We start from the raw sequence: 67,600 nt of genomic DNA on the forward strand, positions 1-67,600 counted from the left end.
TTGTTGATGTCCAATTTGATTAAAAACTTTGATAACCACTGAGTACATAGAACAAATGTGATTCACAGCTCATCAATTGCTGTTGTAATTGATTTTTTTAAATTGTAAAGAGACTTTGTGGACACCCTGTAGTATCGTAGTGTTTCTGCATGCCCCATAAATATTGAAACATTTTAGCAGAAATCATCACCATTGGCTGCAGTGGTAGCCATTGGCAGCACAATTACTTAACTGCAACACCGGTGGCACAGCTAACCAACAGTTAACATCTGAACTATTCCCTGCAGATACAAGTCTCAAGGATGGTCTCTTCCATGAATTTAAGAAACATGGAAAAGTCACATCTGTACAAATCCATGGAGCCTCAGAGGAGCGCTATGGACTTGTGTTCTTTCGCCAACAAGAGGACCAAGAGAAAGCCTTGGGAGCATCAAAAGGGAAGCTCTTTTTTGGCATGCAAATTGATGTCACTGCCTGGAATGGCCCTGGTAAGTTCTAACTGTATGGCTATATGACAGCACAGAGGCATGGTTACTGGCAAACCATACAGTGTTTATAATGACCACTTAATTTTCAGAAACAGAAAGTGAGAATGAGTTTCGTCCTTTGGATGAAAGGATAGATGAGTTTCATCCAAAAGCCACACGGACGTTATTTATTGGAAACCTGGAAAAGACCACCAGCTACCATGATTTGCTTAATATCTTCCAGCGCTTTGGAGAAATAGTGGTAGGTTGATGTGGAAAGGTGTATATCTGCATGTTACCATGCTGCACAATTTGAGATTACCATGCTTGTCATAGTTGTTGAAAATAAATTTCTCTTTATGTTCTCACTATGTTTCCAAAGGATATTGACATCAAGAAAGTGAATGGAGCCCCACAGTATGCCTTTCTGCAGTACTGTGACATTGCTAGTGTCTGTAAGGCTATAAAAAAAATGGATGGCGAGTACCTTGGCAACAATAGGCTAAAGGTAGGGTTTATCATGTACTGCATTCAATAATAGTACATGTGAGGATTAGTTCCATGAATTTACTTTAATCCTGCTTATTTGTTTGAATGTTTGATGTAGCTAGAACGATCAAGATCTGACATGTTATCCTATTGTGAATCCTTTATTCAGCTGGGCTTTGGAAAGAGTATGCCTACGACTTGTGTTTGGTTGGATGGATTAGCGTCAAACACCACAGAGCAGTTTCTTACCCGCCATTTCTGCCGCTATGGACATGTTGTCAAGGTAAGTCTGTTCATTGTCCCTTTTATAGTTGCCCATTGTCTCCCCTGTGGCAACATGTGACTAATTTTTTCTCACTCCACAGGTTGTATTTGACAGAATGAAAGGAATGGCCCTCATCCTGTACAACAACATTGAATATGCACAGGCTGCTGTCAAAGAGACAAAGGGATGGAAGATTGGTGGCAATAAAATCAAGGTATACAAAATCAAACTTGCTCTAAAATTCTCATCAATGCTCTGTGATCCAGTGTACTTAGTATCCCACATCACAGATTATAATAATTGCATTGTCTCTTTTCATTAATACTTCCTAGTTTCTAAATCATGTCCCTTTTGACTTTTTGTCTTCTTTTTCAGGTGGACTTTGCCAATCAGGAAAGTCAGATGGCTTTCTATCGTTCAATGCAGGCATCTGGCCAGGATATTCGAGATTTTTATGACATCCTCTCTGAACGAAGGTTTGTATAATCCCAGAAGAAAAATAATTTATCTACTACTGTCTTATGTTAAACCTACCATTGTTTCAATGATGAAATTATGACTTGCTCTTTCTTTTGATGTAATGCCTTGACAGGGATGAGCGGCGGACTCAGTACGAGTTTCAAGCAGAACGGCCGTATTATGAAAATGTACGGACACCAGGAACATACACTGAAGATCCACGTCGCAAATATCCTGCAAGAAGTCGTGAGTTCTACACTGAATGGGACCCATATCAGGGAGATTACTATGATCCACAGTACTTTGATGACCCACGTGAATATCGAGAATACAGAGCAGACCCATATGAGCAGGACATCCGCAAATACAGCTATTTGCAACGAGAACGTGAACGAGAGAGGGAGCGCTTTGAAACAGATCGTGGACGTGATCATGGGAGAAGGACAATTGAGCGTAGCCAAAGCCCATCTCATATTGCCTCTCGTCGTCCTGCCAGCCCCACTGCATCACCCTCCCTTTCTGAACGGATACCAAGTGACTCAGATCGTCGTATTTGTTGTCGATCTTCAGAAAGAAGTGGTAGCTGCAGTTCAATCTCCCCGCCCAGATTTGACAAGCCTGAAAAAGCACGAGCTGAAAGGTATAACAAAACTGATAAGCTTGAGAAGGATAGAGTTTTTGAAGTTGAACGAGGAAATGTGGGTGAAAAGGAGAAGCGGGCAGGGCGTAAAGATCGAGGGGACAAGGAGAAAAATGAGAAACAGAGGTTGAAGAAGCTCAAAGTGGCATCACCTGTCATCCAAACATGTGATACAGAACCTGAACATGAAAGAGATGTTAGCCCTGATTCAGCTCTTCGAAGTAAAAATAGCAAAGTCCAGAAGGAGGGCTCCAGCAAAGGAAGGTTAGACCTTATGCCTTGTGTGGTACAGTTAACACGTGTTAAAGAAAAAGAGGGAAAATTAATTGGTCATGCTCTTCCAGAAAAACAAAGACCTAGGGGTGGCAATGACAGTCCTAGGTTGGCATCACCTTCAGCTGATCAGAGGAGTCCTCCATTCCGCTCCGAGCTGCCAAAAAGTGATATAAATAAGCATGGAAAGTTGCCCAAAGAAAAAAATATGGCTAGTATGGTGGAGGTTGTTGACAAGGATGCTAAAATCAAATGCAAGAGACATGGAAAATCTGAACTGGGATTTGATGGTGGTGTTGCTGTGGATATTGACCGTTTAGCTGCAAGGAAAAGGCGTTTTGAAGACTCTGGGAAAACAGATCGACAAAAGAGAACCAGCGAGGAGGATATTGGTAGACTAGGACTTCGTAAACTATGGGACAGTGCTAAGGAGACAGACCCTGATAAGAACCTTGTGTTAAAGGGGATGCATAAGAAGGAGCACCGCAAGGACAACTGTGAGAAAATAGTTTCTATTAATAGTCCTAGAGATGAACAAGACTGTGAAAGAAACTCCATGAGCCTTACTCTGGAGCGCCAGTCACAACTTGGAGAGCTCACTGAAGATTCTATAGATCAATTAGACACTCCCTATCTGAAAATTGAATATGGGGCATCAAAAAGCCAGAGCACTTCAAGTCTCACAAAGATATCAGATGATGGCAGCCTTGATCTTGATGAATCAAAAGATCAACACAAACAGAGTTTGTCTGAAAATGAAGAAGAGGGCATAGGGCAGTGCAGAGACCCAAATGAGGGTGATGAAGGACCTCTGTCACACAATGACCAGGCTAATAGTTGTAAAAAACAAATGGAACCGTGTCGGTGGCTCCGACTTAAGCTTAGTGAATCTGATAAGTTTGCAAAATCTGAGAGTCCACAAGTTAATGAGGCTGAAGAATTTGATAAGGATTGTTTGGTTCATGATGTAGAAAAAGCAACTCAGGATGTCACAAATGATGATTTCCCTTCTTGTAAACGTAAAAAATTGGAGAATTTTGACTTTGAAATGGTCACTGCAAAACGAGAGCGCAACTTTGGTGGTTCCCAAAAGTTGAATGATGACACATATCAGAGTCTTACATCCTCAGTAGGTGCTGGACACTTTTCTGCAAATGAGGAAGATGAAACTGCCAAGATCTCTTTATCAGTTATAAACAAAGAAAGTAAGTCTTCTCCAACAGCAGATGATAAAATATTCTCACGCATTGAGTCATTAAAATACAATTTGGACCTGACGGCCGGTCATTTTCAGTCTCCTGACACAGAGCTTCCAAAGCTTAAGACAACATTACATGGATGTGATGAGGATTTACTGCAACGCTGGCAAAGACGGATCAAGTCTGATTCACTTAGAATGGATATGACCTTTCCAAGTGGCATTGTGAAACGTGAAAGCATCCGCAAGCGGCTTGGGCATGATTTGGAGCCTGGAGAGGTGCAGTCAGATTCAGATGATGATGGAGAAAACAAACATAACTCTCCGAAGTCCAATACCTCCCTGTCTTATATCCTCAGGGATAGAGAGGAAAGGATGACAGACTTGAAGCTTTCAGGCTCCTTAGAGAAGAATAAGTTTTATTCTTTTGCATTAGATAAAACTATTACTCCTGATACAAAAGCACTCCTTGAAAGAGCCAAGACACTGTACTCATCCAGGGAAGACAATTGGTCTTTTCTCCCCTCTCGCTTTCCAACCTCCCATAGTTGTTCAGATAAGGAGAAAGTTGAGTTAGCACCACGACCTATTCCCTCCTGGTACTTGAAAATGAAAAAGAAAAAGATACGTACAGACTCTGAAGAGAAGGTGCATGATAAAAAGGAGGAACTCAAGCCACAAGACCAAGAACGTCAGGAACTTTTTGCCTCTCGTTTTCTTCATAGTTCAATCTTTGAACAGGATTCACGCCGTTTGCAGCATCTTGAACGTAAAGATCAGGATTTAGAGACAGGAGTTGGTAGACCTCTGGCTAAGCCAGGTTCTACTGAGATGCAGCCTTTATCTGGCGGGGCTGACATTCCACAAGAGCCCATAGTGCTTTTCCATAGTCGATTTTTGGAGCTCCAACAACAAAAGGACAAAGACCATCCTCCACCGGATACTGAAAGTGTTGCTATAGTGGTTGAGATTAAAAGAGATGAAGCGCAGACCAGTGATAATGAACTGTCTAAAGTATCTGAGCCAGTGTTGAAAGTTGATGACAAATCAGTCAGCTCCTCACTAATCTTATCAGTTTCCTCATTTGTTCCTTCTCCTAAAGAGATGTCTTCACCAGAAAGGAAAGAAGTTATAACTCCATCCTCGGATCACTCTATGTCTGTTCAAGAAGAAAAAGGAGAAAATGTCCTTGAGGCATCCCCATCGCAGTCTTCTCCTGTGGAAGACTTGAAACCAGTTGCTCCTAAGCTAACTATAACCCCTCCACCAGTCCTTTCAGAGCCAGAAACCAAAATTGAGTCAAAAGTGGAGTTAATTGAAGCCAAAGGGAATATGGGAAATAGTTTGGTTGTGGGACATAACCCTCTCTTGGATGATAAGCCTCCTACTCCTGGTGGTTCCTTAAGTAGTTTTGAGGCAGAGACTGCAGAACTCCCTTACTCTGAATATCCAAAGCTTGCAGAAAAATCTGAAATAATTAAGACAGAACTTAAAACAGAGATTCAAGAATCAAAACACTTTGAGGAATCTCATAAAACTGAGTCAGACAATGATGTATATATGCCAGAGCTTGAGGCTGAAATAAAACCATTACCAAGCCGCAAACAGCCTAAAAACAAAAGGGCAAAGCCAGCTGTGTCGGTATTACGTACTCCACAACCTTCCCAAATTGCTGCCACTGAGAAACCTGCAACTCGAAAGAGTGAACGGATTGACAGAGAGAAACTCAAAAGGGCATCATCTCCTCGAGGAGAGATGTTAAAAGCATCATCTGAACCTAAAACCACATCCAAGTCACCAATTCATGCTTCAGATTTTGAACAAAATCTTGAGTCAAGCTTGATCCATGGGAGGACACGTCGCAGAAATGTACGCTCAGTTTATGCCACACTACATGAGGGAGAGCAAGCAGGCAAAGAGGCAATTGAGTCATCACGTTCTATGCGGAAACGTGGTGCTGATAAAGAACAGATGCAGCAAGATGTTCAGAATCCATCTGCTAATACAAGACGAGGTCGCCCACCTAAAAGGGGAGCTAAACGGGGGGAAGATGTATCACCGGTAAAAGGAGATCAGCAAAAAATGATGGAAGAAGACATAGATACAAGAGAAACTTCAACCACTGTGGAGGTGCTGAAAGCCACTGAGGGATGGCGTTCACCCCGCACTCAAAAAGTGCAACAACCTCAGCTCACTTCATGTGCTGGAACCTCAGTTAACAAGAAAGCAAATAGAATAGAGAAACAATCTGGAAGTGCTACGCCACCAGCTGAAGAAGCTGTTGATCTAGCAAGTATTGATGAATCAGAGATTCAATCTAAAGTTGATTCTGAACTTGTTGGTAAATCAGCAGAAAAGGAAGAAAACCCAAACTCCCCTGTGCACAGAAAGGAAAAAGAATTGAAAGATCACAGTGGAAAGAAATCTGCTGATCGGGATATTGAAAGAGTAGACCCCATTCAGTCAGAGAGGACACAACAGCCTGAAAAGAGTGTTAAAATTAAAACCCCAAGGTTGAAAAGAAATGCTAAGCAGCTCATTGAAGATAAATCACACAGCCTAAAAAATCTTGAGATCCGTGTAAGTGTTGATGATGTGAAAGGTTTACTTCGCTCAGAGGAAGATGAGCATGAGTCATTTGAAGCTGCTACTATTACAAAAACCAAACCAGGAGTACAAGAGAATGAAGAAACAAAGACTATAAGTTTCCCGAAAGAGGATAAACAGCTCAGTGTACAGCAAAAGGAGGAAACTATGTCAGAACCTGAACCTCCTGCTGATCCAGCTGCTGCTCTTTTAGCACGGCAGATGGAACTGGAGCAGGCAGTTGAAAATATTGCCAAACTTACAGAAGAGCAACCACCTCGACCATATAAGGAACCACCTTCAGCACGACCTACATTGCTGCCTCCAGTGGTAGTGGAGCCAGAGAATGAAGTTGAGGAGGAAAAGCGAGCTAATCCTGCAAGTGAAACTGAACTTGCAGCTGCTATTGATTCCATTACAGCTGAAGATATATCTACAGATGCAGATGGATTCACAGCTCCTCCTCCGTACACTGCTCTCATTCCTACCCCTGAACCCCTGATATCACCCTCTTCCAATGAGATAATGGAACCAGAGACACATATGGCAATTAATAATATTCTTGCAGCTGACCCGGATGATGGGTCAGTCATAGCAGAGTCCAAAGCAGCTGACCCACATGTTGTTGTGCCTGAGGATCCCCCTCTACCTGAAACACCCAAAAAAGTAGGGAAGGTTCGTGCAAAGACTCCAAAGAAGTCAAGGACTCGCAAAGGTGCAGCTAATAAGAAGGGCGACACTGCTGAAGATGTTTCAGAGCCAGAGCCCTCTCCAGTCAAGTTACCTGAGTCTATCCCAGAAGACTTAGAGACCATCAACTCCAAAGCTGTTACTGTTACAGCTGGAGCAGCACCAGCAGGCTCAGTGGTCACTGCTGTTGCAACTTGTAGGCGTGATGTTACAAGTGCTATGACAGTGGACACACCTAAGGAGGCAGAACAGCCTGCAGTTGAACAGCCTGTACCCAAGGAATCTGCCTTTCACTCAGGCACAAGCAACATTTCCAACTGTAAAAAATGTCCCCAAGCAGTGGAGCCATCCACCCCTTCTCTTGCCCCTTCTCCAGCCCACCCACCACCTCTATCCCAATTCAGTGTACCCCTACCACGCCCTGGCAAATTGTCTGTCTCCCCAGACTGGCTTCCTAGATCTGAAGAAAGTCGAATATATGTTGCTCCTTCATCTCATGTTACGGTGGTAACTCCCTCTGCTCCAGCAGTAGCTGCACTTGGAACACCTTCAGCCAATCCACCAATGCCTCCTGACACCAAGGCTTCAGATATTGATCCTAGCTCAAGCACCTTAAGAAAAATTCTAATGGAACCTAAATATGTGTCTGCATCAAACAGCAATGCTGTACCTACCACTATGGTAACATCTGTATTATCCGACCCTTCACGAATGTCGGAGAATGAAATTTCATCTGACACATCAGGTTTAAGACAGTTGCATCCTGAAGAAAGAGCACTTCTACCACAACAACCCCCACATCACAAACCCTCTCCGCTTACAGAGTCCCAGCATAACTGTGGAGAGAAAACCCAGCAGTCAGTCATTTCATCTCCCACTACCTCAGTAATAAGTCGAATTCCAATGCCTTATGACACAGAAGAAACACCACGGATTTCCCTAAGCAACCGAAATATTGGGCTGTCTATTCCCAAGCAGAAATTTAGATCAAACTCCAATGAGAATAGCCGCTACCATGTAGTGGATACAGTAGAAGATGTAACTAGAGGGCGCTCTGTTGTTGAGTCAACACCCTATAGCACAGGCACCAGTCCGGGCCTTAGGGTCAATACATCAGAAGGTGTTGTTGTTCTGAGTTACTCGGGTCAGAAAACTGAGGGGCCTCACAGAATGAGAGCTAAAATTAGTCAGATTCCCCAAGCTAGTGCTGGTGACATAGAGTTTCAGCAATCTGTGTCTAAATCTCAGATTAAGCAAGAGCCAGTGACCACATTATCCCAACCCCACACACCAAAAGGACCCCCAAATCCTGCCACTTACGGACACACAGGGGTCCTGTTGACTGGACAGTCTTATAACTCCCAACCTGTCATCTCCAGTACCAAGCAGGAGAGTCCTGGGCCTGACAAATCTGAAGCCATGTATCACACAGGATCCCAGGGTGGGGTGGTAAAGATGTTCCAACAGTCAGTTAGTACTCCCCAAGTGTTGATGTACAACCAAGCTGTAATACAGCAGCATGGAAAAAGAGGATCAGGAACCGAACCTCTACCAAAAAAGATGGAAATGGCCAAGACTGCTCAGCAATCTAACCTCAGCCCCGTCATGAGCCCACATCACCCATCATTATCTGGAACCCGCATGAGCCCCAGCCCCGGCATTCCAACTGATCGGGCAGTTCCGCACCTAAAGCAAGAACCCCAGTCTCCACGAACAGCTGTTCACTCCTCTTCACCCTTTGCCAAAGCCTGTCCTCCTAGTAGTTCTCCCATTGGAACGTCTGTGGTTTTGGGTCCTGGCATGCCCCCTATGTCTCCATATCACTCTAGTGTGCATCATCCACACGCAGAACAGTCGTCTGTCATAATTCAGCCTCATAGTGTCACTCAGTCAATTGCACATGAGGTCAGGTTGAATACCCCACCAATATCTGGAGTTAGCTATGGAAGACGAGCTGAATCCCTGCCATCTCCTCACCCAGGGCCTACACAGCGCTCAAACACACCTCAGCCCAATGTAATTCGAGACATGGTGCTGCAGTCTCACTCAGGCCCCCAGGGGTCAGTGCCAGGTAGTGGTGGCAGCAGTGGAAATGAAGAGGAGCCTAGACATTTTAACCAAGCCCTCAATAGGTCCTCTGTGCCCCAGCTCCAGTCAGATGTAATGATGATGCAAAGTGACCACCGAGGGCTACACCCAGGAATACGCTTGGACCAATACAGAGACATGCACCAGCGCATGCTCATGCACCAGCAACTGGGAGAGCAGGCCATTGCAGAGGCACGACAGTCTCGCACCCCAGAGGCTGGCACAACTTCATCTAACAGCATCTCTGGGCCATCCAAGAGTCCTGTTGTGGGAAAAAACCTGCCACTGACCGCAAGGGAGTCTCCCAAACCACTGGAAGGGAAGATGTCTCACCCACCTTCTACTGAGAGTAGGATCATGGGAGTCCATACTTCAAGTCCTGTTATGGTGTCCCCTCACCCTCAGGGTGTTCAGCTGATGCATCCAGGAAGGTATCGGGACATGCGCAGTTTTCCCTCACAGTTTTCAGGACATCCTTCGATGGGGCTGAACCTGGCTAACCGAGGCATAGGACCATCACAGGTTAGAGGATAAACACTTATATTACATAGCTTTCATCTGAAACATATTTTCATTTCTGACCTTTCTTTGAATACTTATGTAGAATAAATTTTCCTATTAACAGTTCACATTTATTGACACATACAGTATACATAATTTTATTGATTTTTGTATATATTTTCTCTATCAGGTCCCTCCAGATGCAGAACTGGGTCACAGGGGTAAATTGTCTCAGTCACGTGTGGGAGGAAGTGACCCTAAGCCTGAGAATTCCCACCTTCGCCATGGTTCTTCTATGGATCTTTCACACTTGTCCCGAATGCCAAGGGATACAGCCTCACCTTCGTACCCATCTCCCATGACTTCACCTGTGACATCCCCCATGGCACTCTCTCACAAATCAGATGCAACTGTCCAGAAGGGACCTGGAGCCTTCCTGCAAACACCTCCACCAGCACTGCCCCCATCAAGTTCATCACAGCCACGACCTGATGTCAAGCTGGAGCATTCAGGCCATCGTTCCGTTGACATGGTGCAGCTTTTAACGGTAGGAAGACAGAGAGTAGCAATATTCACAACACATTTTCATACGTTTTTGGTGTATGTCTTAAGGAAAAAAGTATTTTATCAACACTCTTGTGATCTTTTCTTTGTGCAGAAATACCCAATTGTATGGCAAGGCCTGTTGGCACTGAAAAATGACCAGGCTGCTGTCCAGCTGCACTTTGTTTCTGGCAACAACATGCTGGCCCAGCGCTCCTTGCCACCCCCAGAAGGAGGTCCTCTTCTCCGTATTGTCCAGAGAATGAGGCTAGAGGCCTCCCAGCTGGACAGTGTGGCACGCAGAATGACTGTGAGTATCTTTTAATAGTTATTATGTCCTCCATGTACATTATGGTCACTATTCACACCTAGTAGGCCTCCTGCATGGTCTGCACTAACATCTTTGAAACATTATTGTGGTATCGTTTGGTTAGGTTGGCACAACACCGTATGTAAACCAAAAGAACATGCTTGTTGGTCAGAGAAGAAAGCACATAAAGAGAAAAGGTTCTATCCATAGTTGTTTGGATTTTGTACTTAATTTGGGATTTTCATTGCTAGATAAGTATAGTTTTGTTTTTTAGTTGTACCTAGTAAACTTATGAGAGACTTGATTCCAGATCAAAAAGGGTGGGCCTATTTTAAAAGTTAAGTGTTCAGAGTGATGTCTTTGTGTATAACAGCAAATTGGAGACTTGCTAAGCATTAGTGGAGGTTTAGCCTGTCCATGCGCCTGTTACTTTAAAGAGGAGATGCACTCTACTCCATTTAGGATGGTTAGATCCCTCAACAGAATCCATTGATTTTAAGTGCAACCTGATTAAAACCCTGTTAAATAGCTTATAATTGTCAAGGGATGACAAGACTTTCCTGTATACCAGTACTTTCACAATAAACTTTATTATGGATATCTTTCATGGCAGGTGGAGAATGACTACTGTTTGCTGCTGGCCTTACCCTGTGGTCGAGACCAAGAAGATGTCCTTAATCAGACGCAAGCACTCAAAGGAGGCTTCATCACCTACCTGCAAACCAAACAGGCAGCTGGCATCATCAATGTCCCCAACCCTGGCTCCAATCAGGTCTGTGGTCATTCAGATTTTTTCTATTGTAACTTGATTTCATCTTTTTGAATATCATGTGTCATAGAAATTTTGTTTGCTCTTATCATATTGTCTGCATCTTTTGATCCACAGCCAGCTTATGTGGTGCAAATATTCCCGCCATGTGAATTCTCGGAGAGCCACCTGTCACGCATGGCCCCGGACCTTCTGAACAGCATCTCCAGCATTTCCCCTCACCTCATGATTGTCATCGCCTCTGTGTAAATTTTTTTTTCCTGAACTAAGCCAACACCAGCCTTTTTGGATTCATCCGGTTTTGAAAACTGGGAATGCCTCATATTTTAATGGGTTTGACCTTTTATATTGTTAATTTAAGCATGCACTCACTTCTTCACTTCACCAAGTCCTTAAGTCACCCATCCACCAGTAATTCCAAAACTCTGCCTTTCTAGAGCGCATATGAAGGGTGCCGTGAGGATTTTTGATGATCAATTTTCTGCTTGCTCATTTCAATTTGCCAACTTCTGAGGTGTTGTGTACAGCATCTTGTATTTCAAAGCATTCAAAGGGGATGAAGCAGTGGATTATGACCTTCTTAAGGGATGTTCATACTTTCATATTAATGATGATTGTGGATTTTTTTTTTTTTTTTTTTTTTTTTTTGAGTACCAAGCTGATCAGTCATTGCACTATGTTGAGGGAAAAAATGAAATTGTGAACTTTGTACAGATTTGCCTAAAAATGATGCGTTATGAAATTATTACTCCAGTGATCATCCATGCTTGCGCAAGAGAAGAAAATCTTTGCCTGGGAAACGATCGAGAATCAGTCAGATCAATCATCACACTGCTTTTGCTCCTTCATCATCCGCCAACTTCTACTTCATTTCCAGAGTCAACTCTCTATCCCCTAGTGTTCCTTCCCCTAGGAACTCATGAGGGGACATTAAGAGTTGTACAGTTTACACTCAATGCCTCAACAGGGGACTATGTAGAGAATATTTAATTTGTTTATTTTTGTTTTCTTTAAACCTAAGGGTATTGTGGACAATTGTGAAACTGTAAATATTATAAATATTTAAAGACTGAAGCGATGTGTGGAGACCAAGTGGATTATTTTCAAGACAGATTGTGAAATTTCAATGTTTTCTTTCTTTCTTTGGGCAGGGGGGAGGAGGGGCACGGTGGGAAGGATCCCTACACGATCCAGGAGTGATATTCTCAAAAAAATATTTTTTAAATCGATTCTGTGCCAAAACATCTTTTGCAAATGATAAACAAACGCAATGTATCAAAAAAAATTGATCAGAACCTATTTTCATATGTGACTTTGTATTTGCCACTCAGAGGGCAGACTTGATTCCCTTTTTTTGGTATTCTTCATTTACCTAACTGTTACTACAGCGCTATTACATTATGAAATCATATCCTCATTTTGAAGGAACAGTTGTAGAGGTTGAATTGCAGTTCTCTGTTTACCATACTGGTCAATGTATTCCTGTGTTTCCCTCTCATTGATGTTGTCCTCTACTGCCCCCTGCTGTTTGTCTGGACGTCATCCTTCAGCATATTATTGACTGCATCCTGCGGTCAGTTAGGCAATGGCTTCACAACCGTTGAGCTATAGCATGCTTTATTTCGAAATCATAGAGTAAAGTAAAATCATAAAGGCGAAGAATGTGACTTGAACTTGAAATCATGCCGTTAATGGATGTGTTAATTGTCTGTTTCCATCCCTCTTCTTAACTATTGTCTCCTTGAGCCAAGCTGTAAATACTTATGTCCTCAATCTGTGCTCTTGTGTAGTTTTTCCCCTTTATAAGTGTCTCTCTTCAGGGTCCTTATTTTTGTTTTGTACAACAAAACAAAGCAGTCTGAAAGAGACAAAAGCTAGGTGCGTGAAACCGATGCTGAAAGTAAACCATGCTTGTCAGTTTTGTGGTGTAAATATTTCTATGACTGCAGGCTGAATACTCTCATGGTTATGTTGAAGGCACTTCTAATTTTTGATAAACAGATGAGAAGAAAACAACTTAAAGAAAACGGTGATTAATCTGAAAACTTTGTCTTTTGATCAATCCTCATTTTAAGTGTATTTTGCGGTTCCTCCATGAGGACATTTTAAACTGTAAAATAAATGGTTGTTTAACATACTTCTACAGATCATTAAATGGTCCATCACTCTGGGTTTGTGTGTTTGTGACTTGCCTTTAGAAATGTAACTTGTCCTGATGCACAGACAAGTTTAGACTTGGGAGGGAATTCATACTCCCCTTTTAGCCTATGGTTGGTGCAAAATTCATCATTAAGTTAAGTAACTGAGTTAAGGGAAAACATGGAGATGTTAGAAATCTGGATTCTGTCCAGTGTCCCAAACCCTTAACTTTCATTCCTGAGAAACCTGTAAGAACACTTCCTTTCTTATGGGAGTTCTAATATTGAAAATGCTAGCAACTTAAACATTTTTTTGACTACATCTATGACCCTTAATGGCAGCTATGTAGTCTTACAGCAACTGTACTGACACGGTCCAACCACATGTTCTCTAACATCAGGAATCAGTGTTGCAGTGCATTCACCAGTCAGAAGATGTCAGCATCTGCTTCTACACAACTTCTAGCCAGGTCATGTTTCTTTAGAGGATACCATACTGCCACCAGTCATTGCACTGCGCTGTGACCTTGCTTTGCATTGCCTTGCAACGTGAAAAAGCCTGACTTTTGTCTGCATGTGACTGCATTACCACCTGTTAGCCATTATTTCATTATTTTTTCCATTGAAAAGATTATTTGATTTTGTCAGAGTAAAACATATACTCTGTGTAGCACAGTTGTTAAGATCTTTAAAAACATCCCTTAGCCAGGACAGACTTTGTCTTTGACTGACTTGGGATCTTGTATGCCTAAATATATCTTGCTTGGTCAGTACAGATTCCCCCTTGACTAATGATTCACATGGGCTCACTATCTCATTGTTTCAGTAGTGTAATGTCTTTGTGGGATCTAGAGTAGAGGAGACACACAATCCTATAACACCCCTCCAAAACCAACAGTGGTCCTCTAAAAAAAATGACAACAAAATCAGCATCACCACTTAAATGACGAAGCCCTTTGAAAATGATCTTGCATGATACAATTCAAATTCAGGAGTTTCTAGCCTCAGTCTTTGACACTTATGGGTCACATGTGGATGCTATGGAATAATAAAACTTGCTTTGATGATAAATATATTTCCAAAAAGGTTTTTGTGTCTCAGCTTGAAGAGCAATGCTAAACTGGCTGTGGAGCGAGACTTCTAAAACGAGAATGAGCACCAAGCCTGCCAAAGTTGCAGTTTTACCCTGATCCCCGAGGCAAACAAACCCCATGGTTTGGGGAATTTCAAGACTCTTGGCCTGAACATTACGGTTTCCGGCTGCTCCTGTCAAATTCAAGAGCACACTAACTTACAGATTCCTCAGAGGGACGCCTATGGGGAGTTAGTGGCGATTGGAATTCCATTTGGGGAATGTTTGGTGGTCAGGACTGTAATGTGTCATTATTTTTGGAAATAGGCTACTTTTTGGAGTGAGAAATGTCCTTGAATGTGGATGCCCTGCCATGAGGAGACACCAACTGGATGACATTTATGTTATACATCCTTCTCAATTTCATCATCAGAAATTGATGTAGACGTACAAGAAGTGACAGCCTCATCCTTGAAAGCCTAAAGGACTATTGTCATTTATTCCTGATTCCACAAGCCTGATAAAATCATTTTGGTCAAGCCCTCATTTCAAGGTTTTCATTTGAAATACAATGACACTGAGAAGCATCAGCTGTGGCAGCACAAGCTAGCCACTGTGAATTTCCAAAGGAAGGTTAAGAGGGTCATACCAAAATCAGGGTTACACCCCTTCTCCCTTCTGTCATTACAGCAGAAAGAAGGGACTGTGACCATGAGGAAGAGGTGAAGCATAAGCGATTTATAGTGCCTTGACAGGCCAAGACTAGGAATGTTAATTGACGCCCTAGTTGCAGCGTGAGAAGAAGCAGACCAGGGTGCGACATGGTAGTGAAATGCAAGACAAGGAAGACTTAAGGAGCAACTCAAGACATCCATTCACATTGTTCTCCCCCCTTTTCTAGATTTCTTTAGGCCTTCTAAGATTACAGACTCTGCCTTTGAGCAATGAGGTGAAGGAGGAGTTATGTGTTCTTGTTCTTAATGCAGACCTCATTCATATTTTCTGCACTGTTCCTCTCTTGAATTCTTTGCCACAAGATTACATTTTGAAAGCCCAATTTTAGCTGTGACATTTAAAGAATGCTGAAAATTCAGAGGCTGGTTGTTTTGGACACTGATATGTGCTTGTTTTCTTGTTTTTCTGTTTTTGGCATTGATCTCTCTACATTCCATGCTGATGCTGTACCTTTTTTTTCCCCTTGGATGCTTAAGAGCACAGACGAACCAAACTGAAGGTTATGCTTCAACTACGGTTAAAAAATGAATTCGTTTGATTACTGTGCAGCAGGTGTCAAAGTGAAACTGAAAAACCTAAGCAGCTCAACATTTTCTGCTCACCTACGCCTACGCATACATTCCATTAGCAATCGCTATGCACAGTGTTTTTGTCATTTACTGTAGTGTACATCTCCCACGAGTCTGAAGCCACCAACAACTTAAAAAAAACAACAACCAAAAGTTAAAAAAAAAAAAAAAAAAAAAAGATGGGATCAGCGGTTCTACTTCTGTTCAGTGAGCTTAAATGGGAGTGGATGTACATGCTTTAACAAAGCGATGACAAAAGCTCTGGAGAGATCTGTTCCCACAAGCACATACACAAATGCACACCCATGCCTCTGTTTCAGGCCTTCGATCAGACTGGGAAACAGGCAAAAGAGAAAAACCTGTTGCTAACAAAAAAAGGTCTTTAGAGGGTAAACTTCTGCTCAACACATGAGATCACTGGATTCCTGGAGCAGTTACCAGAAACCCAGGCTTAAACCATTCCAGCCACGAGTAGTTTTGCCTTCTGGTGTAATCGTCCACAGGCAGTTCACTAACTTTTGCCTTCTGTTGTAATCGTCCACAGGCAGTTCACTAACGTTTCCCCCTGGTTTGTGAGACCAGAGCTTGCCAGGAGGGTTTCGTACTCCTGACTATGGATGTAGTCGCAGACTTCAAATAATTTGGCGCACCCCTCCCTTTGTCTGCATCAGAGGACTTGATAATAGACGATAATAAGAGCGTTGCGATGTCTTCCAGGTCACAGTCATTTGGGAAGCGAGGGTGTGTGTGTTTGTGTCGGTGGCAGGGCACTGAAATTAAGTGAATAACCCTTGATTGCTGCCCTGTGATAGCGTGAGCATGACTCCGACCGCAGTGATCCCACTCATCAAATTTTTTCCTCTGTTGACAAGAACTACCTCATATGACGCTGACTTTTGTGCCTTAACTGCAGTTGTAAGCTGTTGAGAAAGTAAAGAGAGCATACCAGATAGGTTTAGAGATTTTTTTTTTCAACCCAGGCTGAATTAAAATGCTGATTGCCATCATTTGCACATAGCACAACCCAACCTCCCAGCTAGCTGTAGTGACCCGAGGCTGATCATTTAGCTGTGACTGCTAGCCTTCAACAGGAGCGCACTTGTTTTCAGCCTCTCAGACGCCATTATGAACACACACAACACTTACAGCACAGTTCTATGTGTCTATTTGATTTTTTTTTTTTTTTTTATTTGTTTGGAACACGTTTTCAACAGTTGCTGCTCATCATTATGTTTGGACCTACTTTTTACAACGTCACTCTCGTCACTAAAGCTAGTGGTGAGGTTGTGTTATTTATGTTTGAAAATGATAGGAACCTTTATTTTAATAAGGCCTTTTAATACACTGATTAATCAACATTTTCTGTGGATTCTTGTTTTATGGGATGAGCTGTGAAACAAATGTGAGCTGTGGTGAGTGTGTTTTGTCTGTTTTGTTTTTTCCGTCCTATTGCCACCCAGCTGCCACTTCCTTCTCACCCCTTCCCTGAAAGGACTACTTTCTGGGAGGTTTGGTATCAAAATAATGTCTGTGATTCTGGTAGACAGTGTGCTCTGTTGCTGTGAGTATTCACAATTAAAACTGCCACAAAAGTGAAGAAGTGAGAACTTGTGGAATCACACAGGCTGGGTGGCCTTTAAGTGTCAAACCTGATAGGTTTAGGGGAATGGTAAAAGACACAAAATTAAACAAAATGAATGCACTCATATGGAAGAAAATCTGTCTTCCTACAACAGTTGTTCTAGAGATGGGTCTGCTGCTAGAACTCTGTGTGGCATTTATCTGGTCTCTGATCTGAGCTGCTGTTAACTTGTGATTTCTGAGGCTGGTGACTCGGATGAACTTGTCCTCAGAAGCAGAGGTGACTCTTGGTCTTCCTTTCCTGGGTCGGTGCTCATGTGTGCCAGTTTCATTGTAGCGCTTGATGGTTTTTGTGACTCCACTTGGGGACACATTTAAAGTTTTTGCAATTTTCCGGACTGACTGACCTTCATTTCTTAAAGTAATGATGGCCACTCGTTTTTCTTTAGTTAGCTGATTGGTTCTTGCCATAATATGAATTTTAACAGTTGTCCAATAGGGCTGTCGGCTGTGTAGTAACCTGACTTCTGCACAAAACAACTGATGGTCCCAACCCCATTGATAAAGCAAGAAATTCCACTAATTAACCCTGATAAGGCACACCTGTGAAGTGAAAACCATTTCAGGTGACTACCTCTTGAAGCTCATCGAGAGAATGCCAAGAGTGTGCAAAGCAGTAATCAGAGCAAAGGGTGGCTATTTTGAAGAAACTAGAATATAAAACATGTTTTCAGTTATTTCACCTTTTTTGTTAAGTACATAACTCCACATGTGTTCATTCATAGTTTTGATTCCTTCAGTGAGAATCTACAATGTAAATAGTCATGAAAATAAAGAAAACGCATTGAATGAGAAGGTGTGTCCAAACTTTTGACCTGTATATTTATTTATTTATTTATTTATTTATTTGTTTGTTTTTTTCCATGGGGCCCAAAATTCCTGGTGGCGCCCCTGCCCACAAGACTTCAAACATAACGTTAAAACAAAGAGCAAGTAAAGTCAGCCAACTAGATAGACTGGCTACAAGCAGCTTTCGTGCTGTTGATCTGTAAGGTGACTATCAGGCCAAACTGCAAGCTTGTGTAGCCCATCTACTTCCTTCTTCCCACACAGGAATGGATTGCATTCTTTATCTAGTGTGTCCTCGACTGGTGAAGATACTGTGGTTTCTGGCCTCAGTGCAACAAATGGAATGAGGCATGTCTGCTATTTTCGATGTGAGAATAGGAGACAGCACAGAATTTCTTAATGAAAACACCACTAACACAAAGTAGATATGACTTTCCATGCAGAGATGATAAGGGAATACATGATATTTGTTTATTGTGTATTACAGTTTGCAAATGGGTAAGAAAATTATCAGTGGAATGTTTGGGAGAAAAACATTTTTTCCCAGAGCGTAATTATAAATGCCTCAATCCAAAAGATTTGATTTGAACACAGAAGCTGTAGCAAGAGCTGGAATGCAGTAGATAGGACTCTGTTTTAGTAGCTGAGTAATATAACCAGGAAATACAAGAGGCAAAGGTCATGTAGATAAATACACACAAGGTTTATCAAGTCATTCAGACGTTTGCAAGGCATTCTTTCCTTTCATTTCTAAAGTGGCCCTTAATGAACTTGTCTACTTTTGCCAATTCATCTTGCTGCCTTGTAAAAAAAAAAAAAAAAAAAAGAAAAAAAAAGTTGTCATATATATCATTCATAACTTCCAATTCACATCCACGTAAAATGAGAGCATTTCTCCTGGCCTCGTTTCAGAGGTCAGCATCGTGCAAACACGGTGGCAACGCTGAATGAAACAGTATGATGTGAGCCTTCCCCTTTTTTCCACAGTCAATACATTCATACAATGGACAACATTCAAAACTAGATCAAGTGACTGTCATGGTCATAGTACACAGTAGGTGTGGGCAGGCTGAGCTGTATGTAAGCCTCACCCAGGTGACTCAGAGCCCATAAATGTGACACCTTCCTCTGACATCATTCGTTCTCCCAGCAGCAATCTGATATGTGGGGTATAATACAGACGCTTTCACATGACATCTCTCATTTGCATCATTTGGCCTCATAACATGTCTATGCTTCCTTTAAGACCATATAGTTATATGTAAATACGTTACAAAGCCTTTCATGTGTGCTCTTTTTTTTTGATGAATGCAAATGTAATCCTTATTTACATTTTTGAGGTAAATGTAAATTTTATTTGAGGTAAATGCAGAGTGTGTGTGGAGCTTGAAGGCACTCATGAAGTTGTCATGTACAGTATGTCTGCCAGCTAGTGCCGGCGGGAATTACTTTAAAAATTGTGAGCATTTGAATCTGTGTCCTGCTGTGTAACACAAGTGCAACTGTTAAAACTCAACTGAAATCTGACATTAGCAACGAGGTTTGCATAATATTAGCAAAGACTGTGCTTCTCCTGTTACCTTCTCCAGTGAGCATCTGCAAACTGGCAAACGTAGCTGAAAAATGTCCACTTTGGAAGTTTGGTCAGTTTAGGCAAGGGTTTCCTCGGGTTAAGGTTAGGGTAAACAGGGGTAGATGCATTTCTCAGCACGGATGCAAAACTCAGCATAACACCAGCCATCACTGAACTGCAACAACACCAGAGTGTGTGTTTATTTTCAGAGCAACAGGCCTTTGGAGCAGTGGTTTGTTTTTGAGATAATGGGCTGTTGGACTAATGGACTTCCGGTCCAATAGGACATTTTTTGGACTATTGGGATATCGGAATCATAGGCCTTTGGACCAATGGCATGGCACCCTAGTAAGCATCATGAACTGTCATAGTTAAGCCAGACTTTAGCGAAGAAGTAAACTTTTCGTAAACTTTCGTAAAGCTACTTTCCCACTGCTTTGGTCCTCAGCCTGGTACCATGGTAACAGTACAGATAAAAATGGCTGCTGCTCCAACCAGTCTGGTGTGTTGATTTGAATAAGAAGGACCGTTCCTCTCAATGCAAGTTGTGCGATGCAAAACATGTCTTCATATCATAACAACAAGCAAACATTTAGAAGGCAACTTTCCCATGGAAGCAGCACTTCTACGCACGTATATCATATGTGAAATCAACATTTGTAAAGATCACATTCAAATCAGAAGATATTTAACTCGGTGTGGGACTGGACACATCTGTATTTGTTTCTGGTTCTGGCCCTCCCTCACCACAGATGAGGCAGGGGTGGTCAGGTCATCCCGCTCCGGGGGGGGATATAAAATTTACTTGGTGGTTGCTTCATTTTTCTGCAGAAATAAAGGATATGCTTGTGGGTTTCTCTTTCTTTTTTTAATCCTTCATCTACTCAGCATTTAACCACTCTCCACCTTCAAAAGCCAATCTATCAGCCCGTGTGAGGAAGTGTGAGACTGTACCTCAGGTGCTTGGGTGGCAAATGGAGACTCAGGCCACTTGGTGTGGATGTTGATTTGGAAGTACACTGTTCATATGCCTGACTTGTGTTAGAACAGATTTCTCCCAGTGCAGTGGATGAGGACAGGTACTAGTTAGGATGTACTGATTGTTCAGGAGGAGTTGATCCTGCCTGTTCAACTCCACGTACATTCTGAGGGACCCAACGGCTTGAAATTTGTTGGGGAGCAGACAAAAGACAAAGGAACGCTTTTGACAAGCACCGCCAAGATTCCCTAGTGCGCAATGATGTTTTCCATTGTTGGGATTAGGTATGTGTGTGTGTGTTTGTGTGTGTGTTTGCTGAAAAGCCTATTGCCTGGCCGCTGCATTAACTTGTGTTTAGACCTCCACTGCTGAGCGCACAGAGTACACAAAGTAGAAACTGTTTACAAGAATATCACAAACTGCTGCCCTCAAACCTCAACCATGTTATGATTTATGGAAAACTGTGGTTTAACCAGGGATTTAGGCAATTACCAAAGTTAAGTTTCACATAGAGCCCAGATTTATGCCTTGGTCAGAGACTCGGGAGCCTTTCAAGTTATCCATAATGGAACACAGTGTCCCAAATGCTCGTAACCTGCGGGCATTCCGCTCGGTTAAAAAAAAAACAACAAAAAACTGCATTAAACACACGTTCACATGCAGTCAGCTGTAACTGGCTGCAAGAGGTAAGTGTTTGAAAAAAACTGAACTTCAGTAACCATGAATCCTGTAAAGTGACATGAGAAAACAGCACACTCATGCTGTCCCAGCTGCTCTGTGATGCGGGCAGGTCGGTCAGCGGGACCAAAGAGGAAACTCTGGAGGGATTCTGGACGGATTCTCTGTGGCTGAGGAACTGACTGTATGTGACACCAGAATTTCATTTAGGTAAATAAGGCAAATATGCAGCAACTGCAAAAGGGAAAGGATGAGGACGCACACCTGAGCAGGAGGGGCAGGCTGCTGAGCAGACACAGTCCAGTTGGAAACAAAGTAAAGCCACGCACTCTTACTCCTTTACTGAGGTTTATTTTAAACGGTCGGCCACCACGCCTTCATCAGGCACAAAATGAACAGATTTTTAAACATGTTTTTCTAACAGAAAGTGGCATATTTAACTTCTCTTCTGAAAATTTTGAGTCCTCATGGTCTAAATGTAGATTATGATTTGAGGACATATGTATAATGTGATAGGACGCCTGATAATAGGCCCTAAAATTAACAATTGTCTTTCAAGTTTGTATTTTTCCTATGAAATTTTCCATGCATTTTTCTAGATATTTTTCAGTGTATTTTCTGTGCAGTTTCCTATGCATTTTTCTATTTTTCTTTCATGTTAGACATTACTATAAATTACTACTTATGTAAGCCACAAAACTTTTGAATGCATCAAATTGATCTAATCAAATAAACTTGTTGACTTTATACTTCTGTATGTTACGTATTTGAAGAAATGTTCCCTGTAATGAAAGTCATGATGAAATGGTGGTTCAGCCAGCGACCCAGTGGCCACACCTGTACCTAATTGTACCTAATTATCTCTGATTGCCTCTGCATCAGCACCGTAAATGCGTGTGTTTATTTTGTGTCTTGAAACCCTGAAGACGGCTCTGCCCCAGCATAAGTTGGTTGTTTAAAATAAACCTAAGTAAAGGAGTCACATTCTCCATTGTGGAGGATGGAACATTATTCTCTGCTGCAATCCAGCTTTGTGATGAGGCTATATTTTTGCCAAAAAAAAAACAACAACACTAACACAGAAATGGACAGAGCCCTTTAGGTGCTGCATGTGTGGGCTTGACTTAGAGGGAAAAAAATATGCATCTGAAAAAGTCAGAGTCAATACGAAGGTTATTTTCTCTTTAATTCCCGTCTCACACCCACGTGTGAGCAGGCAAGCCTTGTAGGTGCATGGGAGAGAGAAAGACGGGCTGCCTTCTGTGGCATTTGGTGTGTGTGTTTGTTGAAAGGGATCAAACAAGCATGAACAAGCTCTCTGAGAAACAGGCCTGACGGACAGGCGTTGATATGAGCCACCATTCCACAAGCAGCTGTCATACGCATTGCTTTGTTAAACTATCTTCACCATTATCGCATTCAACAAGCAACTCCCTGCGTGCTGCTGACCTGTAACTCTCTAATATGGCTGGGAAGACACCTGTTTGAGAGGCACACTTGCGTGCATGCAAAAGCATGCAGGTACACGAATGCACAAGCTTGTTCGTGCATGCACACACACACACACACACACACACACACACACACAAGAATGCAACTTTCATTCCCACACTTGTTCGTATGGATGTCACAGCTGCAGTTGGCCTGTCTAAACACTGCAGTGTAGTGCTGCAAGTGAGAGTGAATGCGTGTGTGTTTATAGTTATAGTAATTTGCCATATGGAAAGGCATTTTAGGGCTGTTTCGTTTGGCAAAGGGTTAATGACTCTGGAAGGCTGAATACCTCTTCTGGCACAGAGACAGCAGTTGTATGACACCACCAGCGTTCCTCTGTAAATAAGGAAGGAAAGTGATACCATCTTGCATGCTGGTATTCTGTATCTGCCCACACACACGCACATACACACACAAACATGCCTCGCCTCGCCTCACTGCGCAATATCACCTGATTCGCAACCAGCACTGTTTTTTTTTTTTTTTTTTAATTCAGTCATTCTCAGCATACCTGGGTGTAGCGGCAGGTTGTGATACATAAAAACATATTTGGATTTAAGCTTCCCAAGTATTATTTGACCATTTTCATGCCTGAAAAACAAATAAATGAAATCCAAACAGAATTATTCAGTGTGTCCCCCCATAATTTTAGCCTTGCCAGAATGTAAAATGCTCTGAAACAGCATTTGGACCAGATTTTAACCCAGCATGTCGCTACCGCTAACCCATATTCATGCATACTTGCGTGAAATCTGATCGACATGTTGCATCAGATTCAGCTGGGCTTAAGCGCTTCCTACGGGCAAACAGTGGAGTATTGTCCAAAACAAATGTACAAACCTGTCCATCAAAGGGCTGCAACACCAACAAGCTGATATCTCAAAATGATATATTGGTCCAACTCTAGTATCTTCAGTTTCACATTTTTATCTCTCACCAGATCTCAGGATCAGCTCTGAGACATGTTGGCAGAGATAACCCCCCTAAAATACACACACATCCTTCATTCAACATCCGCATATGAGGAGGCACACATATTCTTAAACACACACACGCACACACACACACACACACACTCACACACAGCTGTCCCAACACTTTCACTGGCACAACAGCCCTTGGAGGCAGGGGAGAGGAGTTAGTTAGACTCAGACATGCCTGACATGCCAACCTCAGAAACCCACAAACCACTGCCTTCTTTCAGTGAAAATCAACATTATGATGCAAAAAATGATCATTCCCAGCAAAATTACAAATCACAATCTCTCTCAAATTAATTTCATCATTTTTTTTTACCACTTCCATCCACACTACAACTGTGAGATAAAGATAATAATTACACCAACACTTCCAGTCACACTGCTCCTGCTGCTTCCAGTGCAACTGTTACTAATTCTATTTGTGCTGCTGCTGTTAATGCTGCTACGTTTGGCCCGAGACGAGCTCTTTGTTTGGCATCGGGCCGATCCCTTGCAGCAGCGTTCTGGACAAGCTGCTGGCATGACCGAGACTTATGAGTGAGGCAGGAATAAAGGGAATCATGAAGATCTAAGCAAGAGGAAATACACGTGTGAATGGCTGCCAGATCAGCTGAGGGTAGTGGTGGTTTGTTTTTAAATTGGAGTCAAGCATAGCCTTGGCTCTTAGCTACAGGTTTAAAACAGCCCATGCAAGTAGGTTTCATAAATTGAAATTTTGTTAGAATTCAGTAAAAGTAATCCCAATGCTGGGTTATAAATGGGTGAGATAATCTGTCTCAATCTTGGCAGTGCAGCCAATGCCATGGCTCTGCCAGATGCTGTCAGAAAAATAGATTTTGTGGTTTGTGGCCAATTGTAGAACAACTCAATGTGTGCTGTAAGTCACCTGTAGCTCACTGTTTTTCTTCGGATTTGCCTCCCACAGCTTCAGAAATTGAGTCTAAGTTGCCTTGTTAAAGAGCCAGCTGGACTGAGAACAACAATTTCAGATTTGTTCTCAGCACGTTAAAAGTTTTTGGACCTGCAGTTTCTTATGTTAGAGAGGCGCTCATGCAGACTACCAGTGCCACAGTCAGGGCCTGCCGGGCTTTCAGGGGAGATGCAACCAGGTGTTGACAACATAACGATAAAATGTCACATTGCGGTTACGCATACTATCAGTACGGGGCAGCATGTGTGGTGGAGAAAAAAAATGGGGCCACAAATAGAGCCCTGTGGGATACTTCAGGTTATATATTGAGAGCAGGAACATGTAATACATACTGAGCCGTGGATTGTTCTGCTGGAAATAAGAGCTGAAGCAGTCTGGTGTCCGACATGCACTATAACTGTGGCAGATGCTGCTCGGAGCTCTGCGGCTTACTATTGGACAGTGCAAACATGACCTTCAAGAGTCTGTCTCACAGTTTAAAACCAGTTAGAAGGAATCAATAAGCTATTACAATTCTATTTATTAGTTCATATTTATTTTATTATCTGAGAATATATTGTAGGTACATATTGTAAATGATATATATACTTGATATGTGATATACATGATATATATACAGTACACAGGTATATATACACGGTAAACAATATATACAACATATTGTAACATTTATTTACATTTATTACTATTTTCCATTTTTGTTACAGTTCTGTTGTATGTATTTCCAACTTATTTCCTCTTTGTGTGTTTGTGTCTTATATTCTACTGCTGTTATTTGCATACCCTTTATACATGCTGTGATTCATGTAGTTCATACTTTTTATTCTAATATACCGTATGTACCTAACAAAGTATGTTTTGATGTATTTGCAATTTGATTTCATTTGTTTGACACTCCCTGTTTGCTCTTCTTTTATTTGAATTCTATTTTTGGTTGCTGCATCCTGTTAGTATTTGCCGCTGCAATGACTTCATTTCCCCATCAATATAATGTAATCTTATCTCAAAGTAAAATGGAATAGAATAACATTACAAAAGCACACATGGACACACACTCGGACGCCCAAGCATGCCAGCACACACTCCACACTCCTGAGCACCCCACACCCGAACACAGCTCTCTATTTCCTGCCACTCTCCGTCCCATCTGATATCAGCTGGCCCAGTAGGGTCATCTGGAACTGAATCAACAGGTGGCTTTCAATGGAGGCTCTCAGCCGCCCGGGGGCCTTCAGTCCAGGCGTCAGGGGCCTCGTTCCCCCTCAACCCCTCTAGGAATCCACCTCGACTTTATTCTGAGTGCTCGCTCCTCTTGCTCTTTCCTCTGCGCTTCCTTAAACGACCACAATGGCCTTTAAGCAGGCGGTCACTCGATATGGAAGGAGGAGAGGAAGGAGGCGCCTGAAGGAGCAGGTCATTCTACTTGGGTGAGCAAACGGGAACATCTGCCGCTCCAGCTTGACCCGTGTCTCCAATAAAAAAAACATGGGAGGCGTCATCTGAGAATACAAGCACGTTCCAGCTCAGGGCATCGGAATGCTGAGATGATGTTGTGATAAGGAGCTGAATGAATAGTGCGGTGCATCCACTCTGCCTTTCCCACTGCAGGGAACATCAGTACTTTCCAAGGACGCCTATCTCTTATAGGCTGAGGACGGAGGAGGAAGGAAGGAGGAGGGGGGGAGGAGGAGAGGGCAGAGGAGGGTTTGAGAAATAATTGCAAGGTTGTGTCATGTTTCTAATCCAAGGTTAGGTGAGCTTTAAATCAGAGAGATGTTGCTGTGGATGGGGAGGTTATTAATCTGGAAAAAGATATGGACGCAGGGAGGGTCCTCAGTGTCCGTGAATAATGAGCTTACAGATACAGTGAAGAAGCCATCAGTGACTTCAAAGCTCCGTTTGACAAGTTTCCTCTAAGCGGCTCTAACAGGCCTGCTGAGTAAAGACAGTAGTAATAACTGGGTGGAAAAAGCAAAACACGGTTGCCTTAAAGAAACAACATTCTGGAATCTTCTTCTTTTTCTTGCTGTTTCAGTCAGGTACCTGCCAAAATGTGCAAAAATAAGGGTCCAAACTGAGCAAAGTTCACTTTTTTCTAGACTAAAATTAGTGTAAGATCCCTCTACAGATCAGTGCCAGATGGATCCTAAATCTTATCAAATGAGGGTCCATGGCATAAACATACTTGAGACCTCGTGAGTTCAGGTCTGTTCACACCACGTCCAATACGAATAAATGACACAAGTATAAAGTTTTTTTTTTTGTTTTTTTTTTGCATCGAAATTACACATACTGAGTCCAAAGCCGAATTTTCACAATACTCAGGTAAAGTTAAGATACGGGAATGAAAGCAAAGAAGAGGTGTGTCCACTGTGAGTTGAATCTTCTCATATCTGTGTCACTCGGGTTTGGCCGACCCCCTGCAGAACCAGACGCATGACCCAAGAGCTAATCTGATTGGTGGATCAGTTTTTTCATAGAAATGCATTGTTTGTCTTTAAATCTTATAAATGCTTTTTCATGACAAAAATAAGGGCGGCGGTAACATTCAGCAAAGAATGCTCATAATGTTGCCATACAGTTTTTTGGATATGTGACCTTTTCATTTTGTCTCTTTTTTTCTCCTCAAATAATAAGGCTACTTGTTACATGGTGCAGATAAATTATGAATACCTGAAAATCAGCTTGTAAGCGCTTATAGCAGGCCTCATTTAAACAATGAGCGCATTAGCATATAGCTAGCTGCTGCCACCAGTTTAACAATGTTAGTACAGTGGTCCCTTGTTTATCGTGGGAGTTACGTTCTAAAAATAACCCGCAATAGGAGAAATCCGCAAAGTAGTCAGCTTTATTTTTTACAATTATTCTTGATGTTTAAAGGCTGTAAAAGCCCTCACTACACACTTTATACACTTTTCTCAGACAGGCATTAACATTTTCTCACTTTTCTCTCTTGTTTAAACTCTCAAAGTTCAAACCTTCGTAGAAAAATAAGTCCAGTATTATAGAATGAACGCATTCTGTACTGTACAGGAGACACGGCACGGAGGAGATTGATTGACAATGGTCTACAGTCCCTTAGCCAATCAGGACGCAGAACACAATGCGCTGTAAAAAAAAAAAAAGGTGAACCGCGTTATAGCGAGGGACAACTGTAATGTTAAAAATGATTTTTTTAGTATCTGAACAAGATAAAGGAGGCTATAGAGACACCTTTTCCTGATAATGTGCTCTGCCAAGGGCTTGTTTGAGAACCAATATAGAATATGAACCTTTGTATGATTGGAAGTGACGGACAAAAGCAGACAAGAAGACTCAACAAAACATCAAAACTTGAAATAAAATATCACACCATTAACCTTGAAGCTGCCGGGGATGAATTTCAGCTTCAGCTGTCATTGGATGTTTCCCTTCATCGCTGGCCTCTTTAACTGTTTGAAATACAAATGACCACAGAGCCACATTCAGGCCAGCCACACATGGTGGGTTTACATTACAACTCAACACGTAGGTCACAGATGCCCTCGAGCTTCCCAGCCTCCCATCTCAACACACACACACACACACACACACACACACACACACACACACACACATCAGGTTCCTATTAACACCAATGCATATACAAGTTACATATGTCCCTGCTGTAAGTTGATGTATCTGATGTCAGTCACCATGTGCACACAGTGTCTGTGCATAGCTGATGAGAGCGAGTAGCACTGTGTGGCCTTTGCCTATTCATAACTAAATTAAAGGAATTTCACAATGGTTATTACCTTTCCTTTAAATATAAACTGCAACATAGTACAGTGGTTTTCAAAGCAGGGTCCAAGGACTTCCAGGGGTCCCTGAGGGGCTTCCAGGGGGGTCGTCAATAAAACTTCCAAAGAAAACTTCAGTTTGACTATTACTCAGTTAACTATAAATTATTACGGCACACATCATTTAAAGTTCAAGTTTATTTAAAACACAATATCACTGTTTAGAGTCTCGAAGGGCTTTACATGCCCACATATTTACCACAAACATTGCGACAGCCCCTGACACGAAAAAACTCCCCACAACCCCCAGCTGAACAGAGGGGAATGGAGGAGATCTTGAGAAGGACCACACCTGGGAAGAAGACAGCCACACTCGCACAATGCTCAGATCAGACGTTCTATTATCCATAACTTAACGAAAACAAACAAAAAAAGTAAAAAGTAACAAGTTAAAGTGACAAGCGAGTTTGCCTCCCAGGTTTCTGTAGGTGGAGCGTTGTCAGGGCGGGCAAGGAGCAGCACCTTTAGAGCGCAGGCAGCGGAGGAGGAGGGTGGGGTGTCATTAAGTCATTATGTTTTCATCACATCTTCAATCTGTTTATCAATGTTAAAGTACAACTTTATATGGTTGTGAAGGGCTTCTAATGTTCTGACAGGCTTTACAGCTAAAAAAAAATATCTATATGATTTTTTCCTACAATTTCTCACTGGTGCGTTTTTTGCATAAACTTTCCCCCCATATTTTTTAAAGTTTTTTTTTTTTTTTTTTTTGGCTTGAGGTTGGATTCAAACCGAGGACGCTGCAGTCAGGTATGCACTCAACCAGCTAAACTACTGGGTTTCTTTTCCCCCATACATTTGAAAGAAACTAAGTCAATTTGCTCCGGTTAAAAGGTTAAATGCTTGTGAAAGGCCTTTCACAGCATTTTAACACAAGAAATCTGACGGTAATGATTTATTATTTGACAATCGTAAATGTAATTATAGTATAACTATACTTGTAGTAACTTTTTAAAAATATTTTTGCAAATTTTTCAGGCAACTTTTTTTTTTTTTTTTTTTGCCTGTTTTCTTCTTTTCTTCATTTTATTAATGTGATTTCCCCCCTGCTAATCTACCAATCACCTTTTTCCCATTTCCCCATATATTTGATAGAAATTGAGTGAATTTGCTCACATCTATCTATCTATAGATATCTATAGATAACCATAGATATGTATCCATAGACAGATAGATAGAACATGAAAAAATGTGGCGGCCATAAGTAAATGATGTATTTATTGCTACCCTGCAGGTAATTTACAATTCATCTGAACACACGGCCCTGTCTTTGAATGCCCACGTCAAAAAACACGCACACCTTATCAGATAGCAGTAAATCATAAAAAGGCACATGGAACTACTTTCCCATGCCAAAAAGGAGGTCTCAAACATTTCACTGCTTTGGTATCAACTGGATCAGGTGTTATTTGGGGGGGGGGGGGGGGGGGTGAAGGGGCTGAGGGGGGTGTAATTTGCAGGAGTTGGAAGCGTCAGTCTATACGGCTAATCAGACTAACAGATGAGCCTATATCCTGTTCTCACATATGCTGGCCTGGGCCACACTTGTCGCACTATATGTTTGTGTGTGTGCATGTGCGTGCGTGTGTGTGTGTGTGTGTGTCAAGAGCTGGAAACAATGGACCTGCTGTTTGCCCGTCCACTGCTGCTGTAGTTGCCTTACACCTGTGCTTGGCAGCCGTCCCAACTCCCCCCGCCATCATCTAGCCACCAGCCCCCAGCCCTGAACCACACACCCCAATCCACTTTAGTTCTCAGTTTACATCCTGCATTAGCTTTTAGTGCTGCACTACAAAGAACAATGCATATTCAACAGGCTTACCAGGACGGATAATACACATGTGGCCCCTCGGGCCCGTCTTATCGTTTCATAACAACGTGAAAAAAGAACCCATATCAAAGGTTTCATCACGCCCTCCCCCTCCCTCCGACGGCCCATCATTCTCTGAACTCATAACTGAGGAGATTTCCACTCCTACTCCCATTTGCAACGGACGACGAGGTGTGGGAAGAGTGGAGGCAGGGGAGTGTGTGAAGTGAGAGGACAGCTTGGGGGGAGCGGTGGCTTTAGGGGGTTCAAAAGCCCGCAGAGAGCCAAGGCGTTTCTCCCCTGGTTTGAGGGGCCTTTGTGAAACCAGAGCCCCGAGGCTATGGGAAGGTATGGAGAGGGTGAGGGAGGGCACCGGGGTTCGGACATGGCCTCTGACACCACAAGCTCACTGCTTTTCCCGCAGAGTCGGCATCACAGGTGTGTGAACAAGTGTGTGTGTGTGTGTGTGTGAGAGAGAGAGAGAGCCATGCCAAATCAATGACACACTGTATTGTAATCATCTATTGTGTGGACAAGACAAAGGTAAACACAAATGGGAATAAACTCCTCGGGCCCAGGTACAGCCTTACAAGCCCTCTGGCTACAGCATTCACTGCTATACAAAAGAGCAGGGCTGCTGTTTGGAGAGAGAGATGTAAAGTACAACCCTCCTTATCGTTTTCACAGCCATTGCCTAAGATTTTGCCATAGTAACAGCGGGCAACAAACAATGAGATAAAGCCGGACACTGAATTCCACTCAGCACCAGTTGCTAGGTAAAGGACTTTTCCTAATTCCCCATATTCATACTCAACCCTCCCATTCCCACTCCCTAATACCCCTCTGAGAATAAAGACTAGATTCAGCTTCTTCTTTGCCCATGACTTGACTACTTTCCATCCAAAGGGATGGCAGGGGTGCAACATTTTTGGAATACTCCCCATAAATTCTGACGGGATATCAGTAGGCCAGCTGTACTCTTGAATTCTGGCATTCAGAGCTGCTATTATGCTTATATGAATACATTTCTCTCCGCTTGTCACATTGATTCTGACTCTGTATGTGGGGATCCTTATAACAAAGGGCCATAAAGTAAAGCAGCTCCCCCTCCCTTTGCCTCCTCAAGCCCATTCAAGACGGCAAACAATTCAAAATCAATATCTCCATGCAAATGGCTGCTGTCTAGGCCGCTGGACAGCCAGGTAGGCTAAACTGTAACCAGCAATGTGGTGCCTTTAAGTGCTGCATGGAAACTTGCACTTCTAAGAGAGCAAATCATGAAACCATGTTGGCAGATTTGAGGAGAGGAGTATGGCTTCAACCCTCTCAGGAGCCCCATTTTAGACCCTACATCTCTTATCTTAATGGCGGGGTCGCAGATCATGGAACAACAATAAAATTCAAAACTATTAAAGTTCAAGTTTATTAATTAGTTTCATTTGTTACACAGCAGTCACACCCTCTTCCATTTCCACACACAAATCAGAAACTTTGGTGTATTATGGATAGGACCCTCCATACCTCTACGTGAACCCACATTTGAATTTGTTTTTTTTCTCTCCTTTTTTTCTTATTGTAACGGACAGCAAAAATCACCAGAAATCTGTTTATAAGCTACATATAAAATTATTCCTAACATATCCTGTTATTCTATACAGCCATTCAAGTGCAATGTTTTTGAAAACTGTCTCTCTATTTTTACTATTTATATGTTATTTGATTTTCTTTCTGCCTGCAATATTTTTATTTATTGTTTTCTTTGTAGTGCATCTTTTTGATTCATTTACTTTTATTAGTTTATTTTTTAATTTGTAAAATCTTGATCAAGGAAACCAGGCAGGAGTTCCAATGTACATGTGCTTATATTCTTGTGTAAATGGTAAATAAAATCTCCTGAGCCTCGAGGCATCTGTTAAATCATAGTCTTTAAAAGACCATCCCAGTGATCTTGTATGTTTATCTACAAAATGTATACACTTCATGTTTCTGCTTATCTTTTCCCAAAGTAAGCAGCTGTATTTTAGATCCTCAGTATAATTTTTCCCTAGGTTTCAATTCATTCCACCACAATATGAAAATGAACTTTCAGAGACTTCAAACTTTCTTCACAGCAATATTCCATCACCATAATAAAGTTGTCCACACATAAAAGCAGCAGCACTGTTGTGTTTTGATGACTTGAAACTTGGCAGAGTGAAAGGTCCCTCCACCAGAAAGTAGTCCCTGGGGAAACATTTGCATTACAGAGCCAATTATCAGTCCTGTGTTTTATGAAGGGGTATTGGTGTGACTTTGTCAGCAGCAGAAGCAGAAGTTGACACAGGTGCGTGTATCAACCAAAAATTCCAATTTGAAAATGATGCCCACATGATTTTCAGTATGCCCACATGATTTGCTAAATGGTAAAATGTGGGTAAAATGTAATAAATGGGCCGAACCACTGGTATGCTTTGATATAGTTATCAGATGGCAGTTTTGGCATATTTGGTGTTTCACATATTATTATTGCTTCAGGCTGGCATTTACCACTTTGTCAGGTTATTCTTACGCCCTCGCTTTGTGATTACGATGTTTCCGACAGCATTTGAAGGCAACTTAAGTTTCCCATGTGCCACACCCCCCTTAAAACACACGCGCGCGCGAGCTCACACACACACACACACACACACACACACACACACACACACACACACACACACACACACACACACACACACACACACACACACGCGCGCACATTCCAGCAGGCGGGGCCGGTGACGTCCCGGGCGGTTTGTGAATGAGGCTCGGCGGAGCGGCGCTGTGGCCTCAGTGCGCAGTCCCAGCCGAGCCCGGACTGAGAGGACAGGGAAAGTTGGCCAAATGGCTTTTCTGGGGGGAGTCCGACGTTTATTATTTTCATATGTTTTCATTAACGGCATATTTATTACGCTGCAAACTAAAGAGGGTAAGTGTGTGTTTTGCCTGTGTTAAAAGTAACGCGTAAAGTGCAGCTTGGGCTCAGGTTCATTGAGCCATGCGTGCCATGTGAGGGAGAACTCTTTAACACCGAGCCACTTTAACTCCAACACTAACACTCATCCGGTCTTATATGACAGTGGTAACAGATTTAATTCTGAGCTTTGTTTTTATTATTTTTCTCAGTAAATTTGTGAATATTTAGGCTGCTCCATGTATATTTCTTCACCCACACCATGCTGAGATTTTACATGCGCTCCTCTCGGAACTCCGACACCAGCAGTGTGGAAGTTAGAGAAAGTTTTGTAGACTTCAATTTGCTTTCACTTTTTTTGCCTTTTTGTATTGTACATTAGTCTTATTAATTATCTTAATAACTATTAATTAATCTTTTGTCCAGATCTTGATGAGAACAAACTGACTTGTGCATAGAGTTAAATGAAATAATAAATTACCATTAACAGTCTGTACACACCATCTGATAAAACTAGCCTGGATCTGATTATATGCCACAATGACAAGCATGCAGCTCTTCCATAGGCAGCTATATTATCAACAATAATTTGATTGAGGAAAAAATGGATTACAGATCATGTAGTTTAATAGGCCGTCACCCCCCTGCTAATGAGTCCTGTCACAATAGTTTGGAAGGGTTAAACTCATGTGTTGAATCTTGTCTCTTCTCCGCAGAGGTGCTTTTGGACATGAGGGCATCGGGGAGTGAACTGGGCTGGCTAACGTGGCCCGTAGATCAGACAGACAAGCAAGGGGTAAGTGTGACTCCTGTCCCGGGTTTCCAGGTCCCATGTTTCCATTTTGAACTTGCCTCAGGATTCATGTGCATGAGGAAAAGCCAGGCAGAATTTAGCGCTTCCAGTGTTTTGCAACTCAAGATATTTTCCCAGTTGACTTTGGTTAATTAGCTGTTTGTCTCAAGGATGTCGGTTTTCTATAGCAAGAGCCTGATGGCTGTTTGGATATGGATATGTGAAAGGTCTCAGAATCTTATCAGGAGGCTGAGTTCCCTGCAGAGCATGTCTGGACTACACCGATAGACAGACATTATAGCTGCTAGCTCTGTACTGAGAATACTTGTGGCCTCTTGCGGTTTTAAGGCTTCAGCTCCAGAATTGTATGTTACAGTGCAATTAACTTTTAAAGTTTGCTGCATATGCTGCCTCTTGTAGGAGGTGGGGCTGTAAATGCAGCCAGTCTCTTAGAGATATCTTTTTCTTAACCAGGGGAAAATATCTATGTTTAGAGGCACGGCTACTGAATGGCCACATTATTGCATCCAGTTTCTGAGATTGTTCTCTGTAGTTTCGGCCGTATCATGGTTCCATAAGAGCTGACCCTTCAGGCTTATGCAAATTCACTGTAAATTGGCTCATTTCATGTGCTGATGACTCAAGGCATGTTTGGGCATGCTGGCAAGTCTCAAACACAGTCCACACCGACTCACCTGATTCCTTTTATAAATGTTCTCTGTTGAATCAGAATCACACTTGGGTTCCAGTTTTTGTGTAAATCTGGGGTTTTAAATTTGTCTGAGGTTTGTACTGTAGTGTTTTTGGGTTTCTTTTATTGTCCACATGTAGTCATGTTACTGTCATCATCATTTACGATGATTATCATTTTAGCTGGTTTTTAAATGCCCCTCATAAAAAAAAGTTCAGTTACAGTTTTATAGAGGCGTTGGTTCTGCTGTTGTACATCAAGTTTATATGTAGTGCCACACACTCAGCCAACAAAGCACATTCCTTTAATTAATAGCACAGTGGCAACATGCAGAGAGCTAACCACAGCCTCTCCCCATGGGGCCAATTGTTCTTCAGCAGCCAATGTTGTGTTAAAGCATGCCGTTACATTTTTAAAAAATATCTGTGGCAACATCGGGCATCAGGGTGCAACATTATTTGGATGAGATGCCAGCGGTGCCAACGCCATGTGCAAGACTGTTGAATCACCTTTATTCAATATCTCCTCGAAGTTCTTTCTCACACAAAGTCCTCTCTCAAGGCTTTAGTCTTAAAGCCCCTAAAGAAGAAAAATTCACCATGTCAATGAAATGCTTCATTGCAATGGAGAAGGATACCTTAAAATGTTCAGTGGGAGTAATTAGTGTATAGACCTGTGGGCTCCCCCACACGTGGATTGTTTTTGTTTCCAGCTTCAAATTTCAGTGGTTCTGGCCTGGACCCTCATGTGAAGTGGTGCAGTCACCCTATATTTTTGATGCCCCTATAGCACCACTATACTTTGGGGTTCCCCAAGGCTCAGTATGTGTACCTCTAACCTTGTGGGTTTATGTGGTTTTGTTTTAGTGGGAGGTTGTCCAGAAGACCCTGAATGGCTCTCAGTTCTACTCTTACTCTGTCTGCAATGTTGGGGAACGAGAGCAGGACAACTGGCTCCGCACCACCTTCATCCAGCGTCGTCCGTCGGCCTCGCGGGTGTTTGTGGAACTCCAGTTTATTGTGCGTGACTGCAACTCTTTTGGTGGCGTCTCGCTGACCTGCAAGGAAACGTTCAACCTCTTTGCCTCCGAGTCCGATGCAGACGTGGGCACTACTTTCCGCAAGAGCCAGTTCAAGAAAGTGGCAACCATAGCCCCCGATGAAATCACCAGCAAAAGTGACCTTCGAATCAACACTGAGATACGGGTGGTGGAGAGCCTGTCTCATAAAGGCTTCTACTTGGCCTTCCAAGATATTGGGGCCTGCGTTGCTCTTCTGTCTGTCAGGGTCTACTACAAAACCTGCCCTGCCAAAGTGATGAGTCTTGCGGCCTTCCCTGAGACTGTAGCTGGAGGTGAGAACCAGGCGCTCAGGGAAGTGAACGGGGTTTGCGTGGAGAATGCCATCAGTGAGGAGCAACCTCGCATCTACTGCACTACCGATGGGGAGTGGGTGGTCCCAGTGGGGCAGTGTCAGTGCAAACCAGGCTACGAAGAAGTCGAAGATGCATGCCAAGGTAAGGGCGTTCTCTCTCTGGTGGTGCTCCTGAATCTGTGGTATTTCTAAGTCTTTCTGCCCTCTGGCACTTTAGATCATGTCTGAGTATAAAACCAGGATATAGTTCCCATGACTCTTGTAAGCATTCAACCATTACTCACTGTTTAGCTTTGTTTTATAAATTAGAACAGGTTATATACCAACAATCTGGCAGACCGTTGGTATTTATTGTCACGGGTGTTATTTATCATTGTGTACTGGAATTCTCCCCTTGGCTAACACGGCTCCTCTGCAATGGAAGGAATGCTCAGGCCTACTTGTACATGTCATGGCATCATACCTGACCTTGAACCAATACCAGTAAAATGTGGGAACATGCTTTTTGGTTGCAACTGCGATTCAAAGGTGGACGTGTTCAGTTTCAGTTTAATTTTGAGTCACAGTCATATGTTTATTCAAGCCCTCTGATGAATTTTGAATTTTACAGGACTTTGTCAGACACCAACCCTGCCAGAGGTTTTTTTTTTTTACAGCACTTCCATTAGCGCAATTCATCAGCATATCAGTCAGTCACACCAGGTAGCTTCCTGCTCCCTCATTATCATCTATTTTCTTATCATGTATGATCAAGCCATAATGTAATCCTTTGACTTTGTAGTTATGGTGCAGTTGGTTTTTATGTCCTGAACAGAGGGCCTTTACTGTTGTGGGAGAGGCTGTCACAATGACTGAAATTGATCAAAGGCCGGTTCAGAAGCCACTAGGCTACTGTACTGTGATGGATTAGCATCTTCAAGGCAGACAGGGTGGGGGGAGGGGGCCGGAAGACACTTCTGAGTCTCTCTGTGACTTTGTTCATCACAAGCATCAGAGGCCAGAGGCCCTGCTCTGGCAGCCGGGCATGCCGGCTACATGTTCCCCTGTCTATCTCCTTCTCTTTCTCTCTCTTTCCATCCTCCCTTTTTCGCTCACTTACTGAGCCTCAGCATTGGGGTGTATTGTGTGACTCCAGCAGTGCATGGGTATGTGAATGTACTGGCTGGCAAGCAAGGGCCTGTTCAGATCTGTTCCATGACAGAACACCTAAAGACTCCCATCGACTTAACGCAACACACTCCTCCGCTCGGTTTCGGCACTCTCTCCCTCCCTCCCTCCCTCCCTCTTACACATGCACACACACGCACACACTTAGTTGCACAGCTACATGTTCCCCTAATCACCCTCACTTTTGCACACACACACACACACACACACACACACACACCTTGGACCACAGTTGTAAACCACAGGCAGCCTACCCCTAATAGATTTACTTTCCCAGTTAGATTCCCTCCCATTGGTAACAGACAGATATGAGCGATGAAGTTTTCTGTCAGTACGTCGTTTGAGCGGAGGGAGAGCGCCAGGTGAGCTGATTAGGGAGGAGGAGGAGGAGGAGAGGCAGGAAGGAATGAAAGAAAGAAAACGCATACAAAAGCAACAGGGAGTTTGTGTTTAGCAGAAGGGTGTGATTTTAAAACAGAGAGAGGTGCGGAATGGAATGTAAAGGTAGGAGAACAATGAAGCGCTGTGTTTCCCCCGTGAGGCTGCAGGAGCCCACCTCCGCCCCCCGCCGCCCCCTCGGTTGGTACATTCCTGTTCAGTTTGCTGAGGAGGAGCCTCCTAACATTACTCCAGACCTGTGGAATTCCCAGGGGGGAGAGCAGCTCCGGGTCAAGCCCTTGCATTTAAAAAAAAAAAAAAAAAAAAAAAGAAAAAAAAGAAAGAAAACCCCAAAAACCACCTAGATGAAGTCAGAAGGGAGGTCGAGGACGAGTGGAGCCAGTTGTAGATGAAGGTGGAGATAGATGACAGGGCAGACTCAGGGCTCTGGGTGGTTAGGGTGAGGGGCTCCACACCCCCCCCCCCTCCTCTCCTATATTGTTCTTATATTGCGCGCTGTCCGGGCAAAAACCACTAATCTGCAATTCTGCTGTTTTTGTAACTCGAGTTGAAAGTTTCCATGTTCCTTGATGTCTTGTCACTCTCACGACCCCACACTCCCATGCACTCCCTTAAAGTGCTAATCTGCATGTTTTGTGTGTGTGTGTGTGTGTGTGTGCTCATGTGGTGTTTTTGCTCTGCACCTCCTAGATTTCACTTTAGATTTCACATTAAAAGCATCACTTCCTCTGCAAGGGTTTTTTTTTTTTTTTTTCAGGAAAGACCTACCAGATGCTTGGAGTGGCAACTATTTTTATGTGTACCGCTGCCATGGTACATTAGCTGTTTAAAGTTAACAAACACTTCTCTGCAGAAGTTTGGATAAACTGAGACTGCTTTCGGCGTTTAACCTTTTCAATGCCACAAGCTGTCATAGTTAAAGGTATATTTAATACTGCTAACCAGCTATTTTTGCGAGCACATGTTGACTGGAGGAGCCAATAGGAAAAGCTCTTGCTAATGGTATGGTAACGTTGTGTAACACACCAGGACACGCAGATTCACTTTTTTCAGTCATGTCTGCTTTCAGGCTACAGCCACAGCACAGCATGTCTGCACAGCGCTCAAGCAAATGTGACACTTTATGACCCGGCTGACTTTGTACCACAGCAACCAACTAGAATTGCCATTTTATTCTTTACCAGCCAAATGACCATGGCAAACAGAGCACTGACCATTCTACTCCATTCAGGTTCAGTGGTTCAGAATTAATGCAGGTGGTTTCATGAACTGGATAAAGATTGAATCACTACTCTGTTATGGCAATTACTGATTAAAAGAGGCCAAATGAACACGTATTTAGTACAAAATGCAGATTATTATGCCATAATGAATGGGCCTCAGTGAGAAACTGCAACAAGAGCTGATTAGATTAGATTAGAAAGCTGCTTAGAGTTTGCGGTTTTCTTCATCAGACTGTGGATGGAAGTGTGAAGAAGAGCGCTGCACTTCCAACATGAGCTGTCTAGACATTAATAACTGCGCACACCAGTGGAGCAGCTCTCACTGTACTTTTGTATATTCTGTCCGGCACCAGTCTTGCAACGGGATGTGCATGTTTTTAATCTCCTTGGTGAGAAAACAAACATTCTTTTCATAATTCCTGAAAAAACACAGTTTTCCTTTTTTATGTAAGCGCTGTGGTTGGCTTTTAACTTGATGGTAGTGCTGTGGCTTTCCAGTTGTGACTCACTGTTGATGTGGATGCTTGCTGCATTTCATTAGTTGCTTCATTCGCCTGCGCTGACGCCCCCTTTGCCCCTGGTAATACGTAACAACGTACGTCATGTGGAGGCCACATGGAGATCGGACAGAAGTTAGAGGAGCAGGATGTTTAATGGAGCTCACTTGTCCTTGTACCCAGTCAGCTCACCTTTTGTTGCTTTTTATTTGGGCTGCAGCAGTTTTTACTTTTAAAAAATTTGGTTATTGATAATACTTCTTCTTCTCAATGTTTTTTGATAGGAAGGCAAGGTAATGCACAATTAGTAATTTCCTTACACTGATGCTATGGTATTCTTTAAATAAATAAAATTAATAATACATTTTAATAAATTAAATTAAGTTACCTCTATAAAATTATAAATACAGTTGTCTGTTTTTTTTATTACCAGATTTTTTTTAATACTTTTTCTGTTTTTTATTTATTTATTTATTTATTTATTTATTTTATTTTAAGGTCACTTTTTTGTATTTTTTATTTTTTTATTGTTAGCCATATTTTTTCTTTCTTTTTTCTTTTCTTCTTTTTGGCTGGATCATTGCCATCATTTCTTGCTCATTTGCTCATCACCTTTTTTCCCACGTTTTTGAAAGAAATGACGTGAACTTTGCTCAGCTTTCAAAGAGTTAGACACACCTTTCACAAGCATTTGAACTTGTGAAATCTGAAGTCGATCCAGGTTCCAAAGGGTTAACAGAGCTTCAAAAATAAAATCTTTTTGGTTGCGGGGGCCCTGTCCTGAGCGAGGCGGGGCTCTAGGCACAGTGCCTGGCCTGCCTAGCGGTGCCCACCGGCTCTGATGACGGCAGGAACTCGCCCACGGGCAAGTGACCAGGGGAAGTCAATGAGGGCGAGTTAAAGCTCTAATGAGACACAGCAACAGTTTTCCTCTGCTCCTCATCACAGCCTTCCTCAACCCGTAATGTTCCCAGGCCGAGCAGACTGCCATACCTCATGTCACCCCTTAAAGGGCCACAGACTACTCTGGTTGGCCCTTGGCTTTGTGCATAGCCGTCCACGTCCACACCTCATCAGCCACCGTTGAGCCCTGTGCACACACAGTATGGCTGACTAATAGGGCTGAAGCATGGAGCATGGCTTCCAAATGACCTTGTTTACAAATGGAGGCACAGTGTGGAATATTTGGACTGCTGAGGGTAGTTTCGGTGTCGTGGTGGAATGGCGTCCCGGTGGAACTGTCCACTCACTTCCAGTAAAGTTATTTTTCCTCCGGCCAAAGAGGTTCCAGTAAACTATTTTCTCTCTCTTTCTCTTCCTCCCCAATTTCCAGTGTCTCTCATCTCATCCTCAGCTGATGTAAGAGAAACAGTTGGTGACTTTAAGTTGTAGCTGTGTGACTGTGCACTGCGGTGAGTTATTTGTATGGGTAGTAATTGACTTGGGTGTGTATGCACTTCTTAAAGTGAAGTAACTACTGGTTCTGCATGCTTTTTTGTCTCCGTGCAAATCACATTTGCAACTCTCTTCCTTTCCTCCCATCTCCATCGCCTCCTCCCCGTCCCTGAACAGCCTTTCTATTTAAGGTCGACTTTTCCATCTCTCGTCTCATATTTATTTAATTGTTTCTAGTTTCAAAACATCATTCCCATCGCGATTGTCCAAACCCTAATGTAATTTTCTTTTCTAGAGAGACTGTTACACAAGCTGTCCTAAGTGCAACAAACTGGTAGACAAACAAAAGAGTTTTCAGCCTCGTGCTGTTTTTTAGCTGCTCTTCAAATCATGGAGCTGGTATTATTTTTGGCTGGGGTGCAGGTCTCGAATGTGACACCAATAGGGTTTAAACATCCCGTTTCACACGACCCAGATGGGACTATTTAGACTGTGTACTATTTTCTTGCCCTCCAGTCAATAAATAAATTTGTTTTCTCCACAACTGACTCCTGGAGATAAATAGGCTAAATCCGAACAGTGCTCCCAATCTGTGAACCATCTTGGTCGGGACGGAGAGTTATTTGTCTGGGGGGAAACATATTGGTCAAGAGACATAAACATTTACTATTGCTACAATGTAAACTTTAGTTGATTGTTTCATTGCTATTCTCAATGTGTCTTGTATGTGTTAAAGGAACATACCAGTGATTTTTGCATGTTTAACGTAATTAAAAAATGTCCATCTTTCGGCTATCATTTTTCAATCCAGCCATTGGTTTTCCATTCATTCCACTACGATATGAAAATGCACTGTCAGAGACGTCAAATTTTTTTCACACCGGTTTTCCATCACTGTAATAAAGTCGTCCACTTTAGTTTTCCTAAAAGCAGCAGGGCTCTTGTGCTTTTATGAATGAGTGAAACGATCCCTCCGCCAGGGAAAGTAGTGCTTGTGGAAATGGTTAGACAGCCAATTATCAGCTCTGTGGATTATAAATCGTGATGACTTTATCCGCCACGGAAGCAGAACATATTTGAAAAATGGGGTTTTTTGATTATACGCTGTAAAATCTTTAGTACCCCCGCATGATTTGCAAAATGGTTTGTTGCAAAGTAGAATGTGGGGAAATTGCAGTCAATGGGGCAAACATTCAAAATCACTGGTATGCTCCTTTTTAAAGTTTATAAGGGGAGATGGGATAATCCACTGCAATTTGTCACTTAGATATGCGCTGTATAGAAAGGCAAGTGTTCCCGGGTTTCTGTGATGAATTATTACCAGAAGTCTGGAAACCGACTTGTACCTGGAGCCAGCTTGTTGATTATCATCACCCTGAACCTTTTAAAACCAAGGGCTTGTGCAATTCCAGCTTATCTGATAGCGAGTGTACAGAGAGACGTGAACACAGGACCCCACCTCGGGATCTCAGGGATTTGATTTAGTTGACTTACAGTGGAGAAAAGGCCTGCGGATTGCGCATAATGGAATCATCTCACTCCCGTGGGATAATCCCCGTATCGAAATTTTCTGCTCTACCGAATTCCCTTGGCCCTTGATCCCTGCAGTCGGTCCACAAAAAAAAAAAAAAAAAAGTCGTTAGTCGTCGACTTATCTGACAGCGCTGCTCCTCATTTAGATGCACAGGCTGGATAGAACCTCTCCTTTTTCTTCCCTTCGCTCTCAGGAAGACGTCGAGGTTTGTGAAAGCCACCGTGATTACTTTGAATTAGCAGGCGCCTCAGATCTCGTGCCAAGGTAACGTCTGCCCGCTGGGCTCGAATTGAGGGAGTTGGTTAGATAATGGGGGGACTCTGAAGATGCTTTCAAGTGGTGTCATGCTCCGTCTTGTTTGGCTACACTCAGGAGTGAATGGAGCCCCGCCGATTTACTGTGAATTCCCAAAGTAAATGACATGAAATGTAGCAGAGTTGAGAGCTGGCAGCCTCTGTTGCTCTTTAATGTGGATTAGAGGAATGTCACTGTTGCGGTTTAATAAGCGCACCGTGTGTGCTAGTCGAGGCCTCGATATGTGTCAGATTGTACAGCAAGCGCTTGGTATCAGCCATTAACTGATATTGGATATTTGGCCCTTGGATGCACTGCGCCCCTAATTTAATGTTTTGCGGGATCAGTTTCAATGAGGAATGACAAGAGAGAGGGGGATTGACGTGCATCAAAAAATGATCCGAACCCACAACATCTTGGTAGCCCAGTGAAACATCAGGTTGCTGCACCTCCTAAAGTCAATCCCTCTGCTTTTTGAAAAGAGAGCTGGCACTAATCGCGGCGGTGTGTCATATGCACAAACATTTATCAGGAAAAGGGAGGACGGCGGCGTGAGCGTGCAAGTAGCAGGTGAGCCGAAGCTCAGGGCCATATGACACATCCTAAAGAAGTGTTTGCACACTAAACCAGTTCAACCTGGTTCTGGATCCATCAGACAGAAACATAAATGAAAAAAAAAAAAAAAAAAAAATCAGTCGACTGAACTCAGAGGTTGATGTGCCGCAGAAAAGGCAGTTGTCCCTGCAGCTGCTTTTTCCATATATGCCATATTTTAAAATGACAGTTGGCATATGTACAGCGTGAGCCCCGGCCTCAGGTGACGTGCGCTTTACTGCACTTTCATGAAGTATTCTTACATTTTTTTTGTGCGTGAGTAGTTTGGTGAATGGGAGGTAGTGGTGTTGGTGGGGGGGGGCACATTTCCTCTTGGTGACATTCCTTGGCCTGGAGGCTGTGGTGGTGGTTTGGGAAGGGGGGCGGAGGGGGGCTGTCCAGAGCAATGTGGAGGGCATTGTATTGTACTGCTGGAGTGTGAGGTCAGCACCCCCCTCCCACCCCCCGCCTCCCTCTATGTCAGTCAGTCAGTCGCTGCACCGCCCTTCCCCCTCCTCTCCCCCCCTCCCAGCCTTCACCAGCAACAGGACGAGCCGGAGCGGAAACCGGAGGTCACCTAATCCCGCGGTGACTCTCCAACCCGTTGGCTCAGGGCTTTCCATTGTCGCCCGGCGCTCGGCAGCCTCATTCAGCTGCTTTCCATGTTTTTTTGTCCCGCCCGATAAGTCATTTTGTTTATTGGTGCATTTGGCCCCATTTTTTGTGTGTGGGTGCAGCGGTGGTGTTTGGGGGGAGGGGGTGCTATCCAGGACCAGGAAGCAGACGGCTGTTGGCGTCCAGTGGATGTGACCTGTCAGGGTGGTGTGGCGGTGTTGTGTTTGCCACCTGGCTGTCTGGAATTCACCGAGACTCTGACCAAGTGGCCCGCCAGGCTCAGAGCGACGTGCAGACAGACAGTGAAAGCTGTTAGTCCAGTCATTTTATGAAAAAACCTAGGACAAATTACAAGAGAAGCAAACTCAACTGATTTTGTATCCTCAGTTTGTCCTGAGTGAGGGGGAAAAAGTCCCAAGAAATCCCATTGGTGGAAAGTTTTGAAAATCACCTATTTATGACCACATATTACCAAAAAACACTGTTTTTAACACACAGGGGAAAGGGGTTAAAAATTTTACTTTCAGATATCACTATAAAAATTCACAAGTTGATTACACACACAAAGACAACAAAAAAAGTCAATTACAAGTTCTTTGAATTATTCTGTTTACACATGCATATCACACATTATCTGATTTGATATGCGCTAATTGGAATATAAGGAATAAATGCCAGAAGAGACATTTAAACAGTAAATTAAAAGGTTATTATACATATAGTAACCTTGAATTAAAAGGTTACTACATAACAGTGAATTAAAAGGTTACTGTATATATAGTAACCTTTTACTTCACTGTTTAAATATCTGTTCTGGCATTTATTCCTTATATTCCTTATTAGCGCATATCAAATCAGATAATGTGTGATATGCATGTGTAAACAGAATAATTCAAAGAACTTGTAATTGACTTTTTTTCTTGTCTTTGTGTGTGTAATCATCTTGTGAATTTTTATCGTGATACCTGAAAGTAAAATGTTGAACCCCTTTCCCCTGTGTGTTAAAAACAGTGTTTTTTGGTAATATGTGGTCATAAATAGGTGATTTTCAAAACTTTCCACCAATGCGATTTCCTGGGACTTTTTTTTCCCTCACTCAGGACAAACTGAGGATACAAAATCAGTTGAGTTTGCTTCTCTTGCAATTTGTCCTAGGTTGACCCCAATTTTGGCCTAAAATGACTGGACTATGTCTGAAGGTAGAGGCCCGCTTCCTGTCGGCCTCTCTGTTCCAAACGCTTTCTCCAAGGTGTCCACGTCCGTTTTGAACATGGTTTGTGGCTCTTGGACTTGAGTTTCCACGAACTCTGTGTCCCGTCCTCCTCCTCCTCCTCTCGGAGCACGAGGGGACAGGGGAGTGCGAAGAGAAAGGGGATTAGGGAATTTATTGTGTTTGTTAACAACCCCAGATGAAAGCCTGAGTGCAATTGTAAAACAGATGTAATGCCCTTACAGCTGCTCCATTGGTCAACTAATCCTTTTGACTAATGTGACCCCCCCCCCCCCCCCCCCCCCATTCCCCCACAACAACCTCACTCCCATCAGCTCCTACACCTAAAGCACCCGCCACCCCTCCTCCTCCTCCACCACCTCGGTGACCTCTGGCTCATGTTACCAGCTCACCTCCCTCATCAGAGACCCCCATTGTCCCACCTCAACACCCCCCTGCCATGCCAGCTCCCCAAACATGCTAATGACACGTTGTCACCCGCATACAAACAAAATGACATGACATATTGCAATTACGGCTCAGGAATGAAAATAGGGGGGTTGGGTGGAGATGTGGAAGAGGGCTCGGACAAAGCGAGGACTTATTTTCCTGCAGATATGGAGGAAAAGACTCTGCCCTGATATGGATCTAGACATTGTATTTACTTCTTATGGATTTATTTTTCTCTTGTTTTTCTTGCTCCCTGACCATACTTCTGAATTTAACCTCCTTCCCCCTGAGACGAGCCACCGGCTGCTGCTGCTCTTTCTCCCTCCTCCTCCTCCTCCTCCTCATTGCTAGCATGTGTTTGTTTTATTTGGCCATCGACTCCCTGTAAGCCATGCACAGTTTAACTCACAACTACCCCGAGGCAGACATGACCTTTTTAGCTTTAAAAGCTGGAGTTGATTGTGAGGGGCCACATACTCCTTAGGTCCTGGGAGAAGGGAGGGAGGGGGGGGGGTTCTGTTGTCAAGCCACCATGTTACCCATTCATCCATCTATCCGATCATGCATTCATCACTGTCTCCATCTCATCCATCTCGACCCCTTGCCGACAGACCGGGGCCCCTCAGGGCTCCCACTCCAGAGCCACTCGGGGCTCCCAGAAAGCAACAGGTCCCGGCACTCACTCTTGGTAAACAAACACGGAGCCACTCAAGACGCACGGGGCCTCTCAGATGACAAACCGTGCCTCCGTCCACGGCGAAAGGGAGGAAAAAAGTCGGCATTCGAAGTTTGTCAGATGTTTCAACTCAGAGGAGACTAAGAGACTTTTGTGCATGAGAGAGGGGGCGCAGAAGCCGAGGCGGGGGGGCTGCTGCGCCCGTGTACATGTCGGGTCAACAGATTGCAGCTTCCTTTTCGGTTATTATTCTGCCTCGGGACTCTCTGCTCTCGGTTCTTCTCTCGCTCGGGCTCTCCTGTGTTTTGCACGCTTTGATTGGCTGCTGTAGGAAGGAAGCGCTGCGTCAGCCTCACACTTCCTGCTTCCTGTTGTGTCCAGCAACAATCCAAAGACAAAGTCCACCCCCCCCCACCCTCCTCCTCCCACCTCCCACCTCCTCTGTGCAACCAGGAACTTTTCCTTTGACTGGACTTTGCTCTATTGTCGAGGAATCCCCTTGTTAAATACCTCAACGCCCAGTCATCTACTTTTCATTTGCTGCCTCTGTGACTTGTAAGACGCACACACGGCCTCGTTTGGTGACCTTTTATAGGAGAAACGGGCTGAAACTGAAACTACTGCGACGGCTCGCTGCTTCGGGCCTCCTGTTGGGTGGTGTACGCTGGAATGCATCTTGATTATAGAGTCGGCTCACAGTGTATGGCCTTCATCCCCGCAGCCCCGACCACAATGCATTGCAGCCGGCCCCGTAGCGCCAAAAAGAGGCTAGTCCCTCTCTATTCAGTTGCCATGTGGCATCTCGGCTATTCCCATCTGCAGCGATTGTGTGTGTATGTTTTTTCTCTCGGCGCTTTGAATGGCATGGCATTCTCCTTGCCTGCTGGTCAGCGGTGAATAGCAATGTTAATGGGTTAGCTGGGAGTCTTTTTAGTGAGGAATGGGAGGAGGGAAGGGAGGGGACGAAGGAATTTGGGGATTACGAGGAGGAGAGGTACGGGTATGAATCGGGGTTTGAGGCGGCAGCTGTTCCTCCTTCTCAAAGGCAGGAGTTCGCCCTCTCCTATCTCTTTTCTCTTCTGTCCTCAGCAGGATACAGTATTCCCTCTTCTTTCTTGTCTTCCTCGGCCCTTCTGTTCTTTCACCCCTCTGCATTCTGCCTCACCCGTTTTCGGGTAGTTAATGAGTAGCGGTGGCTGTTAGTGAAACAGCTGGCAAACAAAGAGAGCAGAGGTTGTCTTGAAAGGAGGAATGAGTGACACGCGGGGCTATTGGACGAGGCCGCACTCCGCAAAATTCCTCCTCATGTTCATAGTTTTGGTTGTTGTTTGAAATTTTCATTGCCCCGCTCCACAGTTCACGCACACCTATCTCTTTACAACAGCTGGCTCCGGCACAACTTGGTGAACCGCAGTCAAAGAAAAGCTTGAATGGGAGTCGAAGGGAAACTCATGGTCAATCGGGTAAATCCCCTTGATATGCTGTAAATGGACTGGGAGCCGTGTGCTTTCCATAGTGCGTGTGGTCACTTGTGGCTTTCGAGCGAACTTCATTCATCTCAACCACAATGAAAGCTGGGCATGGATCAATCAGGGCAGCGTGGCTCTGAGACGCTAATACAGCCCTCATCCCCGGGGCTTTGCTTTGCTTTGCAGCTCACCTTCTGGATGTCAAAACTCCACGTCTGCCATGAACTCGACGTGGTTCACCTCTTCTCTCCGGTCTTTGGCAGGAACTCTCTCTCTGTATCTTTTCAGCAATCTGCTGTCATTCAAGGAGGGCAGAATGACATGGTTAAAAAAAAGTCATATTGGGATTCATTTTAAAGATGAACAAAGGAGAGGGGGAAATTCAATGCGTTCACATAGAGATCATTTAAATGTGTGAAAAGGATGATGATGTGATGTTTGCTTACATCTGGAAAATACAATTTGTAGGCAAAGGCATCTCAGTAGGGCCATAAAACCTTCTTTGCAACGTTGTTTCATCACACATTTTACCTTTTATCTAAGAAACTGCAGCTCCTGCGATTTGTATTTTGTGGATTCTCTAATATTTTAATGATTAGTTCAGCCTTACATTCTAGCTAAGAACATTTCCTCTTTCTCCTTTGCATTATCTCATTCTGGCTGTTCCAGTTCTCCATATACTCTCTCCTTCCCTCTTTGCTCAGTTTTCTCTTCAGCTGTGCTTTAAAGTAAGCATTCATTTGTATTGTCACAAATTCTGACATCCACCACACTGCAAAAAGTCAAAATCTTACCAAGATTATTTGTCTTATTTCAAGTCAAAATGTCTTATTTCTAGTCAAAATATCTCATTACACTTAAAATAAGACATGATCAGCTCAGAATTTTCACTTGTTTCAAGTGAAAATCTACTTGAAACAAGTGAAAATCAGCTTGAAACAAGAAACAAATTTTTGCCAATGGAACAAGCAAATTTTTCCTTGTGACACAAGTGAACAAGTAAAAATTTAATTTAATTAATTAATTAATTTCTGAGCTGATCATGTCTTATTTTAAGTGTAATGAGATATTTTGACTAGAAATAAGACATTTTTACTTGAAATAAGACAAATAATCTTGGTAAGATTTGGACTTTTTGCAGTGCACCAGCTATTTAGATGCTACAGGCGAACGACTCAGAAGGAAATTTGTGTTTGGCTGACGTTGGGGGGGCAAGAACAGGTGACGGGGAGAGGACATAATCCCTCTTCTGATGTCAAATTTACCCATCGACAGGCTTGTGTGCATGTATGTGTATCATGTGCATACACGCGTGTGTGTACTACATACATGTGCGCGTGTGTGGATGAACGTGTGATAGTGTGAGGACATGAGCAGCAGCCATTGGAATGTTTTCCAGAGAGTTAAAGGGGGGCCTTCTCATTTTCACTCTCCTTTATGGTGCGCTCGCTGAGAAATTTCACACCGTATTAAGTTCATATTTCACCAGCGCTATGCACAGCTGGATCCTCTACCTGCTTTCCTTTATTCCAAGTTGGACGTGTGAAATTAGATGTCATCTTATCTAAGCGATACAGTTTCAAAAGTCGGTGTGGGGGTCTCCAAAAAGGAAAAAAAGGACTATTGAGGGGAGCGCCAAATGGGACGCGCCGAGTCGAGCTCTCTCTCTTCATGGTCTGCTCGTTTTTGATGCTTTCCTGATTTTTTGTCAGCTTTGTTTTCTCTTGTGTTACAGCATTGATGACTGGCTTACTGTCGTGGAATGTGGGATGACTGGTTGTGTTTGTTGAAAGAGACACAGTGAGAAAGAGCAGCAGAGGGGGGATGGTTGCGAAGAGTAGGAGTGCCGGCTAAGCAGGGAGTCTGGCTTTGTTGCTGGGGCGGAACTGAGCAATGCCACAGATGGAACGGGCAATGTATTAATCAGAAGAGTCAACACTGTGCAGAGCCTTGCCTCTGTTTTCCCTCCCATATCTCAGGTCCAGTCCAAATCTGACCTTTAGCCTCAACCTAAGATAGTGTCTACTCAATTTTGTTGTCTTGCAAGCAAGGTGAAAAGTTCAGTGTTACTACAGCACCACAATCTGTCAAAGAGACACGTGATCTTGACGAAACAGATATACAGCTATAGATTGTGTCATATGGACGGTGCCTGAAGTCAGTATTGTCCTTGTTCATTTCCTCATGCCAGTGTCCTTTTCTTTTTACAGAGTGCAAGCCTGGGTTCTTCAAAGCGGCAGCATCTGGTGCAAAGTGTGAGCCGTGTCCTGCCAACACCCAGGGGCTTGGCTCTGGGGCGCTGCTTTGTCCCTGTATGGACGACTTCTTCCGGGCTCCTGATGACCCTCCTACTGGACCCTGCTCAGGTGAGGAGCTCCCCCCAGCATGCTGATGATGTATTTTGCACACCGAGACCACACCAGTGATTTTGAATGTTTGGCCCATTTATGAAAATTTGCCCATATTTTATATTGCAACAAACCATTTTACAAATCATGTGGACATACTAAACATTTCGCAACATATAATGAAAATTCCCCGATTCTTAAATTTTAATTTTTGTTTGAAACTGCAAACGTTTCCCAGGACACTACATTCAACACAACAGTACTGCTGCTTTGAGGAAAAGCAGGCTAAACTATTATTAGTTACTTAACTACTATTAGGCTAAACATGCAAAATCACCGGTATGGTCCTTTTACTCCAGAAAAGGCCGGTAGGTTTGGAGGGATCTAAAAAGGTTCATAAGCCATCAATTTCATGGGGTAAAAGTGATAACTTCCTTGCATGATTTTCTTAGCGTCATTGAAAATCTAAACACTGCTGTCTAGAGAGACGAAATGCTATAATTTTTCTTGTTGCACTTGTTGCCTCTACACATACTAGTCAGAATGGCAGAATTGGTTTAAGGCGCCAGGATTCCTGGTCTCCAAATAGAAGTGTGGGTTTAAATCCAACCTCTGATGAGCAGTTTTGATACTTTGATACTATTTAGATGTCAGTTTCCCTGCGATTTCAGACTCTTCGGGCACACTGTAAAATTCAAAATAGCAGCCAGTTGACTGCACTACGGCGGTGTAGTGTTAAACAAGTGTCTCTAGACAAGAGGAGGAAAAAACACGAGTCACAAGTGGGGTTCATTATCCAAAACAAAGAGCAACCCTCTCCTGCCATGTCTGTTTTCCATCTAAAGTCCCGTGGCCTTTTCCTTGTCAATGTTCCCCAAGGCTTGCCCTCTGCTCCACGAGAACTTGTGGCCACCACGACCCAGCTCTCAGCAGGTAAACTCCTCCTCTCTTGGAGCGCGCCTGAAGACACCGGCGGTCGGACTGACATCACCTACAGCGTGGAATGCCAGCGCTGCGAGGGCGCTGTATGCCAGCCCTGTGGAGAGAAGATCCGCTATGACCCGGCCAGTGCGGGCCTGACTGACACCAAGGTTTCAGTGAGCGAGCTCGATGCCCACCTCAACTACACCTTCACTGTGGAGGCTCATAGCGGCGTGTCGCAGTTCGCCAGTCAGGGAACACCACGGGCCAACAGGCCACCTTCCACCAGCGCCCTGACTACCACTCTGCACTACACAGGTGAGCGAGGCTGATATGAAGCAGTGCACTGATGCTATCTGTGCTGCAGTAATGGCAGATGATATCTACGATGCAGCTCTTTCAGTTGAGTTATGCTTCAGGAATGACATAAAATTTCAGATCTTGTCAGTGTTGGACGCAGTTTTGCTTTCCAACTTAACTGATTTTTATCAGCTTTCCCTGAGCTTTTTCAAATGCGGCAGGTCTTGTGATGTATTTCTTAGGAATGACTTATCTTTTGCAATCATTTCCTTCTCCCCATCCACAGACCCTCCCAAGGTTACATCCATGCGCCTGGATGAGAGAACCCCCACCAGCCTTTCCCTTTCCTGGGCTATATCCCCCCGCCCACCGGCCCAGCACCGACCCATCCGCTACGAACTCACCTACCGCAAAAAGGTACAATGCCTCACTTTAGTGTTACATTTACTGACATGAACAGTATTCCTTTACAACATTTTCATATAAAAATGTCTAGTTGGCTACTGTCAGTCATCAGCTGATGTAACAAAATAGCGATTCGGTCTATATCCTTCGAACCCTAGTGTCTTGTAGGCCTTTCCTCGGTAAAATCCTCTTATACATAGAAGGTGATGTTTTTTACATTTATGATTTGATTAGAATAAACAGAAAAAAGACCAGTTAATTGCTGATAGCAGTGATAGCCACTATGGCTAAACAGACGAGTGAAAGAGAACGTCAGACTTCATCAATAGAAAATCCACTGAAAAGGACATTACCATACTGGATATACTGTTAGACAAATGGTCTCTGGGGTGTTTGTGCAAAAGCACCACAACAATTAGTGGTTATCACCAAAAGACCACCAAGTAACGCACAGACTGCTACTTTAATGGTCAAAAATAAATCTGTTGATAGCCTGTATCCTAATAAACAGCACCTGCTCTTTCGCTGAATTTTGGCGAATTTCTCACTGTTCGGTCCTGCTCTGTCCCACAGGATGACAATCTGGACGTGACCACCTACACTGTGCTGCTGCTGGAGAAGAGCTCAGTGCAAATCAATGACCTGGCCCCAGGCACTGCCTACCTGTTCAGGGTCATGGCGCTCGGCAATGAGGGGACCCCCGGAGGCTCCAGCATGGAGGATGAGTTTGAGACTCTGCGAGAGGGTATGAAAGGGGACAACCACAGAGACCTGTTGTAGTAGTCAAAAAGTTCTGGGGATGTTATTGTTATAATTGGCCTCATAGCTCAATATCTTTTGTATTATCCAATGTATCATCTAGTTCATATCTATAGAACAGCTTGACCGCTTGAAGCTGGCTCAGCATAACAGAGAACAGATAAAACAGGAACCAGATGTAACTTCTCTATCTTGTTAGTTAGGTCTGTTGCATTAGATACACGCCCAGTCAACATTCACACAGTAGTATAATACATTCCAGAAACAAGGCGTGGACAGTGGTTGGCCTGTCCATGTCCGGGTAACTGACCAGTTATACTTGTGTAATTGTGTGTAAGTCCAACCTTTGTACGGGGCAGGCCCAGCCCGAGAAGATAAATGTGTATCATTTTCTAATATCGGGACTCATTTTGACTGAGATCCTGCGAGAGCTCTGTCACTCTGAGCCCAGCACTGCCTTACTTTATATGTGACCATAATGAATATTTCATCTGAGAGCTGGAGATTGACTCTGGTTTGTTCTTGGGCTTTCAACAAAAGAATCAGTGCTAACATTATTGTGATTCCAGAAGTGTGTATGTGTCTAAAACAAGGATTTACTTGTCTTTTCCAGCTCAAAACAACACTGCAATTATCTTCGGTGCCGCAGTTGGAGGTGCAGCCATGTTGTTCATTGTGGTGGTGGTCCTGCTTGTACGCAAACGGTCAGTAAAAGCCCCTTCTGCTCCCCTCCCTCTATTTCTGTTCTGTTAATCAGTTGTAATACACCCTCCTTCACTGGCTTCCTCTTTCATTCTTACGCCTTTCCTTTGTGGGGCCTTCAAATGGCCTTTGCATTTACTCTCTCCTCACCTCTCTCTTTCTCTTTTCCTTTAGCCAACTCTCGCTTTCTCTTTATCTGGATCTGTGTCCCAGAATTAGTGTTGAATGCACCTTGTCATTGCTCAATGGTTATATTCTAGGGAGCGTTGGGGCCTTTGAAAGGAAATGGGCCCAGAGTGGCACATTGTTGGTGATAAGAGGCGCTTAGCTCTTTCTGTACCAGACACTAGGTAGGCACTTTGTAAAGGTGACCTGGGCCTGTGCTGTAGTAGACTGTAGCCTGTCTGTCCCCGGCCTGCCTGTCTTTCTGTCTTTAAATCGGCTTGGCAAACACAGTCTGCCGTCGGCCTTTATCAAAGGGCTGTGTGTATCTGAATGGAGCCAGTGCCACAGTGTCTTGAGCCTTTGAAAGCGCAAGTCTCAAAGGTTCTTGAAAAATCGTTACAATGGTTGCTATGCGCCATTGGGATTTAACCAGGCAAATCAAGCAAATGATACAGAGATGGAAGTACAATTGTTGTTGTGAAGTGGGATATTAATTTGCAGATGTTTTGATCTTTTCTTCAGGAGAAGGAACTCTCATACCAGACAAGGACCAGAGGATACCTACTTCTCCAGTTCAGGTAGACAAAAGAAAAAGATTCCTTCTCCCGTCTATATGTCTTTCTCTTATTATTTTCTTCCTTTTTTTTTTTGCTAATGCGTGGCTATTTCTTTGTCTTCCAGAGCAACTGAAGCCTCTGAAGACCTATGTGGATCCTCACACATACGAGGACCCCAATACAGCCATCCTCAAGTTTGCCAGTGAAATCCACCCTAGCCACATATCCAAACAGAAAGTCATTGGAGCTGGTGAGTGACAGCACTGTTGAAACAGTCTGCTTTAGGGCTTAACTTGGAGATGCTGAGAGATTTTTCCAATCCCCAAAGACACTGTTTATATTGTGTGTTTTCTACAGCAACATTTTGACTGACAGTGGTTACTTTAGTGCGATTATCATCTATGTGGCTGAGCTCTCACACAACAAGTTTAGACATTTTTTTTGTGTGGCAATTTTTGGCTGCGGTACACATGCGTTTTGGCTGACACACTCAAAGTCAACATGAATAATTAAACACAAGAAGCTGTAGCACAGGCAGAACAGAGTTGTGGAAGGATATCGGAGCACCTTGTCCGTAGATAAGTTCATTCAAGTGTGACCACCTTTACCCTTTGAACTGACAACCTTTTATTCAACGCACGCACCCTCCGCAGTTCCCACAACCCCCCCCTCCCTTCATGTGACAGCTGATTCCCATGCTCCCTCACCACAGGCCTTCCACCCATTTTACAACATTGCCTCCCTCAACACTGAGCCAGAACACACCTCTGTGAAAAAGCCTCAGGCAAAACAGCCAGGGAGACTTCCTTGTTTACTTTCTCTCCATTACACAAAAAATCCCTTGCAGCTGGAAATCTGAGAAGTCCTATCAAAACCACATTCATGTGATATCTCATTCCTAAATCAACTCTTCTATTGATGTTGCTCTCCACAGGGGAGTTTGGCGAGGTGTATCGTGGTATTTTGAAGGTGCCGGGGAGGAAGGAGGTGGCGGTGGCTATCAAGACACTGAAGCCAGGCTACTCCGAGAAGCAAAGGCAGGACTTCCTCAGTGAAGCCTCTATCATGGGCCAGTTCTCCCACCAGAACATTATTCGCCTGGAGGGGGTGGTCACCAAATGTAAGAACCTCCACTAGTTTTCCTGTTATCATTGTCCTGCATTGGTGTTGTGTCTGCTAAGCGGTGGGTGATGCATATGCTGTTTCTTTTCTTGCAGTCAAACATGCCATGATTGTGACTGAATACATGGAGAATGGAGCACTGGACAAGTACCTTAGGGTAAATTCCTTACACACCACATGCTTCCATGAAAATGACATTTACTATTGTTACAGTATTCACAAGCCATGCCTTTTGAACATATATCAATTAGGTTCCAACTAGTATGGGTTTTTCAAGGCTTTTGCCTGGATTTTTAGACTAAAATCACTGATTGCCAGTATTCTCTGTCTTTGAATTTGACAGTTTTTATGTTTCATTTTCATTCAGTGGTCTCCTAGGGTTTTATGATCGTCACTACAGAAGAATTTCTGAAACAGCATTTCAGCCATAATGGGACACTAAAATAATCAACTGAAACCCAGACTAAGGAAATTGTTTTAGGGTTGGCTGCTCTAGGCTGATACCACCTCCCATTGCATTGAATATTGGTTTGTCTACATGAATTAGGACCATGATGGTGAGATGACATCCTTCCAGCTGGTGGGCATGCTGCGTGGCATTGCTGCAGGCATGAAGTACCTCTCTGACATGAGCTACGTTCATCGTGACCTGGCTGCCCGCAACATCCTGGTCAACAACAACTTGGAGTGCAAAGTGTCTGACTTTGGCCTGTCCCGAGTACTAGAGGATGACCCTGAGGGGACGTACACCACCAGCGTGAGTTGATATTGGACATGTCAGCTTTAGGCTCAGAGATTCACTTAGCTAACTTGTACAGTTTGATAGTGAGGGATATGGATTTACTCATATTTTATATTGTTAACTTCATTGGGGAACTGTTTTTTAAAAATCTATCATGAATAATTTGGCATTACTTTAACAGGGTGGTAAGATTCCCATTCGTTGGACGGCTCCAGAGGCTATTGCTTACAGGAAGTTCACCTCAGCTAGCGACGTGTGGAGTTTTGGGATCGTCATGTGGGAGGTCATGGCCTTCGGGGAAAGGCCGTACTGGGACATGAGTAACCATGAGGTAAATGTCACCACTAATAGTAACATTACCAATAGTACTGTTCTTGTACATTCTGCTGTGATTGCTGTGCAATGCCAAAAATCTGAAAAGAAATGCGAGTGTTGACAGACATTTTAGGAACTTCATGTCAGCGTTAACATTGAATGTGTGAAGCCTGCAAGTGAGGACAGATCTGAATGGTTACCTGACAAACTAATTGCAGGTGATGAAGGCTATCAACGAGGCTTTCAGGCTGCCGGCGCCTATGGACTGTCCCTCAGCTGTCTACCAGCTGATGCTGCAGTGCTGGCTCCAGGATCGCTCCAAGAGGCCTCGCTTCCCTGACATCGTTAGCCTGCTGGACAAGCTGCTGCGAAGCCCAGACTCCCTGAAGACCATCGCAGACTTTGACCCACGGTAAGATTTATTTACACACCAGAGGCAGGGCTAAAAAGCTTTTTTTAAATACTGACTATAGTAGCTGCCACAACTAAAAACAACCCTAACCCATGGCAGAAACTCCCACAGTACAGCTGATATCTTCCACACAAACTTTTCATAATGAAACGATGAACTACTGCCATCGTTTCTTTTACTACTATCTTAAATTTCATTATGATTGATGTTCAAGCAGCCTGTGCCAAACCTCACATCTCCTTTGTTGTACTGGACTTAGTTGGCTCACAATAAGTGGACTCTTAGAAAGAGCTGTGCACTGTCCAGAAAACACCAGGTGGAGTGCTTTTTCCACAATTGCATTCCTCTGCCTTAATTTGGTTTTAATGTAAAACAAGGTACTGGTCATTTAGTGGGGTGGGGGGCAGAGTATTGTGAAGACAGCTAATTACAATTACAAAAACGACTGCAGCTGACACCTTAAGTGCTGCATAGCCAAGGCAAGTGTAGGCCAAGCTAATGAAAACACATGTCATGCCTGCATTATTTTATGTGGTTGTGTGCATGTATGCATGTTTTCGCCTTTGTGTCGGACCATTAACTCGAGAAACGGTGAGAAAGGACAAAGGCCTGTCGAGTTCATATCTTAATCGGCTCTCGCTCTAAACTGCACCAACTGGTTTTTATCACAGCGTTTCCTGAACAGTAATTACAGTCCCCAGCCTGTGCCTTTGTTGTGGAAAAGCCTGGTGATGATTAACATTTGGATCTGCTTTCTTTCTTGCAGCGTATCCATCCGCCTGCCCAGCACCAGTGGTTCAGACGGTTCCCCCTTCAGGTCAGTGTCAGAATGGCTGGAGTCCATCAAGATGAGCCAGTACAGTGAGAACTTCACCTGCGCCGGGATCGTCACCATGGACCAGGTCTTGCAGATGAAGAATGAGTAAGTTAGATTTCAGTTACAGGTTTATTTCTGATGAGGACATTAGTTTTTAGGTGTAGTTTTGGCAGAGAGGAGCATATGTGTTATGAAATAAAGCTGTGCTTTATAGCCACAATGTTATAGGGATATTTTTCTTCCTGCTTCTAGACTGTTTTTGAGTGTCCCGTAGTATGCTTTGTTTTTGTTTTCCCAAAATGTTCAGTTTTAACAGCCAGCCGAATAGTTTGTGCACAATATAATCTCCAACCTCACTTACAACTTGAGAAATGGTTGAGATGGAAAAAATAATGGATAGAAGGAGAAGGAGTAGGCTCATTTGTGGCTGGTGGTGGTGGCTTGTGGTCGATCCATTCCTTATTCTCCCTCCCTCTTTTTCTCATTCTTTCTCTCATCCCTCCCTTCACCCACACACTAGCTGCCCTGGGCAGCACTTTTGCTATAGCCCTTAAACCACCGGTCTTGCCTGTTTAGGGCAAAGGCCTTTGTGGCTGCTCCAACATTAAAGGAGGGTAGAAAGAAGAAAGAATAGCCTGTGGACCAGGAGGAACTTAAGGAGATCAAGGAACTGAAATAGATGGACGGGGCTTGAAGCCCCAGTGTTGGCATGTTGGTACTTCTAGAAAGATTGAAGAGGTGCGCTCAAAATGGCCACTTGACTTATCACAATGCAGTTTTAGGCAATTATCGGACTAATTGGATCTTCTCAGATTTGTAGGAGGAGGGTCATTTTGTGAGACGATCTGAACTCTTTGGGAAAAACGGTTAGTGCTGCATAAGGGTATTTTGGAGCAATAACGAAGCCCAGACGTTTTCCCTAACCACATGGCCCACCAAAGGAACCCCCTCCCTCCCCTCCTCCACCATAGTATACGTATCACAGTTCGTCTTGGTTATGATTTGAGAGGATGGGTAGGTTGGGAAGCAGACGACAAACTCTTTTGAAGTGTTTGTCATAGTCAGCGGTGTGATTTCACGGCCTCGTGTTTCCATCTCCAGTCATCTGGTAGCACTCTTGGAAAACCAGCAGCTATTTACGACCTACCGTCTGCTTGCCAGAGAAGTGATTCATGGTCAACAGGGAGAATCCTCATTAAGTAATTAAGGCTCTAATTAAAGCTTTGCCTTTAGACTGGTATGTTGCACGCCTTTTACAGGTTTGAATCATGTGCTTCCGAGGAGTGAAACTTCCATTATTACCCTTTAATGTTCAAAACAAAATGAAAGTGGAGTATAAAGTTGGAACACACCCCACCTAGCCACAGCGGTGCAGTGATCAGGCCAGACGTGAGTCGAGTTGGCCATAGGCTAGTGATTCATCACATTGGATCAGCCAGTGATTACTTCAAGAGAAGAGCGGAAGGAAGAAAGGAAGGATGTGCATGAAATGTGCTGGAACAAACTCGACATGTGACTTTCCTTACACTGTCCTTTCTCTCTTTCACAGGGATATCAAGAATATCGGCGTGAGGCTGCCCGGCCATTTGAAAAGAATCGCCTACAGCATCCTGGGTTTGAAAGACCAGACCAGCACCCTGAGTGTGTTTGCTGTGTGATCTTCTCGACAGCGAAGTGAATCTTAAATCGGGCACTGAACCAGGCAGCCCTCAGACTGAACTTTGAACTCTAAGCTGAGCTGGAGTGGAGCTGCAGGGACGGCTTTGGATTGGCGGAACCAAATTCAACGCGCCAACCCTCAGGGCCGAATGAAACAGACTGACTTACTGTACATTTTTATTTCACTGAGATTTGTAACAAATTTCTTCATCTTATCTAAATGGGAATGGAGCAAAAAAAATACAGCAATAGATGTATCAAGTAGATTGTGTATATTTAGATATCTATTTTTTATTATCCACGTCTTCTGTACAGATACCATTCATCACTCATGTGTTTATTTTTTATCGTTCCTTTTGCATTCCTGCTTCATAAAACTCAAGAATCAAGCCACATCACGGGATAGCTGAAATTGTGGTCCTTACAAAACTGCATCTCGGAGTTGTTGCATCGAAATATCAAACAAATAAGGAAAGCACAGTAAGTGTGATTGTATGCGAGCAGCGGACTCCAGACTTGGCTGAGTTTGTGGTTGGTGCTGATGTCATGACATCTCCCTTTAATTGGCACTTTGGTCCATTTCCTCTTAGACCAGTGAGGATAGAGCATGGAGTGGGCTGGAATGAGCTTGAGCTGGCCAGAGGTTAGAGACGGCGTTTCTTAGGTGTGTGAATGCAGGCGGACTCGTGTTGAGCTGGCTGGTTTTAGTCACTGGCTACTGTTGGCCTGCCACTGGCTCTGTTCAGAGATTAAGCTATAATCATATAATTGATGTTATATGAAAAAGGAGAGGGCATATATGAGGTACTCTTCGTGTATTTCTGTAGACACTTTTTTTTTTTTTTTTAATTTTTTACCAAAAGCATTGGTATCAAGGACACCACTTATAATGTAGCACTTGGATCAGGAACCATGCGGTCTTGGGTTGTCTGAGATTAAGTTGAAAATGATCATCTTTCCAATCATGCTCATAACTGGAAGAAAGATAGTGATTCGGAGTGAAAAAAAAACACATGCAAGTGAGAAACTGTATTTGAATGAAATAAGTACGGTTTTCATTCGGAATACATGTTTTTGCCAGTTGTACCAACTCAGTCTATCAAGCGAGAGGGTGAAGTTTGCCAAAATGCAAATGCCAAAAAAAAAAAGAAAGAAAGAAAAAAAGAAAAGATTTAATGATGACACTTGTTGTGGTTGTGATAATTTCATGCTCGAGTAAATTACAGTTTGGTTTGGAATTTCAACGTCTCATTTAGTTGTTGTTTTTTTTTTTTTTTTTTTAGAACATAGATAAATATTCTTTGAATTGGTTTCTCCAGATTTCTATGGGTTTTGAGTAACATTTGTGATGGGATGAAACTACACGCTTGACAGCTGAGCTTGCTGTAAACCTCTACTCGTTCCATGCATTCAGTTACATGTAAAGTGCCTGCTTATGGAATAACAGCGGGAGTTTGTTTTGGTTCGTATTAATGAAGCAGCTCTCCCATGTAGTGGGAAGTGTATGGTGGACCCTCTCCCCAGTGCTCTTAATTGATGACTGCAAATCATTTTGTTATTAATGTACAACTTCCTTTACTTGAATTTTTTGCTGTAATTTGTTTGTAAGATGCACCAATTATTTTTATGTAGCAGGTAGATCCATCTTTGGAAAAGGGATTTTTTAAAAATTACTACTCTGGTTTACTGGCTGCAACTGCATTTTTTTGACCTTTTGTGTGAATTGACACTTTATCATATTACCAATTTCTTTTCTTTTTTTTTTTTTTTTTTTTTTTGTAAATTTCCCAGTGACTGTGTTGATTTAGGGAACTTTCTCCCAAGGGATATCTCTCACTTTTTGCTGCCTTTCCAGACATTTGAGAGTTCCTTCATCAAAAAAACAAACTCCTTCCTTTTTGCTTATTGTTTTATACTGTATTTAATAGTCTATTTATTTTTTACTTTTATTTATTTGTCATGATAAACACTGAGCTGGGATTTGTAATTGAAGGTTGGTCCCTCAGTCACAATAATAAAAAAAAAAAAAACCCTTTTATGTTCTTTTTTCAGTCATGAATTATTCAAGAATTACATTTCCTTCATTACAGTTGTGGAGCAATAAAGCCTGAAACTGAATGTGGCAAAGTGTGCTGTGTGATTGACAAGCAACAGAACAGAGGAATGCTTTATTTTGTGTGGAAGTGGTCTTTTTTAAACACACGGTGCCAGGATGTTTATACTTCAACCTGGATATCCTTTTAATACCACTTGTTAGATTTATTCCTGTCACTGGAGCCACCAACAAACACTCCAGAAAGGAGCTTTTTATTTTTTTATCTGCTGCAGAATATTAATTATAAACTAACTTAGTGTCCAGGCCTACACACACACAAACATCAACATCGCTCACCCACTGATAACATTTTATTTATAAGACAATTTATATTCCCTAATCAAATCAAGTAGATATTAGACTGTGAGATAAAAGTAAACTTAAGAATCAGGACGTGCGCCCTGATGTTTGTGTTTATTAAACAGAGATCACATTGTGATCTGCCATTTGATTACTTTTGCCTTGGGAAATGACCCAGCACATGAAACCACGTCTTCTCCCATGAACTCTTGGACTGAGGGGGTGGGGGGAGTTGAAGCACCACCGTTAAAGGGATAGTTCAACCATTTTGAAAAATGTGATATTATTTCACTTCCCTCTAGTTGTTATGTAGGACAGTAGTGGTGACACTGTGTGTAATTATATGATTCAACAAGTCCTCTTTGTCATTCTTAAATATACAGGGTGTCCATAAAGTCTCTTTACAATTTAACAAATTTATTACAAAAGCAAATGAATAGACAAATCTGTGGAAATTATTACAAAATGAGGAGTAGATATTGAATTTTTTTTTTTTTGCCTCATTTAATACACCTCTATATGGGCACCATTAGTTGCACGAAGTACATCAAGATGGTACTCGATTTCTTGCCATGTTCGCTGTAGCAGAGCCTCATCAATGGTGGCAATGGCATCAGTGATCTTTTGCTTCAGGTTGTTGATGTCCAGTTTGATTAAAACTTTGATAACCACTGAGTACATCGAACAAATCTGATTATCATATCTCATCAGTTACTTTTGTAATAGATTTTTTAAATTGTAAAGAGACTTTGTGGACACCCTGTATAAACATTTCACTGACTAACTACAACTACTTGAGCCCAGTTGTTGTGTCCACTGGCAATTCAGCTGTGAATAAAGATGTCACAATAGCTTTTATGAGGCGACACAGCAAAGAGGGACTATTTTCTGGTGGACACTTTCATTTCACAGTTGAGTACACTGACATAAAAACAATGATTTTCTGACATAATAATTAAAGGGATTGTTCACCCATTTTGAAAAACTGATTTTTTTTTTTTAACTCAATAATATTTTTTAAACTTTTGGCCAAATTGCTGTTTAAAATGTTTTTACTTTCTGTAACATCTGGAAAGATCTGGTAACTTGTGCACTTCCTGTATCACTCCGCCCCAGAGGAGCAGCAGCCACCACAGAGACACAAGTAGATTGATTGAGTTTGCTGTCATTTGTTTTCTTGGAGGACAAAAATAGCAACTTTCTCCAGAGTACTAAAAGATAGCTGGCCAGTAAGGTTGTGGCAAGCTTCAACTTCCCCCCTTCCCCTCCCCTCCAGTAGTTCTACATTTTTTATTTTTATTTATTTATTTTTTTTTTACATCATTTTGGACTCAAACTCAAGCTTTTCAAGTGGATTAAGGTGGTTATTTTTAACCGTTTTGACCAGGGCAAAGTCCAGCTCAGTGGCAGGAGGCTAACGGTGGACATTTTGACTGTTAGGTGTTGTATTTCACACCGTGCAGTGCATAACACATGGCTAATTCCTCATTTCTAGATTCCTCCTTATAGCTGTAAGCAATGTTGCATTGGCAAGCGTTTGAGATTGCAGGCTCATACCCGTTCAAGGGCGAGAAAAAAAAAAAAAAAGATGCCAGTAAAATCTACAGTAGGGCGACAAGTCCAGGCCTGCCCCAGCACTTCATGTTGCATTGTTGCAATTTACCTTGACCAAACCCTCTCCCTAATCTCATTTACTTTGACCTTGCAGTGGCAGGGAAGTGTCCCTGGCGCCTTCTATTTTGAAAATTATCAGCTTTGCTTGATTGATGCATGTAACAAAGCCTTTAATGCATTCCACAGATAAGAGAAACACGCTAGAAGGAGGAATGTCAATATTTAGGTATTGAATTAATCTTTGGGTCAACATAGACGCAGCAAGGAAAGGCCCAAGGTAGATGGAGCATGGGAACTTGGATCTGCCAGTAAATCGGTTGCAAGTCTTTGCCCTTGACTCCCAGCCGGCTGCGAGTTGGACTGGCCTGTTAAACCAATAGGATGCCTCGAAATAGTCCTGGCTTTGCGTGGGGACTGTAAATCCAGGAAGTTTTCCACCATTTTCCATCCCATCCTTTCCCTCAGTATTTCATAGTGTGGTGTTTTTTTTTTTCTCTTCCATTCACAAGGGAAAAATAAGGCCCGAGCCGCACTCCTCCTTTGCTGAGTGTTCTGGATGTGTCTGTGTTTAGATTCATGCAAATTCACGTCTGAGTGCATCCAAACCAGCTGCTGCCGAAATTTATACCACTGTCATCGGCTGTAATGTGATTGTCTTCGCTCTGGAGTGGATGAATGCGTGGAAGTTTGTGTCTGTCATTAGGACTGTAAATGAGAGGGATTCAAGGAGAGGGAGAGAAAGAGAGGGGGAGGCGGTGGGGTGCAGATTTGAGCCATCCCGGGGCTTTGCTGCAGGCCACAATAGCATGTGTGGTGATTGTGTTGAAGGCTTGGCGTCCAGGGCCTGAGCCTGCCAGTTAGAGCCTCCCCCTGCGGATTGTTGCGCGTGGGGGCCGCGGCTTTTGCTTTCAGAGCTTTTCCTTCTTCTTGTGGCTTGTTAGATGTCTCTGTTCTCGGGGTGAATGTCCATTTTGAAAGAAGAGGGGAAAAAAGGGAAAACATTTCCATGGCACTGGTCATGTATGACCTCTCCCTGCCGCTCCTTTGTTTTTTGTCTTTTTATTTTTTTGTCTGTTTTTTTGTTCTCCGGGCAGCGCTCCGAATCATGTGCGCGCTCAAAAACCGGCAACACTGAGGAATTTACATCCAAGCTAAAATTAGCAATGGGTTCCTGACCAGAAAACACATCCTCCAATTTCTGTCTATATTGGTCTTCCTGCGTCTCTCCGCTGCTCTTTCTCTCACCAGCAATCCGAGGCTTTTGCAGATTATTCTGTTCCTAAGTCTCTCCAGGCCCCACAATTTTCCTATTTTCGCTGCATTCTTAACTAAAAGATTTTATATTTCCTGATCCAAGATTATACAGTGAAGGCTGCCAAGCTCTTCTGCAGGTTTAATCCATGTAAAAACAAACTAAGCTGCTGGAACTAAGTGCTTTGATTTTAATGAACTTTTTAATAAGATGAATCAGTTGGAACAAATAATTATTGCCAGGATCTAACATTTCCTAAACGGTGCTGTTGAGCTGTGGGTCTGTTTGATGTCAGGACAAGGCGACGTGAGGGAACAGAGTGCAGAGCAGAAACACAAACCGCTGTTGACATAAGCCTTGTCATTCTGCAGACTCTTTGTATATTTTGAGATGTCGGCCTAATTCACTCCATATTCCTGCTAATGACATCGCTGATGTCACTCAGCAGGAAAAATCCTAACAAATCCTCCTTATAAAAGCCTATGAACATTTGGGTTCTGTAAGCCTCAAAAGCTCCTTGGCTTGATGCTCCAGTTTTCCAGAAGGGAATCAAGAAGGTGCTGCAGTTTACGTTTCTCCACAAAATATACATGGAGACCTCTGGCTTTTAGCAGAGTAAGTTCCATCGAGGTCTGGACTTGCAGGAAAATAAATTCTGAAAAGATCATCTGATATTGAGTTATTGTACTAATGAAAATTTAAAGGGATAGTTGACACATTTTGGAAAAAAAAATCATTATTACTTCCTCCCCCAGCTATCTCCCTCTCATTGTAAATGAGTGCTGGATACTGGCTGGAAGCTCCAAATGCTAACCTTTAGTGTTATTTTCAAGAATGTTAGCTGGGGGGAAGTCCACCTCAATGGCAGGAGGCTAACAGTTAGCATTTGGAGCATCCAGCCAGTATCCAGCACTCATTTACAATGAGAGGGAGAGAGCACCACTACTGTCCTACAGAACAGCTGGGGGAGAAGTTAAAAAATATAAAAATGGGTGAACTATCCCTTTAATTATTGCTTGTATAGAGGATCACTGGTGCATCTGGGTTGTGGGGCTACAACTACACTTTCTTTGCATGCACCCTGGGCGGTATGACCTTTTTATGTACATATGTGCCTCAGACTGTATTCGATTCCCCGTCCCCTCTGTTGCAGAGGCAGTTCAGCCAAGTCCTACAAGTTAACATAACATTTTAATAGAAACAAAAATCCGTGAAAAAACACCAGAAGCCCTGTGTCATTATTCTATTTACTCGCCCAGCGTGACACGTCTTTGTATGACTTTACGACCCTTTTTTTTCCGCAAAGCTTTTCTTCGTCTCAGGCCCTCCCCTCCTTAATTTCCGCTTGTCTGCGTATGTTTTGGAGGCCATTAATCGTCCCCTGCACAACATGCACCCCAGCAGATAATTACGGTCATTAAACCAATTAGGGAGCGCATGGAGGGGAGGTTTAGTCGGGCCCCGAGGCGTCCTACTCCTGTTCTTCCCTACCAGGCCGGCCGAGGTGGTCCTCTGAAACTCAGGCAGGCTCTTTAAAAAAAGAAGGGGTGCATTACTTCAGCCCAGTTCTGGATTAATGCAATTTCCTGTCAGTGTAGCCTTGGCGAGACCTTGCCAACTTTGCTGCAGGCTAAGAAACCATAGCCATTGAAAAAAAAAAAAAAACCTCTGTATTTTCAAATGATTTTTTGGGGTGGACAAAGCAACCATTTAGGTTTGTGTTATCAAAATGTGTTGTGCCCGCAGCTAAAGGTGCTGTTCTGCTGCTGCAGAGGTAGACTGCACAACACGTGAAAGAGGAGCTCAGAGGTGGCAGGAAAGGGAGGGGAGAGTGGTCAATCTGCAGACAGTGGTTTTCAACATTTTCAGTTCATCATGTAACTCTTGAGCTAATATTATAGTTCCATTGTGCCTGACACAGTGGGAGTCCTGGCATGATGAAACCATAACACACAACAGTGATTATTCAGTTATTGAGACAAATGGCACTGGGCCCTCCAGTCGCCGTCCACATGTCAAGGAAAGCCACAGAAAGTCCCTCGCACTTCCTCCGAAACTCTCATATGGTTAGCCATGTTGCACGACATACTGTCCGCCGTTGTTTCGGCGAACAGTTTCCCATCCCTCGTCATGTTGTGTTTGGCCTGGGTGTGTTTGAGCTCTGCAAGTGCCAGCAAAGAACAACGAGCTCCATACAGGCTTTCTCTGGTGGCTTATGGCAAAATGAAAATGTAGAACTTGTAATGAGTCCAGAGCACATACACAAAGATAAATATATTAAATCCTGTGAGCTGAAGACAGAATTTGGCCTGTGTGCGCAGAATATGTCCCAAATGGGGCTTGAACAAGCACTTCAGTCCATGTATTACTGCCTGACTGACTTTAAATTTAGAAAACCAGACGTGTGACGGGAATATGGACAGTTTAAGCAAATGGTGAACTTCCTTCCCAACATCAACAGCTGCTGTTGAAGTGCCTCTCAGCAAGGCACTGAAACCCCAGCTGCTGCTGTGGAGCTGCTTGTCCTGGCTGTACTGGCTGCGGGTTCATTAAAGGGGCATTATGCAGAATTAAAGGTTGATTGTTAAGTGACTTTCCTTGCCTTTGTGTTCTCCCTCTAGCAAAAATACCATAGCTCCTTCATCACTGAGGAGAAAAGCCTGTCCCTTTTTCTTTTTCTTTAGGTTTGTGTTTTTGCTGTATTTTTCTCTTTTGCGCTACTTTATGTTTTATTGTCATAATGCTTCATCTATTTGTCAGTGATGCTGTTGTCTTTTTTGTCCAAAACAGCAATTGAATAATAAATACAATAAACCATAATAATAAATTTAAATTTACAGATGTAAATTTACATAAATTTACAGAGTTTTATAACTCTGTAACTGACTGGGGTAAGATGAGCCATTTTTCATATTTAGGATCACTACATCAAGGCAATCATAGTTTTGTCACTAACTAACATATCTGCATATATTTCAGGATGTTGTGCATCTCTTCAAACAAACAGAATGAGTGTAAACATAACTGTTTCCATAATATAGCATGTCCAAAAAAAGTGGTCTCGTGGCACAACTTACCCCGTGTATGGGGTAAGTTGAGCGTAGGGGCGGGGTAAGTTGAGCTGTATCCCTACTCCCCCCCCACCCTCCTCCCCACCTCCATCCCACCCCTCCCTCACCTTCTCCCTCCCTAAATAACAGTCACTTCTTCACATTCATGTGTATTTTTATTTATTAAACACAATTCAACAGGTACAATAAACAGCTGTTTTAACATGCCTTAAAGTGTGCTTGGGAAGAGAACATTAACAGCTGT

The 67,600-nt window shown here is 43.1% G+C and overlaps 2 protein-coding genes across 2 annotated transcripts in view; both read left to right on the forward strand.

Annotated features, from left to right (window-relative positions):
* The window catches only part of spen (spen family transcriptional repressor), a 28,979-nt gene extending 15,531 nt beyond the window's left edge, over window positions 1–13,448 (forward strand). The window contains exons 5-15 of the mRNA XM_030056026.1: window positions 288–488; window positions 578–729; window positions 850–975; window positions 1,126–1,239; window positions 1,322–1,435; window positions 1,597–1,697; window positions 1,814–9,677; window positions 9,847–10,203; window positions 10,315–10,509; window positions 11,123–11,281; window positions 11,396–13,448. Coding sequence (XP_029911886.1) covers window positions 288–488; window positions 578–729; window positions 850–975; window positions 1,126–1,239; window positions 1,322–1,435; window positions 1,597–1,697; window positions 1,814–9,677; window positions 9,847–10,203; window positions 10,315–10,509; window positions 11,123–11,281; window positions 11,396–11,527 — 9,515 coding nt within the window. The 3' untranslated portion in view covers window positions 11,528–13,448. The remainder of the gene's footprint in view (window positions 1–287; window positions 489–577; window positions 730–849; window positions 976–1,125; window positions 1,240–1,321; window positions 1,436–1,596; window positions 1,698–1,813; window positions 9,678–9,846; window positions 10,204–10,314; window positions 10,510–11,122; window positions 11,282–11,395) is intronic.
* A 19,870-nt stretch (window positions 13,449–33,318) lies between these two features.
* Window positions 33,319–60,306, forward strand: epha2b (eph receptor A2 b). The gene is made up of 17 exons (XM_030055964.1): window positions 33,319–33,435; window positions 34,137–34,216; window positions 35,771–36,419; window positions 50,011–50,166; window positions 51,028–51,387; window positions 51,656–51,786; window positions 52,348–52,519; window positions 53,147–53,237; window positions 53,923–53,978; window positions 54,082–54,207; window positions 54,892–55,077; window positions 55,175–55,236; window positions 55,627–55,836; window positions 56,003–56,152; window positions 56,355–56,548; window positions 57,315–57,470; window positions 58,915–60,306. Exons 1-17 carry the CDS (start codon window positions 33,351–33,353, stop codon window positions 59,021–59,023), a joined length of 2,973 nt encoding a protein of 990 aa, XP_029911824.1. The 5' UTR covers window positions 33,319–33,350; the 3' UTR covers window positions 59,024–60,306.
* Window positions 60,307–67,600: the final 7,294 nt, after the last annotated feature.

The sequence above is a fragment of the Myripristis murdjan genome, chromosome 7 (genome assembly GCF_902150065.1).
Source record: "Myripristis murdjan chromosome 7, fMyrMur1.1, whole genome shotgun sequence".
In the NCBI taxonomy this organism is placed as follows: domain Eukaryota; kingdom Metazoa; phylum Chordata; class Actinopteri; order Holocentriformes; family Holocentridae; genus Myripristis; species Myripristis murdjan.

Excerpts from the sequence above, each read along its gene's own strand:
- epha2b (XM_030055964.1), top strand. The coding sequence starts at position 33,351 with ATGGCTTTTCTGGGGGGAGTCCGACGTTTATTATTTTCATATGTTTTC. Across the intron at positions 34,217-35,770 it reads ATCAGACAGACAAGCAAGGG|TGGGAGGTTGTCCAGAAGAC; the intron begins GTAAGTGTGACT and ends GTTTTGTTTTAG. Across the intron at positions 51,787-52,347 it reads AACTCACCTACCGCAAAAAG|GATGACAATCTGGACGTGAC; the intron begins GTACAATGCCTC and ends TCTGTCCCACAG.